The sequence below is a fragment of the Dendrobium catenatum genome, unplaced genomic scaffold (assembly GCF_001605985.2).
Source record: "Dendrobium catenatum unplaced genomic scaffold, ASM160598v2 fragScaff_scaffold_621, whole genome shotgun sequence".
Lineage (NCBI taxonomy): Eukaryota > Viridiplantae > Streptophyta > Magnoliopsida > Asparagales > Orchidaceae > Dendrobium > Dendrobium catenatum.
The window spans coordinates 12,644,101-12,716,189 of record NW_021319083.1 but is presented as its reverse complement, the minus strand read 5'-3'; the positions used below and the strand labels follow the sequence as shown (position 1 = coordinate 12,716,189).

Genomic DNA, 72,089 nt, shown 5'->3' with positions numbered 1-72,089 from the left:
AGATGCATGTAAATAGTTTTTTCCTCTGGAGTTTTTTTCCGGAAAAGAAAATCAGAAATACTGTCATTACCCAAATCTTTGAACTGTTCTTCAGTCAATAAAACGGCAGGTACATATGCCTCCAATGGTTCAAGCTTTTTCCTGGTATAAAATACAAGCATAGAGAACATAGTTTCATAAGCTATACTAAGCAAATAGTTAAATGATACACTGCTATGGTATTAACACTATTTATAATATACACTTCCAAATCTTTGAACTGTTCATGCTATTAGAAGATAGAAATTACTGAGGTTTTGCAGTAAAATTTCCAAGAAAAAAAAAATCAGACGAAGTAATTTCTCATGGAAATTTGGCAATTAGCTAATTTTAGATAAGATTTAAGGCAATGAGGCATTCTCCCTCATTTTCATCACTGTTTCTTAACCCCCAGCTTCAGAACGTATTGATTGATGCTTGGCAAGCACATTGTATATTTCTTTACACAACCTAAGGTTATCCAGCAAAAAAAGCTGCTTGTGCAGAGAAAGGTTAGCAAATGCAGTACAAATAACAGTTAACCATCACCAGACTTTAATCCACACAAGATTCCCCTAAAAAATAAAAATAACAAACAATATACTCCATTATTTACTGCATTTTCTGCAGAAGATAACAAAAGGAAATATAATATTCATTTTTGGAGGATTCTTTCAGTCTAAAAGAAAGACATTTTTGGTTTAGTATTCTCTAGATAACAAATTATGTTATTCATAATAAAATTATCTATCAAGTATAGTATATTTGGTTCAGATGTTAATAAAATAATGAAATGTTTGTAAATTTTTCTTTTTGACATTATATATTTTATTCATTAAATTTGACCAAGAACTAGCTATCATCAAAATAAAACTTAACTTACATCTATAGTATTATTATTTAAAGATTACACAATCAAATAGCTTACATTTTGTAATGACATAATAGTCCATAACATATGCAAATGAATTAAACAACTTAGTGAAAATATTGCAATTAACCAGATAGACAGAAATTGTACGCACCTCTTAACATACTTGTCGAAAGGGCTACCTGCAGCTGCACCTGTAAAGAAGGACAAAGCCAGCAGAGAACATTACCAAGAATTAATTTAGACTGTCTTTAGATTCTAAGAATTTGAATGAAAAGAAATGAAAAAAAAAACAAGGGTTTAAAATTTAAAGCAATGGTTGAAGATTCAAAATCAAGCCGTAAACTGTTGAGATTTCTTTTCATTCAAAGCAGGGGGAAGATATACTACTTTTAGAGGAAACGGAAAGGCAGTGGAGGAAAAGGACGGCTAGCGCGGCGGAACGCCGGCCAACAGGAGGTGGCCTCCGGCTGGTGGACAGTGAGGAATGTGATGGTGACGAGCAGATCACTACGAGGCGGCAATGACTTCGTATCAAGCAAAGATTTTGAGAGGCAAAGTGACGGAGGGTTCTGCCATGGGAGAGAGCTCGCGCGCTTTGAAGGGCTGAAGCCATGCGAGTCCCTGGCTTCGACGCGGAATACACTGTGGGATAGAATTATCCGCGCTAACATACGAAGTTCGGGTTAAAAATACGAGAAAATGAGAAATTAGGGAGACTTGCATCATATTAGGAAAATTTACATACACACCACTCTATTTTATGTTATTTACATATTTAACATTCAAAATAATAATATTACATATCTACCACCCATATAATAAATATGGATGCATGAAATAAAATATTAAAATTTATAGGGTGGTATAAGTGGTAGGAATGAAATATAGTTTTGTTATATTTGATATCAAAGTTGTATGTGAGTGATAGACTTGTAATATTAATCTTTTAAGTATTAGATATATAAATAGCATGAAATAAAGTGGAATGTATGTAAATCCTCCATATTAATATTACAATTATACCACCCAAATTTCTAATTTACCTCAAATCTACCACTCCGTCTCCCGCAAGCTCACCACGTCTTCTTCCCATCGAAATCCCCCCTTCGCGTGCTACGGCTTTAACTTCCCGCGAGCTATGTACCGGACATCTCCTCACAATATAAAATCTACCTTGTCGTGAACTCCTCGTCACACCAAGCATGCTCTGTTCTAGAGCATCCTCGTCACACCGACCTGCATTTTGCTTCATGCAAGATTGATCTACATACACTAAATTTGCATAAGAAATTCTTTCATCATACATTAATTACACTCATCAACTTAACTTGTTCTTACAATGAAATTCTAAAGTTACATACCACCATAGTTGTTCCAGATCATCTGATGGAAACAACATAGAAAATCATCAATTTAAAATAGTTCAAAAAATAACAGCTAAACTGATAATAGAAGCTTCTTCAAGTGAGATTCCATCTCACAACATAGAATATGTCATGAAGAAGTTAATGATTGCAAATGGCATCATATAACAACAACATTGTTGTACAAGCACAAATGCACGCAACTGCACTTTGGGAATTATAGACCATGAGGTGCGAACTCTAACTGATTTAACGCAACTGAGAGCACACAATAGAACTCACATTCCTTCCAAGATGCGAACTCTAGCTTCATTCCATATGCGAGCTCACCTTCTTCACTTCTCCAGGAGATCTCAGAAGTTTAAACCTAATGTGCAAAAAAGGGGGGAGAAGACATCGTGCTCTACGGGAGACGAAGTGGTAGATTTGAGGTAAACTATGAATATGGGTAATATAATTGTAATATTAATATTTGATGTGTTAGATATGTAAAATAACATGAATATAGTTGTATGTATGTAAATCTGCCAAGAAATTATTGTGTTCTGGAGTCCGGAATTAGCTCTACCTCCATACTCCAATAAAATTTTAACATATGGATATACTCAAATGAAATCCTTAAAAATGAATTGGACACATTAATATTCAAGATGAATTTTATATTTTATTTCTATCTTATCAGACTGAACAACCCGATTAATATGAATTTCATATTTTATTTATGTCTTGCAGTCTGATCAACCCGGACCAGAGGCCTAGTCCAGAGGTTAAAATTTTGAATTCATAAGAGATAAAAAATCTCATAGTAGGTTCACTTTGACTCTTCGCATTCATTTTTCATCTTCGTCATTCATTGTTCACTTTCAGATTCGATATTCTAGACGATTCAATATTCAGCTACATGCAGGCGCTAAGTTCATCATTCACCAACAAGGTTAGTCTGTCATTCTCTTCAGTTCATCTACAAAGAGAGTTTTTTTTTTTTTTTTTTTTTTTTTTTTTTTTTTTTTTTGCTTATATCTCAAAATGGGTTTTAGGGTTTTTAGGGTTTAGGATATTTGCTTGTCATTTTATAAGTTAGACAGTAAATCTCCAAAGAACGAGAAATTATTATTGTGTATTAACTGTGTATCTTTTTTGAACTGTATATTAAATGCATATGAACTGCTTATTTACTATATATTTACTATGTATTCATTATTATCGACTATGTATATGTTGTGTATCGATTGTCTTCCATTTCCAAAATTATGTTGCATAGTTTTCAAAAAATTTTGAGTTATTTTTGTTCATTTTGTGAATCTTTTTCGAATTACATATTTGTAGTGTATGAACTGTTTATTTACTACTTATTAAATGTGTATTTATTGTGTATTAACTACATATTTTTTGTGATATTGCATATGTATGTTCGGGCTATTACTTATCATTATTATGTATCAAGTTTTATAACAATCTATGACTCTTTCGTCGAGATAATAAACAAGGATGTAGAGGACACCTTGAAGAGAAACATCAATCAATTTTTTAAATTTCCACCATTCTTGCAAAATGTTCCGCTGATATTTGAGCTACTCAAATTTTGAGATATTCCTCAGCAATGTTTTATCATCAAGGGTCATATGATAAAGTTCATCTCAGATGAAGTGGCTCTGCTTACAGGATTGACAATCAAATGTATTGAGATTTACTAGTAGAGTGAGCCACTTACAAGATACAGATGAATGGATATTAAGAGTGAAATAATAAAAATCAATAGATCAACTGACCCTTCCATTATATTGAAGATAATTATCATATTTTTGTTGTCAAATTTATTTATTCCCTTAATAACTACAAAACCCCATGAAGACTCCTTACTATTATAAATAATATTTATGAATTTTTATCTATTAACTAGGTCTGGGCTAGGGGTGTCAATTCGGGTCAACGGATCGGGTTTGGGTCAAACCTGACTTTAACCCGGCTATAAATGGGTTGACCCTAACCCAACCCAATTTGCAAATGGGTCACGTTTGTAAAACCTAGACCCGACCAATATGGGTTACCGGGTTGACACAACCCGACCCGCGAACATCTGCGGAGCCGAGCAAATTGGAGGGTCGAAGACTAGGTGCCTGGGCCTGCGGAGTCATCTTCCGTCGAGTAATCAAGGTCCGACCGTCTGAGGCTATGGAGGGGGAGTGGAGCAGGTCCATCGAGTGCAGAGCTGTGGATATCCAAAAGGACACCACCGGCTGTAGTGCAGAGGGTATACAACCGCACCACCCTGAGGGATAGAAATGATCGTAGGACTTCGCGCTCCTCGCAAATGGGCAAATGAAAGGTTAGATTAGATCATACATATGACTAACCATTGGGGTTAGTGGCTCTCGCCAGCGCATCCCAATGAGAAGTAATATATACGACCTAATCATAACAACGAATTTCTTTCACCCTATATATCAACTCGAGTAGGATTTATTTAATGGTGGAGTTCTATTTTCCACGGGCGTAAGCCCCCGTGGTTAATTACATCTCGAGCCTAGGGATTGAGAAAATTCTCGATTAAAGATCAAATATTATTTTTCCCAAAAAGGGAATTGGCACGAAATGGGAGACTAGGAAATCCTACTCAAAATGGAAGGAATGACTCAACTCAGCTTAGCCAATACATAGGGTTCATACCAACATCCGAAGGGACTAAGTCATTGATGAGAGAAAGAGAATCATACACTCAAAGCATATAGAGGGGGAAGGATAGAAGTGACGTCATCTACGTGATGTAGATAGGCAAGATTTATAGCTCTATAAGAGAATGAGACTTACCCATCGATGAGGCATACTACGAGACATCAAATATAATAGCCTTGAATCCTAAATTTAGGGTGGGTTTAGTGTTCTACCTAACACTAACACTCGTATCCTAACTAATGCAATGAGGTCTTATATCCCGCCTGAAAAGGAAAACCAACTAACCACCTAAGTGCTTAAAATCCATGTTATACAGTCTTTATAAAAAATAGGTAGGTAGTTTAGTATTTTGGAATTAAATAGGGCCGACGTCTAGAGAGTTTCCTAATTGGCCCTAAACTTATATAAGGTGAATGCTCCTAGAGCTAATGCAATTAGAGTTTTAATTTAATAATTTTTTAATGTAATGCATACTAGTTAAAAGGTCTAAATCATGTATGATTAAGATTTTAAAAAATAGGCTTATAAAAAATAATTTTAGAAAAGATTGGGTCTCCCTAGATACGACACTTCATCCTCATATGCTAGATTATTCGTACTCTACCCGCAGGCAGGGAGGTATCTTATTAGAAGGAGAGAGAAAATGTATTGATATGCATGTGACCCCGAATGATTCCAATAGTTCCATAGATCATTAGATTTCTATGTTATTTAATTTTTAGAATTTTGAATATTAATTACGAGTAGAAAATATTTTTCATCCTAAAGAGCCTAGCAAAAAAATCAGTCCATACACATGTAAGTAAGAAACCTATAAAAAACGAACAAGTTCTACTGTACAATCAATATAAATCCAAAAAAAGTAAAGTAAGAAAGTCTACGGCAAGTGCCGTATAAGTACAACCCATGGTCTACAGAAAAGTAATAGTGGCCATGTCCCACCGATAATAACTTGGATTCTAATCATATTGAATGATGCAAGTCTTAAAAGCCAGACATTTAGACTTCAAGTCTCTATTTTTGAGTGGATCGCCCTTCTCTAGATCATCTCCTTTTGGATCGTCTCCTTCGGGCTCCATATAATTCGTCATCTGGAAGGGTACCCAAATGACTAAGAAATTCCTAATAAAAGGCCTTTTCTTATTCTCTTTGGGCACCTTATATTTGAAATGTCAGACTTTTAAAGACTTTCCAAACTAAATGCAAATTACAACAAATTACATTATAAAAAAGAAAATATAGACTCGGACTCCTACATGATTATCCTAATAAAATATTCCAAGCAATTGATATAATTGAAAGTTCATTTGGGATGTTAAGCCCTATGAACTTAGTCCCAAGCTAACCAAGAGGGGGGGGTGAATTGGTATTTTAAAATTTCTTTTCAACAAAAATAATAAGATCACAAACCAAAACCAAATCACACCACAAGACAAAAACAATACGGAAATTAAAGTGCAGAAGCAAGAAAACAATAACACAGAAATTTATAGTGGTTCGGTCAACTTGACCTACGTCCACTCCCCGGAGGCGCCCTCCGAGTATTGCACTACACTCGTGACTCTCCTTTAGCCCCACAGCTAGGCGGAGAAGCCTTTACAAAGAGCCTCCTTTTTGCCACCCCGACAAGGCAGAGAACCTATCTCCTTTTGCTTCCTCCTGAAGCTGGAAGAAAACCACTACCAGATGCTGACTCCTTACCTCTACCAACCCTTCCACGGACGAGAAACTCTAGACGAAGAAGAAGCAGAGCGATCCTTGAAGCAACCCTTGTGAATCCCCTCACAAGCTCCCCTTCACAAGATCCTCTCTCTCTCTCCCTCTCTCTCTTTCTCTCCTCAAGGCACTCAAGAAGAGAAAAAACAAAGTACAGACTGACTCAACCCTAAACCTACGCAATCTTGAACTGGCTTTGTTTGTTCGTCCGATCTTCGATTCCTAAAAAGTTAGAAGTAACAGGAAGTCCAAGAGAATCAATAGTGTTTGTCAATCATCAAAACATAAGTCATGAAAATAGATTTGCAACAATCTCCCCCTTTTTGATGATGGCAAACACAAGTAGGAAAAGCTTAGTAAGAATAACAGTTCATTAAAATTTCAAAGTTACAAGCACATCAATTTTTCCTATCACATCCTACTCCCCCTTTTATCATCACAAAAAGAGGGTCCTAGACACATAAAAGAAAAAGTAAACAATACAACAGAAACTAAAACAAACTACAAGACAAACTACATAAAATAGAAAACATAAAACACAGATTAGAAGAACGAGGGACCTTGATCATCAGATGGAGGTGGTGGAGGTGACTGCTGAAAGTAGCTGGTAAGCGTAGTAAACTGAGCATTGAACCCGGCGATGTCCTGGTCATGCTGTTGCTGGTGGTGAGTAATGTAACTATCAAAACGGGCTAAATCCTCTGTGTGGTGCTGCTCGTAGCGGACAATGTCCTCAGAATGTTGCTGCTCCTGTGCAACAACGTAAGCGTCAAAGCGGGTCTCCCATCAATCAAACCTCTCTATCAACTGATCAAACGATGAGTGCAAGTGGAGAGGAACAGGATCAGTAACGGGAGCGGGAGCCTCCTCCTCCTCAGCCCCCCGAGGTTCCTCATCCCCAGGGTGGAGACGAGTACTATGAAGGGTACTGAAGGAATTATTTGAGTAGAAGAGAGTTGGGAGGTTGGGTGGAATATGATACTGAAGTTGGTATTTGGTTTCAAGGACATAGGCTATGAGGTGTCCTAAAGCTAGATTGAGTTTTCTCTTATGTCCTTGATCGCGGATTGTGGTTAAGTGATCAATGTACCGAAAAATTAAGTCTGCAGTATTAAATTCTCTATGTTCCATGATGTAGAAAATAGTTAGGGAGAGTAGAGGAGTGATGTGGATTCGGTCCCCGGCTTTTGAAATTATGTAGGTGCGAAGGATATGTTGGATTTTCCTAGCATCTTTGACTAAAGAGCTAGTCTCTCCAACATGAAAAGGTGCATTGGTCTGGCAAAGTCAATTGTCCAGGCCATCGTCCTGGCTGATCATAAGATTGTCCCGGACAATGTGATCATATCAATCATCCTTAATTACTCCCTTGATTTCCTGATCAATTAAGGCATAATTTGTGAATATCGTCCACGCCGATCAATGATCGTCCTGGCTGATTATTAAAAAATACAGAATATCTTAATTGTCTATGGCGGCAACTTCTTTCTATTTTGAGCTTATCGTACTGGCAGATACAAGTATCGTCCAAGACGATCTGTTAATGACGGCTGCCTTAATTAAGAATCCTTGTTAAGATTTCTGTTTTAAGCCCGATCGTCCAGGATGATGTAAATATCGTCCTGGCCTATATGAGTAAAAACAGAAATTGTAAGTCTCTCAAGTGTGTGTGTGTGTGTAGGGTTACTTAGCATCAGTCTCTTTGAACAATACAAATAAACTCAAGAAGAGAAAAAAAATAAAGTACGGACTGACTCAACCCTAAACCTAAGCAATCTTGAACTGGCTTCGTTTGTTCGTCCGATCTTCGATTCCTGAAAAAGTTAGAAGTAACAGACAGTCCAAGAGAATCAATAGTAATTGTCAATCATCAAAACATAAGTCATGAAAATAGATTTGCGATAATAATAACCCAAGTAGTTAATATTGTGCGTAAAAGAAAACACACTTGTCCACGCTCTTTTAATTTAAGGGGGCTAAGCAGTCTATGGAACATATGTAGAAAATAGCATTAGTCTTAATAGTATGAGCGTGGCCACCTGTATAAGACTATATTAGTATAAAAAAATCCCTAGTCCATGGGCAATCTAACATACAAATCATATCATAATCAAAGCAGAGAAAATATAATAGTAAAATAAACATCATCACAATAAACCAGAGTAATTTAATCAGTACTCGTGCCACACACAAAGCATCACAACACATAAAGTAAAAAAAGTAAACACCGGCCCTAATCCTAGAGCTAGAAGTGGTGCCCTAGCAAACATATGTGTGTGAAGTGGGCTTGTGTGGCTTCAGATAGGTCTTTTGTAAGATACTCAATTCAAGTTGCCTAGAGTTCAGATTTGTTGAATGTCTAAAAAGAGAACTTTAATTAAAGTTTAAGTATTAATTGATTAGGATCCATTTTAATTAATTTTGTTAGTTGATCTATTTTAATGCTTAGGATAGTCTTCTTGGAAGTTTAAATTATATTAGCCAATTTTAAAAAGTTTGGGGTCTTCCTATATGCTAGGCTAAGGGGTCTAAAAGGTCACTATTAGAAATAGGCTAAGTTTAGGGGTTCTAGCCTTTTAATTAAATATTAGGTCTTACAAAAAGTAATTAGGCTTTAAGTTTGCTAGATTTAAAGTTTTCTAGGCAAAGTTATGAATTTTAGAAGATTTAGGCAATTAAGGAATTATCAAAATTTGTTTAATAAAGGGGCATTTTTAGATTTTGATCCAAATCAGCTTCAAACTGCTTGGAATCACCCTGAAAGGTCATAAATGACCTAAAGAAGTGTTCCCAAGTGTTTGGAAATTTTTTGAATTTTTTAATAATTTTAAATTATTTAAAAAAGACAAAAAAATGATTTTAATTAAGGTTAAATTAAGATTCAGATTAAACTCCAACTATGGGGCCCTAATTATTAAAAGTTAAAGGCTAAATCTTAAAGAGTTTGAGATATTACGAGTAATTTTCTGAGTTAAAATAGATTTATTAGAATTTTTCTGAAGCTATTGGGACCAAATTAATGGGTAAATTAGGGTTGGTTAATTAAGGGATCTAAAGGCTCCTAAAAAATCCTAAAAAATTCTGAAAGGTTTAAGATGTTACTAAGTTTAAGTGTTTAAAATTTCATATTAATCGATGATCTATCCTAGCTCCTAGAAATTTTCTAAATTCGCTAGACTGATCCTTAATTGATATCCTTAGAGTGTCACAATATTAAATGAGAATAAATTGAGTTTTAGACTAACCCTTGGGATAACATGCGAGGAAATATATAAAAATAGTAAACACACTAATCCTAGGATATATGAGGGTCTAAGCTAAGTGCTCGTGGGTCCTACACATGCAAGAGACAATAAAATAGGTAATTAAGCACGCTTATCGATGCGATTGGTGAATGCTTGAAACTCAATCATCCACCTTCCCATGAATGCTTTTCATAAAAATGATCTATGTTTAGAATTTCAAGTAGTGGATCTCCCAAAATTAGGAGGTTTAAAATATATGTAATTTTAAAATAATTTAAAATAATGTACTAATTAAGTAAATTTTAGAAAATAATGTAATTCAAAATAATTCAATATAAATAAACATATAAATAAATGGGAGATCCATTCACCACCTGAGCAAGAATTTAAAAAGGGTTTGAAAATAATTTTTAATTTGAAAATAATTAACGTATTATTTACTTAAATAATAGTTAAATAATGAAAATAATTAAATAATATAGAAATATATCAAAAAATAATTTTTAATATGTGAAAGTATTTTTAAATAAAAATACATATTTTTTGAAAAATATGAGGTATTGTATGTCAAGATCGGATTTAAAATGAAATAGTTATGAATTTTTTAAACTCAAAGTATTAAAATAGATTTTTAAATAATTTAAAATAACTTTTATTTAAAAATAATCATTAAATTATCTCGAATTAAATATTGATTATGAAAATAATTTCAAAATAATTATATAATTACTCGAAAATATTTTGAAATTAGGTTATTATTTTTCTAAAAATAATGATATATAATATTTATATATTTTTTAAATAATTTATAATAATTATTTAAACAAAAATCTAATTTAAAAAATAATTAAAATAACATTTAAAATTAATTTAAATAAAAAAATGGCGATCGGCTCTCGGTTCACCACGTGGCGACTTCCAGTTGGCTCTGTTATCCACGAAGCAATGGTTGTGCGACAGCATAATGATTGCGTCGCTGGCAATCATTACCCAATCAATATCGCGAGATGTGCTATTGCTTAACCACGTCAGCAAGTCTTCGGAACCGTCTGATCCTGTGTGTTTACAGATCGATGGTCGCGATTTTGCTAAAAGAAAACTATGTTCGTCCGAAGGCTCCCGCGGTCGGATGAACACGCGAAAAGGCGTGATCCGAACCATTGATCATAAGATCAACAGTCTAGATCACGCACCGAACAAATCCATTTGATCTGAAACACTAAACCATTTTTTGTCTCGTTCTTTCAATTGGGTGGATTAAATGAGCTCAATTTTTAAATATAGGATCCCTATATGAAGAGAATTCTTGGGGGAGATTTTTCACGGTTTAAAATGTGCTATATGAAAAGTTAATTAGATATATGTGCTTCTAACTAGGGTTAGGGATTCACCTTGATTTAATAGACGGTTTGACCTGTTTAATGGCTTGTTGCATTTATAGACTATCCACTCTCCTAGTTATAGAAGAAATTGCATTTTGAAACACGATGGATCGACAGGAAAATGTTTTGGAAGCTCTAAGCCTTTGGTTCACCAAAGATCTCACTGCTGGTGAAGTTTTGGCGACTGCTTTGACTTAGGGAAAGTGGAGAAAGTGTATGGGAGCTAGCTCACAAAATCTCAAGGGACGAGGAGGCCTAGGGAGAGAGTATGAGCCAAAAAGGTCCCTCATTCAACCCTAAAAAGCCTATTTATAGGCTTATGGTTGAAACCAACGGCTAAGATCAATTCCTTGATCAATTAGGAGGGAAACCAGGCTATTATGGCCGTGGCTTGATTAAGAGATCAAGATAAATGAATTAGAGGCACTTAAAAGGTTTAAATTGACCTAAATAGGTCGATTTGACCCAAGGGAGACTTGGGTTGACCAAGTCAAGGGTTGAATTGGTCAACCTAGTCAATTGAGTCAAAGGGGTGAGGGATTTGAACCTAGGATAGGTTTGAATTTGATTTGAATTTAATTTGACCCATAAAGGCTAATTGGGTCGACTTGGGTTGACCTGGTCAACCAGGTTGACCCAGGATATGGGTCAGGGTCCAATGGGTTGGGTCTGACCCACTGAGTCCAAAGGAGGTTAGATCTGAGGTTAAGAAGCTCTAGATTTGATCTGAAATCAAGAAAAGGGGTTTGGGTCAATTTGGGTCAACCCATGTTGACTCGATCAACCAGGTTGACACAGGGACTAGGTCAGGGCTCAACAAACTTGGTTTGAACCACTGAATTAAATGGGAGGGGTCTTGGGGCCTCACATGACTAGGTTAACCCTTTTACCCAATAATTTAGCCAAAAATAATGTCAACAGGAGCAGCGAGTGTGACAGTGATAGCTGAAGAGTGACTATGCGGGCTGGACATAGGATGCCTGGACCAACAGGCAACCGCACCTATGATGCGGATGTGACTTATGATGCAGATGACGGACTCCACCTCATGCAGACGTAATGTCACGATCTGATGCAGATGCGACCTGACGGGCACTCAGGCAGCGCGGACGCAACCTGACTCGCGGGATGACGAAACGGGTCAATTTGGGTTCACCCGCGGGTTATCGGGTCAACATGAACCATACCCATTTTTCAAACAGGTCAAAAATATGAACCTGAACCTCACCCATTTTGTAAACAGGTTGACCCAAACCGAGAGTTTTCTGGGTCAGGTTTTCGGTTATGTCAAAAGTTGACACCCCTAGTCGAGGCCATAAGAGATTTCTTAGTTAATGAGTTTAATAAAATTACCATAAAGTTTGCTTTGTAGAAGCCATTGGGTTATATAAACAGCTTTATACCTCCACTAATTGTGAGTGCTAAGAGCATCTAAGTATTATTATAATTATTAATTTATTTTACTAATTTTCTTAGCTAATATTACATTTAATCTCACGCATATTTAGTTCCTAGAGCACTTTTCAATAAATGTCACTATGTGCCCTAACTTAAGACCATGTTTCCTTTGATGGGGTGATATTGATATATTTTATAATTCTCAAAAGGCCTCCAATTTATTTCATATGTTAAAGGAAAGGCAGGTATGCATGTATATTTACCTTGGAGCACATTTTAATTAATACCCAAATGATATGAGATTCACTAACAATGGAATAAAATTTGTGCAGATTTTTTATTCCATCCAAAGAGTAACTCAAAAGGAAGCAGACAACCTATTAGCTAACAACACTGGCTTCCATAACTTCCAAACACCAATGGTAAATCCCCTCTCCAGCAACATGAAAAGAATTTTCAACCCACACCCCTCATCCTCCCCATCAAGCCCCCCATCATTCTCCCCGGTAATTCGCCCCTCATTCTCCCCAACAAGCCCCTCCTCATTCTCCCCAGCAAGCCCACCACCCCCACCTAGCAACTAAGTACAAGATTGGGCTGTTGTCCACGAAAAATTACTAACAACACTTTGTACAATATACACAAATATGTTCAATGACCTTGAAGATGGGCTAAGCACGAGGCTAAGCGACTAGAATAAAAGATTGATTCTCTTGAGTACAAGCTAATCCACCATATTGCTTGATGTAAATTTGATCCCAAGCAACCTCCTGCTTTCTCATCCTCATCCTGCCAGCAAGCAACACCACCCCCCACCCAAACTGATGCAATACTTGTTATTGTCATCAAGAAGGAGGCGCCACTTCACTAATAAATTAAATATTTGAAATAAATTTATTTAAAAAAATATGAAAATTCTGAAGTAGGCACTTTGGCATTGATTTTGTAAAACCCGAAAATATAGAATCATAGCGTCGCAACACTTCGATGCACCATGACGAAAATAGTCAAATTTTTAGAGTTGTTGAATTTTCATAAAATTCAACATTAAATTTTGATCAAATTGATATAAAGAACTAAGGATTAATTTCATATGGATTAGAAACTAAAAATCATTAAAGAATATTTCAGTGTAAATGACTAAATAGCACATACCTTCTCTAAATAACTCTTATGCATACAAAGGCACATAAGTCATTTGGTTTTCCCTATTTCCCCCACCGACCTAAAGGCCTGATTAGGGATCAAAATATTTTGATCCCTTTAATTTTGTTTGTTTGGACATATGCAAGACGGAGAGGGCGATGAACAAGGGTAGGGCAAACGACGGCCGGCGATTTTGGCAATGACTTCGGGGGGAAATTGAATAGCAAGACTTAGGGAAGAAAAATGTATATTTCCAAACCTATAATTTCTTTTATAATTACTTAGATTTTTCTCAAATCTTGATATTTTTTAAAGGAGAATGTGCAGGAAAGTTTAATGGTAACTTCTAAAACCTAATTTTAGTTTTCCTCCAAAATTTTTGAGATTTTCAAATTTAGGGCATCTTCCAAAATTCATTTTCTTTGAAAGTGCTTTAACAAATATTGTTCACAATGGTCTTAGAAAAGTTTTTAATGATGAAAATTAGGATTTTTCACAAAATTTTAATTTTCTTAATTTTAAATTTGAAATAATTCAAAAATGCTTAAGCCATAATTAATAATTAAGTTGTGGGGAGGTTTTGGCATACTAATATGATGCAATTAATAAAAATTTGATTTCCAAAATTGTGCTTTTGAAGTAAAACCGAAAATAGAGATTATTTTAAGTTATTTTAGGAAATGGTAAAGTGTAAAAATAGAAAATTATGAATTTAGACAATAATTTGGATTTTTTAAAAAAATAGAGTTTATTTAAATCCAAAAATAATGACATTTAAAATGCTCTTTTAATGAAAATGAATTATGGTTAATGTAGGGTAATGAGAATTTTAGAATGGATTAAAACTCTTTTATGTTTTGATGAATAATGTATTTCTTCTTTAGAAATGTTTGTAGTATCTTTAAAAACATTGAAGTAGATAAATTAGATCATAGTAAGAAGAATATAAATCATTTATGTTGCTTTATAATTGAGAACTCCAAGTTGAAGGTTTAAGATCTTATTAGTGTTATTTGAATAGTGGAAGATTTTATAATTAATTTGAGACGAGTATTGGAATCTACAATAAAGTTTGAGGTTTTGGAAAATATTAAAGCTTGAAACATTTAATGACAATAATCATGATATTTAATTAAATTAATGATATTTATTTCTCCTATACATGATGCATCAAATACTATTATTATATATTTGCTCACTATTAATGTTACATGATTTTTTTTATGATGCACAATTGATTATGTTAAATTAAAGTATGACATAAATCCTATATTATCATGATATTTATTATCAAAATTCAATATGAAATGATATAAAAAAAGTAAAGTAAAATGATATAATATAGTATGCTTGCATGTGTATGTTGATTGATGGAGCTCACCCTCTTCTGGTACTGGCTGGGGATGCAATTTACCAGTGCACATTAAAAAGAAAACGTTATGAAAAAAGAAATGATAAAATAGTACATTCATTTATACTAAATTAGACTATGACTCTTATGATAATTATATTATTTATAAAAAATAAGAAAGATATGAATACATATATGATATGTATGACATATATGATTTATGCATAACATGTAAAGTCATGAAATAAAAGAGTCTCAAATAAAATGATAAAATTAAAAATAATTATTTTATGATATGAAATGAATAAATAAAAATAAGATTTTGCATACTATTTCTATTGCATTGACTTACTATAATTTAGAAGCATATTTTACTCATTAGGTTATGACTTACTGTTAGTTGCTCTAATTTTTCTTTCTGGTAAGTTTTATATAATGAAATGAGTAGAATAGGCAGAAATGTGTACCGTAGATGTGAGGCATCAAATCAAATGTAATTGAATGATTTTGTATCAATTTATGTTCTTATTTGAAGTTTTTGCGGCTCTTTCAAAGTTTATTGAGATAGGTTTAAATGAATTAAAAATTTAATATATATCGTCTGACCATTTGTTCCCGCTTCATTAATTCGAGCTTTCAGGCTAGATCTTGATAATAGTTGTATCAAAGCAGTATGAGAGTATTTTAGGAACGTGAATCATAATGAAAGAGACATATGAATGATTTATGAACTTATTTGAAAAGAGTTTAAATATTTAATTAGATAATAAAATTTTGATTGATTTCTAAATATATCAGGTACGTATAAGTGAAGTGTTGTCGGTTCCTATCTGGTCTAAAAAATTAGACAACCCTTAGTACCTTTAAGAATTGACAATTTTTTAACATTGGTGGAAAGAGCTAGAAGGGTGTAGATCGACTTCCAAATTACTCAGAAGAGAATGGACCAACATAAAAGAAAGAGTGTAGAAGAAGATGTCTAAAGCAATCAGATTGAAGGACCAAATGGAAAGAAGTTTAAGTCTAACCTTAATGTAGTTAGTAGTGGTACTGTCAGTAGAACCCTTGAAGCTTATGCTAAGTGTGGTAAATTGCATAAGGGTGAATGTTTGATGGGTTCCAACGCTTGCTATTGGTGTCATCAGCATGGACACATAATAAAATATTGCCCTAAATTGGTTCAAATGACTTAATGAGGAATGAGATCAAGTGAAACACATTTACAGAAGAATTTTGACAATCAAAAGATGATTAAACCATCAGTTTCAGCTCCAATACAAAATCAATCACGACAGAATGTTCGACCACAATTTTATAATTTGACTCAGTAGGAGCTCAATAAATCCACAAATATTGACAAAGATAGTTGAGACGGAATTATTATCTAATATAGTGACTTATTATATTATATCATATATTTTGGGTTAAGTAGATTATTTTGTTATGTTATATCATACATTTAGTTTTATTCAGTTGTGCATACAATTTTAAAGTTTATGTTGATTTAAATTGAAAATGTTGTTTAATTATGTAACTAGAAGTTATATGTAAATTTGATGATAAAAATTTCTTAGGAGGGGAGAATTATAAAATCCAAAAATGTTGAACAATCACGTCGCGGTGCACTTTGATGCACCACGATGAACATTGTCAAATTTTCAAGGTTTTTGGATTTTGATAAAATAATTTTTATAAATTTTTACATTAATTTTCGATCAATTTGATATACAGAACTTAGGGTTAATTTCATACAAATTTAGAACTAAAAAATTATTAAAGAATAATTAAGTATAAAAGACTAAATAACCCTTCCCATCTCTAAATAACTCTTATGCATGCAATGGCACATAAGTCATTTGATTTTCCCCATTTCCCCCACAGCCCTAAAGGCCTAAAAAGGGACCGAAATATTTTGTTTGGCCAAATGCAAGAGGGTGAGGGCGACGGGCAAGGGTAGGGTGAACCGCGGTCGACGATGACTTTGGGGGGAAATTAAAGAGGAAGGCTTAAGGAAGATAAAAGTATGTTTCTAAACTTAGAATTTCTTTTTTTTTCACTTAGATTTTTTTAGGATGAAAATCTAGGGGTTTTCAAATAGTGAAATTTTTAAAAGGATAATGTGTTTGAAAATTTAATGGTAACTTCTAAAGTCCTAATTTTAGTTTTTCACCAAAAATTTTGAGATTTTCAAATTTATGGCATCTTCCAAAATTCATTTTCTTTGAAAAGTGCTTTAACAAATATTATTTTAAAAGGTCTTAGGAAAGTTTTTAATAGTAAAAATTAGGGGGTTTTTTTATAAATTTTCAATTTTCTTAATTTTTTATATAAAATTATCCAAAAATACTTAAGCCCTAATTATTAATCAAGTGATGAAGATATTTTGGCATGTAAATATGATGAAATTATTAAAAATTTGGTTTCCAAAATTATAGTTTTAAAGCAAAATTGAAAATAGAGATTATTTTAATTTAATTTAAGAAATGGCAAAGTATAAAAATAGGAAAATTATGGATTTAGATAATAATTTAGATTTTTTAAAAATTAGATTTTATTTAAATCCAAAAATAATGACCTTTAAAATGCTCTTTTAATGAAAATAAACTATTGTTAATGTTGGGTAATAAAATTTTTGGAATGGATTAAATTTCTTTTATATTAAGATAAATAATGTACTTCTTCTTTAGAAATGTTTTTGGTATCTTTAAAAATTTTTAAACTAAATTAGATCATTATAAGAAGAATAAGAATTATTTATGTTGTTTTATAATTGAGAACTCTAAGTTGAATGGTTAAGATCTTATTAATGTTATTTGAATAATGGAAGATTTTATGATTAAGTTGAGACGAGTATTGGAATCTACAGTAAAGTTTGAGATTTTGGAAAATATTAAAGCTTGGAAACATTCAATGTGAGTACTCATAACATTTAATTACAATAATGATATTTACTACTCCTACATTTAATGCATCAAGTACTATTATTATCTATTTGATCATTATTAATATTACATGATTTTTTTTATGATAGACAATTGATCATGTTAAATTAAAAGATGTCATAAATCCTATATTATCATAATATTTATTATAAAAATTCAATATGAAATGACATGAAAAATGTAAAATTAAATAATATGATAAAATATGCTTGCATCTGCATATTGACTGATGAAGCTCACCCATTTATGGTACTATTAGGGATGCAATGTACCCATGCACGTTAAAATAAAAAGGTTATAGAAAAGAAAATAATAAAGGATATCATCTCTTTTATCTCCCCTTCTTGAATGGCAGAGGGTGTACCTTTATTGGTACTAAATTAGATGGCAGCTCATGTAAAAATTATATTATTTATAAGAAATGAGAAATATATGAATACATATATGATATGTATGACATATATGATGTATGCATAACATGGAAAATCATGAAATGAAAAAGTTTCAAATAAAATAATAAATTAAGTATAATTATTTTATGGTATGAAATGAATAAAGAAAAATAAGATTTTGCGTATTATTTTTATTGTATTAAGTTAATATAATTTAGAAACATATTTTATTCACTGAGTTGTAGCTTATTGTTAGTTGCTCTAACTTTTCTTTCAGATAAATTAAATATAATAAATAAGTAGAAGATGTGAAAATATATACCGTAAACATAAGATATGAATCATAAGTAATTGAATGATTTTGTATCAATTTATACTCTTATTTTAAATTTTTTGTATCATTTTACACTCTTATCAATTAGATAAGTTTATATGAATTAAAAATTTAATCTACCATCCAACCGTCTATTTTCACCTTGTTAATTCGAGCTTCTAAGTTGGGTTGTGACAAATTTGATGAGTGTTGCAACATTAGGCCATAAATAGCACACACACACACACACACACACACACATATATATATATATACACCTTACCCTTCGGACTCCCTTACTTGGTTTGCTTAGCCATGAAGAAATTGAAAGAGGGGAAGAAGAGAGAGAGGCACTACGGGAAAACCCATCATTACCGACGGATAATATCCGCCGCTAATACAAGATTTCCGTCGGAATTATAGATTTTCGGTGCATGTTTCGGCAGAATTCTCTGCGTCTGTAAAAGTCTTTCGGAGCATAAGTTGCGCTGGAAAACTTTCTGTCGCTATTTCCGACGCATTACCGGCGCAAAAATGATGGCAGCCGTCGACATTTCGACCGCTGAGTCTGGCGACATATGCGCCAGTAATGTCCGTCGTATGATTGCGCCGGTAAGTACCGATGGATAAAACGTCGTTGATAGTAAATAACCAGCGGAATGTTTACGACGCAAAATGTGCGTCGGGAATGACCGGCGGATACAATGCCGGAAAATATGACGGTAATTTCCGGCGTACTAAGAGACGCCGGTTAGATCGATACGGTTCGTGGTATCGTCGTTTCCAACAAACTACCGGCGCAAAATCCGCCGAAAACCTGTAGCATTGACAAAAAAAATTGCCTTCCCAGGCAACAATCAGATTTTCACACCTACAAACCTATACAAATATCTATCCACAACAGTTTATAACATTTCCTTTTATATATAATAAAAAAATATACATTGAATTGAATCTTGGTTTTGCCGCGAATGTGGGATGTGTACGATCAAAGTGCCTCCAAGCCTCTGCTTCTGATGGATGTGTGATAACACCTTCTTTTGGAATGTGATTATTATGACATCTCATATGTGCAACAGATCTCATGGATGCATATAGCCTTTGTAGTCTCAGAATTATTGGAAAGTAGAACATCCTACTAACAGGCACATCCTTCTGCTTCCTTCTATTTCTAGATTTTGGTTTAAATCTTGGTGTATTGCAATGACGGCATGTAATTTCTGAGATATCTTCTTTAAAGTATAACATACATCCATTCACACAATAATCTATCTTTGTGTATGTCAAACCAAGTTTGAAAACTAACTTCTTTGTCCGATATAGATCTGTAGGAATTAAATTATATGTCGGATTGGTTTCCTTAAGCAGCCCAATGAATTGATTAAAACATTCACGAGCAACATTATATTCAGCCTTGATTCTTAACATCTTCACAGCAACAGATAATTCTGAGTGAGTCGTGCACCCTTTCCAGATTGGTTGCTGGGCAGCATGCAATAAATCATAAAAATTTTGTGCCTCCATATTCGGTAACTCTTCTGTATTTTGTTCAGTTTGTATTCCAATTGCATCATGAACTAATTCCTCAAGATTTGGTCAGATATTTTCAGTCTCAGCAACATTACTACTTGTAGAAGGACCGCATTGATAATCAAATTGTGGCTCATACTCACCATGACAAGTCCAATACCAATACCGTGGCATGAATCCTCTGCGATACAGATCAACAGTTACATAATCTGGTTCTAGGTGCACTAAATTTTTGTGTTTAGAATATGGTCATCGAAACTTTCCTTATGTAAATCCTTCTTATTCACTCTATATTTCACCATGGATAAAGGAAAAAAGATATGGGTAATGATCCTTGATGTAATCCAACTGAAATAGAAAATATTTGGTCAAAGCATGCACATGCATGCAATGTGTTTAAACACAACATATGTAGATCCTCCTTACTCTCTCTATAAGTGTCCATAATAGACACTTATTCTCAAAAAATGTATAGCTTCCATAATAGACACTTAATCTCAATATGATTAAGCATTCAAAAGGCTAGTACTACCTTCCCACTACCTAAATCAACGCCATCTATCTTGGCATTCCAAAGGCTAGACACTTATTCTCAATATGGAGATATCAAGACCATCTATCTTGGAAATGTATGGTAAGAACATCCATGGCTAAAGCAAAAAGCATACAATCCTCTAGCAAATGTATGGTTAGAACATCCATGGCTAAAGCAAAAAAGAAATTCATGGATAAAGCAAAAAAGAAATTCATGGCTAAAGCAAAAAAATATATGTTCTTAAACCTAATCTATGTAATCCAACTGAAATAAGAAAAAATTTCGTCAAAAGAAACAAAAAAAACAAAACCTTCCATCGGCGAAGATGAACGACCGTCGGCGGTCAAGCGACCACAAAAGCTATGAGACTCGTCGGCAAACTCCTCTGACCATCGGTGACGGCGATCTACGGGCGAGCGACGGAGGGCGACAGCGATCTACGGGCTAGGTGAGAGAATGGAAGGAAAGAAGTGACGGGCCAGAGGGGCTCGGTTTCGAAAAATAGGGTTTTTGCGGGCGGATTGTCTGGCGGATCCGACGCCGGAGATTTTTCCGGCGCAACATGCGCCGGTTTTGTTTCGTTGAGTTTAAATACCCCGGCGCAATATCCGCTGGTAATGACGCCGGCGATTTTCCGCCTTGAAGTGCGACGGAAATAGTGAGATATTGGTTTATTCCGATGCTTAGACCAGCGTAAATATCGCTGAAACATTTCCGGCGTCGTTGGAGCCAGAAAAACCGCCGTAGGTTTTCCGGCACAGTAATGAGCCGTTACCTGCGCCGTGCTCACCGGCGCAAAAATATCCGCCGAAAATTCTGATGGTAATCGCGTGTTTTCCCTTAGTGAGGATATAGAAAAATCTTTTAATCATTTTTGTCATTCATATTATAGATTTTATTTTTTTCATTATAAGTGACTAATCTCTTATTTTTATTTTTAATGATTTTGATCTCTAAGAATTTTATTACAGACTTTATTTTATTCATTGTAAGTGACTAATCTCTTACTTTTATTTTTAATGATTGTGATCTCTAAGAATTTTATCTCCTAAATATGTAAAAAATACATTATCTCTTGATTTAATAAGCTTTTACCATACAAATTTAAATATGTTATAGATTTAATTATTCTAAATGATTTGACATAATTTTATTATATTTTACATAAAGTACTGAATGATATCATATATGTGATATGATAACTCTACGTGATTCACTAATTGGGAGTCATAAGGAGCTGGAGATTAATTAAGAGTTGTAAGGAGTTGGGGGCAACTAATTCATGTGATTCAAGGGAAGTTATAATGAGTATATTGATTTGAAGCTATAAGGGATGATTGATTAGGAGTCATAAGAATAGGAGCAAGATACTTTTAAGATACACTCATTAAATATCTGAATACTGATACTGACATTGCTACGAATATTATACTGATATTATGACTGATACTAATACTATTTTTTGTCATTAATAATATTTAACATTATTAATTATGATATTAATATTATTACTGCATTAGTACTATTGATTGTTATTAATATTGTGATTGATGATGTAATGGATTGAGATGTGATAAACTATAACATGATAAATTGATACAGATAACCAGTATATGCATTAATGCATATATTTTTTTATGTAATTTATAGCATATTATTCTATTTTATCTTGTATTAATTTTATTTATAAGATTTTAGTTACTTACTAGGTTATGTGCTCAGTACATAATTTTACATATTTTTAGAAAAATATAAAGATTATGTAATATGAGGCTCCAAAAAATACCAAAAATGTTATTATATTTATTTGCTCTGTTTATTAATAAGCTTTATTTAGAGACAAATGAAATTATTCTAATATATATCCAAGAGTGTGACAACTTTCTCTTGTCTACACCAATAATGAAGCTCTATATGATCCAATTCCTCCTATCGATAAAAAAGAGGAAGCCCCAACTGATATAATTTCTCATTCTGTCGACATAAAGGAGAAAGTCTTAGATGATATAGTTCCCGAGGATAAGGATGAGGATGAGTATGTTGGGGATATATCATGAACAACAAAGAAAATGATATATTTAATAAAAAAATATTATCAATACACTGTTGACCTTTGTTTTGCCCAGATATATGGTCAAAGAGTTAATCTGGTCAAATTGACTAAGCTAGACCTCAAGACCCTTCCCAATGAGTTCAGGGAGTCAAGCAAAGTCTACTAAGCCCAAACCCGAGCCCAAGGTCAATCTAGTTGATCAGGTCAACCTAGGTTGACCCAATTAGCCCTATTGGGTCATTTCAAACCCTAATTCAAATTCTAAACTGTCCTTGGCTTAAATCCATCATCCCTTGGACTCACTTGGCCTGGTTAACCAAGTCAACTCATAGCTTGGTCAACCCAAGTAATGTGGGGTCAACTTTGATCTATTTAGGTCAAATTAGACATATTTAGGTCAAAATAAACTTATTTAATGCATTCAAGCCTTTTCAAATCCTTCCCTCATTCAAATATCAACCCACCCCTTAGTTTTCCCTCCTAATAATCTTAGGAATGATCCTAGCCGTCCATCCAATGCATGAGAGTATAAATAGGAAAAATTAGGGAGTTTTATGGACTTTTTCTCTTGCTCTCTCTCAAAGCCACCTCAACCCTTGAGATTTGGTTTGAGAGCTCCCACAACCTTCCTTCACCCTTTCCAAGTCAAACTCGCTCGGTCAAAGTCGGCGGCGATGAGATTTCTGACGACCAGAGGGTTTAAAGCTTCCAAAGCATTTTGCTTCGATCTAGGTGTTGAGAGCTCGCACTTTCTTCTATAAAAAGGAGCATGGATAGTCTATAAGTGCAATAAACCATTAAACGGGTTAAACCATCCATTAACCAAGATGAAATCGAAAACCCTAGGTTAGGGCACATAGGGTTAAATATCTTCATGTTAAGCGCATTTCAAACCGTGAAAAAGGTCCCCCACAAATGCTCTTCACTTCTATTATATGTGTTTAAAAATTCATCAAGTTTGGTTTTGTCGTTTGAAAGAACAAGGTGAAATATGTGTTTAGGGTTTGGTTTACGTAAACTTAAGGCTATGCATGATCCTGACGGTTGATCGCACGATTAATGGTCCGGATTCGTCCATTCTGTGGTTTTGTTCTAATCGCATGATCAATCCTGGGGCCTTGATCTCAGTCTGACATGATCATGACCGTCCGCTCGAAATAACAGGCGATCCAATGGGCAGCGCCGAGCGCTGATGTGGTTTAGTGAACCGCTTCCGCCATGCGATGATTGCCCAAATCATTGGCAATCATTATCGGTGGCACAATCATTGGGCCGCCAGGTAATGATTGCCCGTGGACCACGGTACGTGTCCCGAGATGCCAAGTCTCGCCCCAGTGCTTTTTTCCCATTATTAATTTATTTTAAATTGTTTAAAAGATATTTTCACTCAAAAATTCATAATAAATCCAAATTTAATAAAAAAACATTATGTGTTTTATATCAAAAGTTTCAAAAAAAAATCTATGTATATTTTGAATAATTTTAAATACTAATTATTTACTATTTTAATTTAAGCACCTAATTATAAATAATTAAAATACTTTATAAAATACTTTTAATCTGATTTTGGAAATTACATTTTATTATTTTTTATATCTGTTTAATTAGATTTAATAATTATTTTTAAATATTAATTTTTTTAAATCATTTTAAAATAGCTTTTAGTCCTTTAAACTTAAAAAAATCATATTTTTTCATTTTAAACCCGATTTCAACGTGTAATACCTCAAAATTTTCAAAACAAATATTTATGTTTATTTAAAAATACTTTTAGCAATCAAAACTCCTTTTTTCTACATTATTTACGAGTTATTTGAATTTCCCTATTATTTAAACAATGATATGTTAATTATTTTCAAATAAAAAAATATTTTCAAACTATTTTGAAAGCTTTTTTGGGTGGCCAGTGGTTCCCTCATGCATATATGAACTGAATTATTTTCAATTATATTATTTTCAAATGTATATGTTTATATATTTAATATATATGTATTTTAACCTATTTTTAACATAGGCTATGCATGTAAATAGAATTCATGGGGGAGGTGGATTAGTGGGTGATTGAGATCCAATCATTAACTAATCTCACTGATAAGTGCGATTCCTTTTCTTTTACTATTTTTTGCATATGTATGATACACGAGCATATAGTTTAGGCCCTCATAGATTTAAGGATGTGGTATGTTTACTATTTTCATATATTCAATGCATATTTTCCTTAGAGTTAGTCTAAAACTTTATTTTAAATCCCTTTAATGTAGTGAAACCCTATTGATAATAATTAAAAATTTGTCTAGCAAAACTTAAAAAACTTATAAGAATTATCTATAGTGACCTTTTGGACCCCCTCAGCCTAGCATATAGGAGGACCTGAAACTTTCCAAAATTGGTTAATATAACTTAAACTTCAAAGATCATTACCCTAAGAATTAAAATGGATCAACAAACTAAAATGAACTAAAATTGATCTTAATTTACTAATATTTGAACTTTAAGTAAAGTTTTCTTTTCAGCCCTTCAACAAATCTAAACTATAGGTAACTTGAATTAACTACCCTACATAGGACCTATCCAAAGCCACACAAATCTATTACACACATGTAGCTTTGCTAGGGCATCACTTCTAGCTCTAGGATTAGAGCTGGTGTTTTACTTCTTTCTGCATCTTGATGTGATGATCTTACTTGTGGCACGAATGTTTATTGTTTTGATGTGTTGTGTTGTGTTGTGATAGATGTTTATTTTATTATTACGCTTTTTATACTTTGCTTATACTTGGATTTATGAGTTAGATTGACCATGGGCTAGGGCCGCTTTTATACTAACTCAGTCTTATATAGGTGGCCATGCTCATGCAGTGCTAATAGAGGGGACAAACATAATTAAAGCTTTAAATACTAATTATGTTTTCTACAGATGCTCCAAAAATTGCTAAAGCCCCCTCCCTAAATTAAAAGAGCATGGCCAAGCGTGTTTACCTTTCTGCATAATTATAAACTGCTTAGATGTGATATATGAATTGCTTGGAATATTTTTATAAGGATAACCCTGTAGGAGTTTGGGTTTAGATTTTTTATTTTCAAATATAATGTAACTTATTATTCATTGAGTTGTAAAAGCCTTAAAAGTCTGGCATTTCAAACACTTGGCACCCAAAGAGAATAAGAAAGGCCCCCTCTCGGGGAATTTCTTAGTCATTTGGGTACCCTTCTGAAGGATGAGCCAGATAGAGCCTGAAGGAGATGATCCGAAGGGAGATGATCCAGAGAAGGATGGTCCACTAGAAGACAAAGACTTGAAGATGAAATGCCCAACTTTTAAGACTTGCATCATTTAGTAGAATTATAATCCAAGATATTGTTGGTGGAGCCTGGCCACCACTACTTTTCTATAGACCCTATGTTGTACTTATATGGTACTTGTCGTGGACTTTACTGTGATTTTTTTGGATTTATATTGATGTGTTTATTTTTTGTATGCAATAAAAATTACCTGCTTTTCTTAAGTTTTTTTCTTGTATGTGTGTGGACTAATTTTTGCTAGGTTCTTTAGGATAAAAACTTTTTTTACTCGTAACTAATATTCAAAATTTTAAGGTTTAAATAATGTAAAAACCTAACAACCTAGGGAATAGTCAGAATTATTTGGTATCGCACGCATATTACTGCATTTTTCTTTCTCCTTACTATAAGACACCTCCCTGCATGCGGGTAGAGTTCGGATAATTTGGCCTATGAGGATGAAGTGTCGAACCTAGGGAGGCCCAATCTTTTCTAAAAAATTATTTTATATAAGCCTATTTTTAAAATCTTAAGCATTCATGATATAAACCTTTTTAACCATCATGCATTTTATTAAAAACTAACTAAATTAAAACTTTAATTATATTAGCTCTATGAGCATTCACCATATATAAGTTCAGGGCCAATTAGAAAACTCTATAGACATCAGTCCTACTTCCAAAACACTAAACTATCTATCCATCTTTCATAAAGACCGGACTACATGAATTTTACGTGCTTCGGTGGTTAGCTGGTATCCCTTTCCAAATAGGGTATAAGCTCAGGTGCATTAGCTAGGACACGGGTATTAGTATTGGATAAATATTAAGCCCACCTTAGATCTAGGATTTGAGACTACTACCTTGAGTGTTTTGTAGTATGCCTAAATAGTGGATAAGTTCCTTCTCTTAATGGAATATAAATCATACTTATCCACATCACATAGATGGTGTTACTTCCATTTTTCCCCTCTGGATGCTTTGAGGGATTGAAACCCATTATTTTGATCAGGTCATATATATTACTATCCATCGGGGTACGCTGGCGAGAGCTGTTATCCTCAATGGTTAATCATGTGTACAATCTAATCTGCCCTTCCATTGACTCATTTACGAGGAGCGCAGAGGCTTGCGATCGTCTCTATCCCTCAGGGTGATGCGGTCATATCCCCTCCACACTCTACAGCCATCGGTGTCCTTTCGGAGGTCCATATACACCATTCATAACTCTTCATAATAACAAGAAAAAGAGGATAGTGCCCCCAGCTGATCCAATTCATGTAGATGCATTTCAAGTAGTTACTAAACCTGTAAGTAAAATAATGCAATTCGAGGGCAAGGAGATACTAAGTACAAATAAATAATTATTTATCGATGAATATTTTAAGTTATATATAATTAATAATATGCTTAACACGATTAATTTATTATGATCTACTTTTAAATTTAATTAAATGCATAATAAGTGAATTATTAAAAAAATTAGATTATTGGGTATGAGTTCTATTGGCTTACACATATCCTATATTTTATTTTAGGTTTGACGAAAGGGAAAGAGCTTCTTGAGTAGCGGGGTATTCAGGATCTAATACGTTTAAGTTTGTAGAGGTATTTCCTAATTTTTGTATTATCATTACTAGTTATTTAGCATCTCTATTTTGTTAGTAGTCATGTACTATAGTGTGTAAATATTATATATAAATTTTGATGATAAATGAAACAAAATATTATTTGTGCATGAATTTATTTTATTCTGCTAAAGGAAAGTTAATTAGAAGCTCTGTTGTCTGTTTAAATATTTAAATATAAGAAATTTGGAGAGCCCCAGAAACTTAGATCTTTGGGTCAATCTGTTATAAGTCAACATAGTAAGACATGTGTCATTTGTGGATCCTATTAGGTTGGGTTGTAACATATCAGACTGCTTACAAAAACTCAATTAGAATGTCTTCATATAAGCAATTTTTTTTAAAAGCTTTTCAATTTCCTTTAGAATTAGAGTATAAAGCTTATTGGGTAGTAAAAGAACTAAATTACAACCATAAGAACGTTAAAGGGAAAAGCCTTATACAACTGAATGAGTTGGGAGGAATTAGAAATGATGCCTATAAGAATGCCAAGTTATATAAAAAGAAAATTAAAAAGTGATATGATTGTAAACTTATCAAGAAAGAATTTGAACTTGGAAAATAAGTATTATTGTAAAATTTAAGATTAAAATTATTTTCTTGGAAGCTTAAGTTTATGTTATAAAGCCCATTCACTATTATAAAATTGTATCTGTGAGAGCTCGTTCCTTTGATTTTTCCTTTATGGATCTGATTTTCCTCTCAGGATCGTCCGGGACAATATTGAGATCGTTCAGGATCAGTTCATGTGTTTGTGGTCATGGTGTAGTTCCTGAGTATTATATATGGTCTTTTGAGATATGAATCGACTTGTACATTGATGTTATAAATGTTATAGATTTTTGCTAGACTGTTTGATTGAAGTTATAGATAGCTCTGGTAAATTGTTGATGGATTGTTTGAAATTCTTTCCAAGTTAGATCTTGGGGCGTCACAGTATCCTTATGGAGTTGTTGATGTTTAGAGACTTAAACCTTATTTAGAAGGAGATGCTAAAGGCCTTAAAAGTTTTGTGGAGCTAGCTCATTTTATGATAGAACTTTGACTATCTGCTTGAAGACTATAAATTTAGCGTTGCTTGCAAGACAAGTTAATTCATCATCCTTTTTAATAGTTAAGAATATATGTATAAATAGAAAACCTTTTGGTTAGATTTGATCTGAGTTTTATTAATGTTGTATGTGTAATCTTGATTTAAAGTGTTAGGATTTCATTTTAAGAAATTCAACCTAGAGCCACAACGCTACACCCTAAAGCGTTGTTACACTATGCCAATTATTAAAAATTAAAATATGATTGATCACGCAGCGACATCGGAGGAATTCAAGATATAATTGAGGAGCTGATTATAATTGTATATTGACAATTAACTAAAAATATAGCAAATGAATATAATATGAAAATAGGGAAAATATGTAATTCTTCTACTCTAGATCCCGATGTGTGACAACTAGTCCTCCAAAAGAAAAAAAAAAACATTTCCATATTTTATTTGCTTTTTATGGATTATCATGTGAAGCAGGGGTATATTGATTTTAATGAGAGTACGACTTTATCTTGTACATCAGAGAGTATGAGGTTGTTTATATGCACAAAATTTAAATTAAAAAAAAAAAAAAACTAGCATCCCCCACTTTAATTTAAATTTGAATCATCATTTCTTATCCAATTCTCATGATTCCAAATTCTACTAACTCCTTTGCTCTTATATTACCATCCTCAATTACAAAAACAAGAATGGAACACTCAAGATATGCAATAACAATTCTAAAACTCCAACAAGCTAACACAAAATCATCTCCATGACCGACCCCACTTCAAACTCTCAATTCTCCTCTTATACTCAACCAAATCAAGCAAGTCCATATTTGTTTTAAAGCTAAGCTTCATAGCCTCAAAATGACACAAACATCTCTCAAATTCATGCAATAGAGCTCAAGTTATCTCAAAAACAAGATAGAGGGAAAACACACCTAAGCTATGCCCTCATGAGCCTCCCCCTTCTCTTCACCTTACCAAATTGTTACCGCCGTTGATTATAAACAGATCCAACGGTCCTCATTTAAACCAATCGCTTCAGAAATCCGAGTGAGGTTTTTATCCACCAATGGATCTCATCCACGCGTCCTTCTTCCTCACTTTCTCAGTATTTAAACGCGACTCCCTCTCTGAACATCTCGCACCTCCCCACTTTCCCGATTTCAATTCCCAGCAATCTCTAGCCCTAATTCTTATCGTAATGGCGACAGAAGCCTTGCCTACTGCAGCGGAGAAGCCGGTAACCAATTCTGCACCGGCGAATACCGCCGGTGATAAACCGAAGAAGACCAAGGCGAAGAAGACTAGCAAGCTACAGGCCCGTTCCACCCATCCGACCTATCTTGAGGTATTTCAGCGTTAATTTGTTCACTGTGCCTTTATTCGTCTGATCTGATGCGATTTTAACTAACGCGTCTTACCCTAGATGATCGGAGAAGCAATTACTTCGCTCAAAGAGAGAACGGGATCGAGCCAGTATGCCATTGCCAAATTCATCGAAGTCAAGCACAAAGCTCATCTGCCATCAAACTTCAGTAAGGTACTCCTCGTCCAGCTCCGGAAATTCGCAGCTAGTGGAAAGCTTGTAAAGGTAAAGAACTCGTATAAGCTTCCGGCAACAACTAAGAAGCCTGCTGTTACTGCTCCAACCAAGGTGAAGAAGGTAGCCTCGGCAAAGCCGAAGCCAAAGGCTCGTGTGGCTACTAAACCTAAGGTAAAGGCAGCGGTGAAGCCAAAGCCTAAGAAAAAGGTCACGGTGACAGCGAAGCCCAAAGCAGCAGTGAAGGTATCGAAGCCTAAACCTAAGACTGTGGCAGCGAAGACCAATAGGCGTCCCGCTAAGGTGGCGAAGACCTCGGCTAAGGATGCTCCGGGCAAGAAGGTAGCTGTGGCAAAAAAGACTGTGGCTGCACCAAAAAAGGTGGCGACTGCGGCCAAAACCACGAAGAGGGCAAGCAGTGGGAAGTCTGCAAATAAGGTTCCGGCAAAGAAGATTTCAAATAGAAAGGCAAAGTAGGGTGTAGAATTTAGTTATGCTCTTGTTTTTTGTTCAGCTTCTTATGGAAGGGCAGTTTCTGTAAATTTAATATATTTTCGGTGCTATGTAGACATTTCATATATGAATATAATGGGTTTTCTTCTGTCATTTATTTGACCTATATAGTTTATCAAACGTAAGATTTAGCTTGAGATGGAAACTATTTAGAAAAAAATAAGTTGTATGTATAATATTATATACATAAATTTTTAATATTTCATGTTTATTATCTATGAATCAAAAATCAGTTCAAGGAATATAATATTAAAATTTTTAGGATTAGATATATAAATAATATGATATATAATGGTATGTATATAAATTCCTCTTTAAAATTTGTGAGTTTTTTTTTTATGGGTCTAATTTTATGGCTTAAATACCCTTCTTGATCTTTTATATATTATTATTAATTATTTAAGATATTCTTCATAGAGTTCTGTAGTGGTGTTAAAATTGGTATTTGGATTGAGTTTAGATTGAACTTGGAATTGGCTCGAGTCTAATTTAGTTGATATGAACTCGATTTAGTTTTGTGAATGGGTTAGAAATATTAGACTTGGACTTGACCCATTGGGTTATTGGGTTGATTTGACTCGGCCTATGTATCTAGTTGTAATAGAGCAAGTATGAGCTATGTTGGTGCAAGTGATTGAGCAAGCGAGCATGCGGGTGAATGCTAGTGATTGAGCAAGCGTGCATGTGAGGGCATACATGAGAGTGCGAGTGCAAATTGGCGAAATGCGTGTCGGTGCATCGAGCACTCAAGCTTGAGCGTGAGTGTGGAGCATGGGGTTGCAAGTGAGGTGCTCAACACTGCTTACGTGTTGGGCGTGTTGCGGTGTAGGGTTATGGATGAGGGTGTTGGTCAAAATGCAGACTACAGGAGCATGGAGAGTAATGTGGCAGGATCAGGACAAGGGGTTTAGACATATCAATTTGGATTGAATCCGGGGTTATTGGGTTGACTAACTCGAATTTTTTGGGTTGGATTTGCGTCAGATTTTTTAGTCGTGTCGCTTATTTGACACCCCTAGAGTTATGAAGAAGATGTTATATTAACCTTTTATTTGTTGCAATGGAAATTAACCTTTTATTTGTTGCAATGGAATATGCACTTTTAATTTGATTCATCAATCTTCATTTGATTCAATTTAAAAAAAAAAAAAAGTAAATTTGTTTTGAAAAAAGGAAACATGCTTTTTTAATCTATAATTTATGTTTTAATCATAAGTAATTTTTTTATTTATGTTTTTAAAATTGTGTAGTTTTAATTTAAGTTTGATATTAATTGTTTGCATTTTATATGTATCTTTTTTAATTTTTTATTTGAATATATATATATATATATATATATATTAGAAGAGAAGTATACTATTAAATTAAGTGTTATAGAGATGAGGATATTCATTAGATGAATAGTTTTGCGCTTAGAAATAGAATGGGTATGAGTACTTAGCTTTTGTGGCAAATAACATTAGAGAGAGTTGCCTTAGATGATTTGGTTATAAAACATTGGCCCTTCAATGACTTGGATTGAAGTGTAAAAAAGATGAAATATACTTCAAATAATTTAGAAAGTATTAAGAATAATTTTTAATTTAAATTTAACTTTTAATAAGACAATAGAAAAATAAGATCATTGTAGGTGATCTAATGTAGTATGATAGATGTTTGATATTGTTGTTATTAAATAGACTCCTCCTCCCTCTTGAAAAGAGGGACCTAAGCCCAAGGGATCAAGAGAAAGATTAGATATCGTTCTTACCTCCTTGCTCCTCCTCGACCATAGTTCGAACTTCGACAAAACCACCACCTGATGCCTGAGTTCCGCCGGACCACCAGCTGAGGCCCTGAGTTCCGCCGGACCACCAGCTGAGGCCCTGAGTTCCGTCAGACCACCAGCTGAGGCCATGAGTTCCGCCAGACCACCACCTAAGGCCCGGACTTCTGCCGGACCACCACCTGAAGTCTAGACTTCTTTCAGACCATCACTTGATGCCCGGACTTCTGCCGAAGCACCACCTAAGGCTCAAACTTCTCCCAGATCACCACCTGATGCCGGAACTTCTGCCAGACCACCACCTAACTCACAGACTTCTGTCAGACCACCTCCTAGGGCTCAGACTTCTGCCGAACCACCACCGGAGATTTGGAATTCTACCGGACTACCACCTGAGACCCGGACTTCTGCCGTAATACCACATAATTCTCAGAGTTCTATCAAAGTATCACCCTACTACTATGGGCTTTCGGACCCCTGTCTCCTACGGACTATAACCTTTGCCGTCTACTACAGTCCTTCCAACCTCCATCACCAGATAACGGTCTTTCTGACCTTGATTTTCTGCAAAGAACTGTCTTTCAGACCCATGTCTCCTATCTACTATGGTCCTTTCGACCTTCATCACCAACTACGGAACTTCCGACCTGCATCGCCAGACAAAGGTCTTTTTGACCCCGGTCTCCTGCCTACTACGATCTTTCCGACCTCTATCCTATCAACTATGATCATGCCGACCAAAAAAATATGTTTATGTTGATTATTGTAACTCTCACCATGTAATGCGCTCTATATGTTGCCTAGATGATGCATATTTGTGACATCAAGTCAAGGCCTTCTCCAAGGAAGGGCCTCATTTGTAATCAACTACAAATACCAGTGGATTCATTCAAATTGGGTCATGCCCCATGGTTTTCCCCCTTTTTCAGGGGTTTCTACGCAAAACCTCTGGTGCCGTGGAGAGGTCGCAGTATCATGCTTTGCTTCGTCAAAATGACAGGCATCAGGAAGAAGAAGAAGGAAGCTGGAATCAAATTTTTTTATTTTTATTTTTTCTGAAAAAGCTTTGTTAAACATACTAAATAATGATATGACATATTTTTAAAAGCTAGTGTTATTTTACTTACTTTAAATGCTATCATTAAATGCATAAACTTTAATTACATGTTTTAGAATTTGGGATTTAAAATGCAATGCTTGTGGTTTTAAGTTGTATTTGTTTTCAAATTAAGTTTTGAAATTAATTTAAGTTTGGATTAAATCGATCTAATGCTAGCTATATCCTAGTTTAGGAGATGAGGAGCCTACAAATACATGTTTTGATTTATGTAAAAAAAAAAAAAATTGAATTGAATAAAATTTCTTTTTTATATTTTATTTTTATGTGCACAAATTTAATATATGATTCTTTTGAATAAATCATGAAATGTATATTTATAACGACACCCAATTCGACTTTAGTTTGGCTGGTCAAATCACTCGAAACGTGAACATCTTCTTCTTCCGATTCAATGTTCGATCCAATTTTCACAAAATTGATCTCATTTTTGAATAAAATCAAACTAGAATGTCCACACCTTGAGATTATAATTCACAACTTAAATATTTATCTATTTTCAAATATGAATAATAGCTAAATATTAAAATAGGATTATACAAAATTAGAAATTAAAGAGGAAAAATAGGGGCATTAAATATTAATAAAAGACATGAGACGATAACTTGATCGAGATATGACCCAAAAAAATTAGATTTATTATTGACATGTTTAATAAATGGGTTATCTCATAACTTGTCAATTTATCAGGTCTAGCTCTGTTGACCTGCCAACCTGAAAATGACATGATTTTGACCTACGAATTATGAATTAGAACTTTTGATATGTTTATAGAAATGTTACTTAATAATTGAAGTTTAAATTAATTAAAATTTGATTGAAATATGGTGAAAAAATCTAATTAAATAGGTGCAAGTTATAGTTGTAATTCCAGTTTGCTTAAATTCTTTTGCTCATTGATAATATTAGATTTCTTTATGATTATTATTTTTTATCTAAATGGATAATCGGGTCAGCTCTGTTTTGGCCAATCAAATGAGTGCGAATCGAATTCGAATTAATAATTTTGACCTATTTATTAAACGGATCAAATAAGTACACCGATTCAACTTAATGAACCATTTCTTACCCTTTAAGGGGCTATTTGGTAGAATGATTTGAGGCGGTTTTGAGTGAAATCCAGCCAAATTGCCTAAAATGCAAAATCAAATCTCACGGCAAATGAAAGTCGTCGTAGGTGAATAATTCTACCTTTTCGTGCTAAATCCTGAATTTCCTAAATCTTGTTTTTTGTAAGATTTATGAAATCCGTTGGCTCGAGAATAAAAGTTCGTTCATTAAATTTTTTCTGTAGTCAAACAATCACACAAAATTTAATATGATTTATCATGAATGTTACCAAATAATTTTCAAGATTTATATACATCAGAATTTTCGAAATCCAAATTTAGCGAATTTACGAAATTCCACTTAAATTAAATCCTGTGCTACTGAATAGCCCCTAAATGTAGAATTTTTATTAGGTCCGGACACCTTACGTAGCTCTACATCCGGACGCCAATAAAATGTCGCCATGTGCTCTTACTCTTTATTGCGCAGCCCGACGACCCGACCCGGACCGAAACCAATATTGCTATGTATTAGCTGATTTATATAGACCAGAGTATTGCTAGGTTTTGCTCGATATTGCTCGAAAAAGAGAAATACCATTCTGTCAAGACCAATACCTAGCAATACCGAGCAATATCCCATTTTTGCTAGGTATTGCTTGGTATTGGTCTTGACAGAGCGATATTTCTCGTTATTGTCAAACAATATCTAGCAATACCGAGCAATACCCATCAATACACGAACATAGCAATACTGGGTTTCCGTTCCAGGTCGGGTCGCCGGGACGCACGGTAAAGAATAAGAGCACGTGATGATAATTTATTGACGTCCGGATGTAGAGCTACATCATGTGTTCGGACCTGATAAAAATTCCTAAGGTCATGTAACATGGGTGGAATTCCAACTTTCAGCTGGTCTATAAAATAATGTTTTTCTACCGCTAGCGGTAAAACAAGAACCCTAGAATCGAAGAAAGATACGCTCCAACTCCGCGGCTTCGAGCGAGAGTGGTGAAGGAGAGGAGTGATAAAGGAGGAAAAACCCTAGTTTTGTTAAGCCGATCCATGGGGAAGAAGAAGAAGAGACCCTCGAAGGTTTGGTGCTACTACTGTGACCGCGAGTTCGACGACGAGAAGATACTCGTACAGCACCAGAAGGCCAAACACTTCAAATGCCATGTATGCCATAAGAAACTCTCAACCGCCGGCGGCATGGCCATACATGTACTCCAGGTTCACAAGGAAAGCGTCACCAAGTATAGATCAAACTGTTTGAAAACTTTATTTGTAGTCGATTTCATTGATTTCCCTGCTCTGTTTACGCGTATATTGTTTTTAGAAGTCGTTAGCAATTTATTAAAATTTCTTTGCAGTGTTCTTTAAATTTTGTTTGTTTCGATTTGATTCTGTTTAAGCGATTGATTAGGTTTGTTGCTTGTTATTAAGATGTCCTTTGTGGATGAACGTTTCGTTTATATTTTTATTTGTTTATTTTTTTTTATCTTGATGAACTCGGACATTCTATTGAATGCTTGGTATGATATCTTGCATTGTGGGACGGCAATTGGTCCGTCACGCCATAATTTATTGCAATTTCTGTGTCTATTTCTTTTACATTACATATAGTTTTGGATCTTGTCATGGATAATGTACTATTTAACTTGGTTCATGTTATGCGTGTTTTTGAGAAGTTATTTTTTTTAAATGATTCCGGTGGTTTTAGGATCCAAGACCAAGAGCTACTGTGGTGATGCAGTGTTATTCATTTCTTGATTTCAAGTCCTCGTGTTATCTGCTTGTGTTAGTACGAAGATGATTTTTTTTGTCTTTTCCTATAGGATTCAAAGATTTTAGACATCTCAGTATGTGCTTGAGGTCAACCTTTGCGTGATAAATCTGTAAGTTTGACTTGAATATGTGAATGCTCAGAGCATGTTCTGTGCGATGTTCTTGACTTTTGATCTTATTTTCTACTTTTTTCATATATGTTTGTTGAAAATACCTTATATAATGTAGTAGGTTCCTCATATTTTTTGTTTTAAATTGAAATGTTATGAAATCTTTTTTTCTATTTTATTCTTTTCTAGTTTGAAATGAGAGACTTCTGAGGCACACCTTGTAGGATCTATTTCTTCTCTCATGGTTCTCTAAAATTATGAAACCTAATGCAAGAGGTGAAAATTCTAAATATTTGTTCTATTATCTCTTTCATTTTTAAAACAAAAGGCTTGTATTGATCATCGTGCTATTTATTTATGAGAAGGTTAATCAGATCCCAGGGATATGTTCTATCGAAAGGAAAATTATTTTTGTGAATTTCTTGCTAAATTTGGATCTTTCTTATCTTTTGATCTCACTGTGTGCCAGTTTGTTGAGGAGATTGTTGGGGATGTGCTGTATCAAAAGATAAATTTGTTAAATTCAGAGAATTGGGCAGGGAAAATGCATAATTTTATTGCACCAAACTATCCATATTTATAGTTCTATACAAGATATCTAATAAAGAAATAAATAATTCCAAAATCATGCATAATTGCTCTAATATAATCCTTCATAAATCAGCCAACTAAATATGGAAGGAGATCAGTATGATCTAGGTGAGCCTCCCATGGATTCCCTCCTAGCCATGTGATCAAAATGTCAAGGGATGATTGGGATTGAACAGAGGAGCCTCCCACAAATTCTCATTCTTGCCATATGATCAAAATGTCTAAGGACGACTAGGATTTAACACTCCCCCTTAAGCTGTGGAATGCAGATATGTCATTCCCAGTTTGGTAATCAGTCCCAGAAAGATAGAATTATCAAGTCCCTTGGTAAGAATATTTGCAAGCTGATCTTTTGATGAGACATGATCGATACATATAAAACCACTGTCTATTTCTCCTTTGTGAAATGTCTGTCCATTACCATATGCTTGGTCCTATCATGTTGAACCGAATTAAGAACTATGGTGATTGTTGATTTGTTGTCACAATATAACTTCATGGATCATTTCCACTTAATCCTTAAGTTTTCTAGAATAATTTAGATCCTTAGTAGCTCACATATTCCCAAGGCCATAGCTCTATATTATGCTTCTACACTAGACATTGCCACCACATTCTGTTTCTTGCTCCTCCATATAACAAGGTTTTCTCCAAGGAATGTGCAGTATCCTGAGGTAGATCATCTAGCTATTGGTGATCCTGCATAATCTGCATCAGTATATGCTTCTGGGATTATTCAACATTCTCTTCTGAAGAGAATCCCTTTACTTGGGTTCCTCTTAAGGTAGTATAGTATTCTGCATGTAGCTTGCATGTGAGTCTGCTTTAGATTTTGCACGAACTAGCTGACCATGCTCACAACAAATTATATATTTGGTATGGTGTGGGAAAGGTAGATTAATTTCCTCGCAAGTCTCTGGTAAGATCCTTTATCTATATTTGGATCTTCTTTAGCTTCACCCATATTGAGATTTGATTTTATTAGTGTTGGTGTTGGTTTACAAGCTAGTTTGTCTGTTTCTTTAAGAAGATCATTAATGTATTTTTGTTATGAAATGAAAATTCCTTTGCTGGAGTGGGCAACTTCAATTCCTAGAAAATATTTTAAACTATCAAGATCTTTGATCTCAAATTCCTTAGCAAGATATTTCCTTAAAATCACTTTCTCTTTTCATTATTCTCAGTTAAGATGATATCATCCACATAAATTAATAGAATTGTGACTTCTCCTGAGTCTGAGTGCTTGAAGAATAATGTATGGATCCCTTGGCTCTGTCGATAACCATTAAGTATCATAACTTTTTAGAATCTTTCAAACTAAGCTCTAGGTGATTGCTTTAGCTCATATAGAGCCTTTTTTAGCCTGCACACTTTGTTACCCCATATTTCTCCTTGAATCTTGGTGGAATCTTCATAAATATTTCTTCCTCCAAGTCCCTATGTAGGAATACATTTTTGACATCTAGTTGTTTCAGATGCCAATTGTAATTAGCTACTAGTGAGAGCAGGATCCTCATGGTGTTCATCTTGGCCACCGAAACACAAGTTTCTTAGTAGTCAACACTGTACATATGAGTGTACCCTTTCATCACTAGTCTTACCTTTTACCTTTCCAATATACCATTAGCTTTGTATTTCACATAGAATATCCATTTGCAAATACTGATTTTTTTTCCTATTGGTAGGTCAGTGATCACCCATGTATTGTTCTTCTCCAAGGCCTATATTTTATCTTTCATGGCATTTTTCTAATTTTCATTATATAAGGTTTCAGAAATATATCATTAGGAATATAAATATCATTTAGTATTTTAGTGTAACTAGAAAATTTGTGTGTGAAGGTGAGAAGTTATGGAAGGATAAAAAGTTATAGGGTACAAGGGAGGTTTTTTTTATGAACATCAATTTTAGAAGACAATTCAGATTCTTGAATATGCTCTAGAGCATAATTTGGATTTATATGTCTGGAATACACTTGCCCAAACCTCCTATTATCCATAATGGCTTTGTTCTCCGTTTCCCTTAGTTTGATTTTAGGTTCATGTGAATTGATTTGAGGTGGAGCTAAAAGGTCAAGAGGGGGCAAGCTCACTTTCCTCATCTTTTTCAATTTCAGTCTTCCCCTAAAGATGAGGTTTGGTGAAATAGGATTTTTGTTCATCAAAGGTAATGCCAACAAATACAAGAGTTTTCTTGGTGGAGGGATGATAACACTTATAACCTTTTTGGGTGGATGAATATCCAACAAAGATACATTTGAGTGTTCTTGGATATAATTTTCCTCTATTTGGCTATGAATGTGAGCTAGGGGTGCAAATTAGTCAAGCTGGCTCGAGCTCGACTCGATAACAAGCTCGACGAGTCAAGCTTATCGACCTCGCGAGTCGTGCTCGAACATGATTTCGAGCTCGATAGCTTATCGAGCTCGAACATCCCATTGCTCGTTTCGCGAGCTCCTCGAGAAGCTTGCATCGCTAGCAGGAAAAATTAGATTACAGACGGGAAAATGAAATCAGACGTGGGAAACTGCTCGACTCGCGAGCTTGGCGACTCAGAAGCTAGGGGTGTCACGATGCGAAAACTATTAATGGTGTCCGCTGGCAGCGAATGCAGACGCTGACGACAGAAGCCGCATTGGCGACGGACGTGGATGCTGACGGCGACGAGGGAAGCTGGCGACGCTAGGGGTGTAAACGAGTCGAGTCGAGTCGAGTTTTGGCCCTTATCGAGCTCGGCTCGTTAGATAGAAAGCGTTGGCTACTCGTCCGGACATGGCACTGGCGACAGAGGCGGGCTCGATGGACAAACTGAGCTCGAACTGCTGCTCGAGCAGCTCGACGAGCTTTTTTTTTCCTCGGTTGCGTCGTGCTCGAGCTCGACTTTTGAGCTCTACTCGAGTTCGAGCTCGTTATTTGACAGTCGAGCTCGACTTGAACACCCTTTGACTTGAGCTTAACTCGACTCATTTGCACCCCTAATGTGAGCATAGGTAGTGCACCCAAATATTCTGGGTGTAAGATTATTATGAGTTCGGAATTCAGAGTAAAAAGAGGATATAATATCCATTGGTATTTTTTGTCCCAAGGTTTTTGAAGGTAGTCGATTTATGAGATATATGATAGTCATAAGGGCTTCCCCCAATAGGATTTGGGTACATTGTGGTGGAATGAAGTGCAGGAGTGGAGGCTAGTAGGTTACCATTTTTCCTTTCTACAAACTCGTTTTGTTGTGGGGTGTAAATGCAGGAAGACTCATGAATGATACATTCTTTTTGAAAGTAGGAGGATGGAGTTTGATTAGAGTAATCTTTAGCATTGTCTGAAGTCTGAACAAATTTTTTTTATTTTTACCCCTAATTGGTTCTGGATTGTGGTATGAAAAATGAGGAGGATAGTGCTAACATCAGATTTATTTTTAAGGAGAAAGATCCAAGAGACTCGAGTGCAGTCATCAATAAAAGATACAACCATCGGGCTCTTGAGATGTAAGGAATTTTTTAGGTTTCTCAAATATCACTATGAATAAGGTAAATTGGAGTATTACATCTTTAATTTTTTTTTTGGAAAAGAAACTCATTTATGCTTGGTTAACTCATGGGTTTTACAATGAAAAAATTTATTTTCCTACTTATAAAAAAGTTTTTGGTACAAATTTCTTAAGATATCAAAAGATTGATGTCCTAATCTAAAATGATGAAGCCAAATAATATATTGTTTATCAAATAGGGATAACATAGAATAGTCATTATTGATAATATTAGATTTGTTCAGCTCTTCTAAATAGCACATTTCATCTCTCTCCTTAGCAAGTTCAATCTGCTTCCCCGATCTCTTGCCCTTTAAGTGCAAAAGAAGAAGATGCATGTAGTTTTTCAAGGGATGCCAGAAGTTGTTTTAGTTTATCAATATATTATTTATTGAGATCTCTTAAGTTGGACTGCGTTTTTGGGTTAGGCTGATTTGTTGTAATGTTGGCTTGTGATGTGCTCTTTTGTCCACTTCTTTGAGTCTACTCCTCACATGGGGGCTTTCCATATATCTTCCAGCACGTCTCCTTTGCGTGTCTTGATTTCTTGCAATAACTACACCAAAGGGAGACTTTAATTTTAGGTTTTGAGGATTCCTTACCTTTTTTTTCCTTCCTTGAGGAATCCTTACCTTTTTTTTCCTTCCATGGCACCTCTTTTGTTGATACAATTGTTGAACCTTCAACTACCTTTGGCTCTAGCATTACCTCTCTTCGGCTTTCCTCAACACGAATGAGAGAAATTATCTCGTTTAATGAGGGTGTCTCCTCTCTTCTAAGGATCTAAACTCTATCCTGATTAAACTTTGCATTTAATCTTGTAAGAAAGTCATACACTATCTTCCTCAATAAAATTTTTCAGTATAACAACATCTTCTTGACACTTGGTCTCTATGCATCAAGTTCGTGCCATAAGTTTAGAAGGTGAGTGGCATATTCCGTTACAGTTTTGCTTCCTTATTTTGTGCTTCCCACCTTAACCTTAATTTCAATGATCTGGGCAGCCTGAGCCTTTGAGAAGGTTTGCCTGACAGTATCCCATATGTCCTTTGTAGCAGATAGGAACATAAAAGTATCACCAATTTTTGGAGTCATTGAATTCCACAACCATGACATAATCATGGAGTCCGCTTTATCCCATGTCCAAAAATTAGGATCTCCTTCTTTTGGTCCTATCCCAAGGAGGTGATTCAACTTTCGTTTCCTTTCAAGTAGGTTTTCACAAATTGAGACGGCTTCAAGAAAATTTTCCCATTTAAGTAATAGGAAGGTTGCATATTTATGAGATCTCTTCTTCCTTGGTGAATCATAGAGTCCTCCATTTGGTCAAAGCTTTGGGATGAATTTGCTTCAGACATTGCGGCGACAAGTGGTAGCGATGATAGCTATATTAAGCAGGGTAGCAATGAAGGTTGTGTTGGTTATCGATAGGATAACAAGGGAGGGCCGACAATGAAGGCACGACAGTAAAAAAAAAAAAACTCAAAATTCTGGCAATGGCAATGAAGGTTATGATATCATGTTAAATTCAGAGAATTGGAGAGGGAAAAAACTTAATTTTATTGCACAAAACTATTCTTATTTATAGATCTACACAAGGTATCTTAATAAAGAAACAAATAATTACAAAATCATGCTTAATTGCTCTAATATATAATCCTTCCTAAATCAGCCAAGTAAATATGGAAGGAGATCGGCGTGATCCAGGTGAGCCTCTTTCACTGATTCCCATCCTAGCCGTGGGATCAAAATGCCATGGGATGGCTGGGATTTAACAGGTGAGCCTCCCACAGATTCACATCCTAGGCGTGGGATCAAAATGTCAAGGGACGGATAGGATTTAACAAAATTCTTTCTATATTTGGGTTAATTCCTGGTTCAATTTCAGATATTTCTTACTTTCTGATCTCACTGTAGACCGTTTTGTTGAGGAAGACTTATTCATGCCTTAACAGTTCCTATCATGCAAATATTTGAACATTACTTTATAGCCGATTCCCTACAATATAATTTATGCCAATTCAACAGATCCTGTATTTCTGACCTTTTTTGTTTATGAATAGATATGGTTTGCACAGTTAGGGGAAGACATTGATTTCAGTAATTTGCCTTATCAGATTTTCTTGTGAAGTGTATAATTTTTTCATCCAATTTGCATTGTATTATTTTATTTCAGGCATTTTTATTCTACTTATAGTTTGAAGAAGGGTGTGTATGTGCTAATAAGCCAGCTTTAAAAATTTTTATGCTCTTTTCTCGAACCATGCTGTATGGTTATTGTTTTGCATGCCTTAGAAATTTTGTGTAGAAACCCCATTTGATGTCACAAAAAACATTAAAACATGCTGAAGTTGAACTGCTAACACATATATCATGTGGTTGAATGTTTTTATTCGTAAAGTTCAAGTATTTGCTATATCTCCAAGAGATTCTTTATCTTTGGCTTATTCTTTTGTCATTTGTTTTTAAATATTCAATGCTTTATCTGTGGCTTATTGCTTTGTTTAATGTACTAATGCTGAATTGCTTTTTTTTTTCAGAGTTCCTAATGCTAAGGCTGGCAGAGAATCAACAGAAATTGAGATATTTGGCATGCAAGGAATTCCTCCTGACATCTTAGCAGCGCACTATGGAGAAGGTAACATGCTACTTGCATCTTGTTCTCTTTTTTGAGACAGTGATTGTATATTGTTATCCATGATTATTTTTCTTTAAGACTTATGATTTACTTTTCAACTTCAACATAGTTTTTTTGGGTTACTTATTTTTGTTTCTTTATCAACAAATATTCCCGATGGTATTGCTTTTTTTGTCATTTCATGGCAATTGATATGATTTTTTCTTGTTTTTTAAATTAACTTCTTTTGTGAGTTAATTCTAAATTTACTCTCACATTACATTTTTGGATTGGAGTTGAATTGACTCTTGTGGTCTCTATGATGTAATACTAATTTTTCTTGCAAATATCAAAAATATATTTTTGTTTTCCTCTTAATATTTAATTATGGACTTTTAATAAATCTTTTATGTATTCTAAAAGGCTAATACTTTTTTCTGTTTTGGTTCTTGTACTTCTTTAATCTCAATGCTCTACAAAGTTGTTGAAGTTTTCTAGATTCAGGAATGCCTTAAAATTATAGATTATTTTTGTTTCGCTTACAACGAAGGTGCTTCCAAGCATGAAATTTTCAGGACTATTGTTAGAATGGTCCTAATGTTGTAAGTCTCCAGATCCGGTTTTCAGTGGTGTTGCTTGAGCATTTTAACAGATAAATCTTATTCCTTGTTAATGCTATCAGTTGCGGGGACGCCATACTGAGTTGAGCTTTTGGATTAAAAAGTACTGCGAAGAAATGAATTGTTTCACCTTTTGTTGGATAATTTGATTTAGCTGCTTTGCAATATATTCCCCCTTATCTTTAAGTAGGTTTCATGTGTAAGCTTCAAAGAATCCTTAGGTCAGTTGTGCTTTGTCTGTGTGACACTAGCGTGCTTTCATAAGAGCTTACTTGGCAGACGGGAGAAATGGATATACTAGGGTGTGGGTGCAGTGGAGGGCGGCATAAATGAATGCTGGTGATGTGATTGGATCGATGAGCATATTCATTCATGTAGAGTTCAATATTTATTTAGATTGACAATTTGGTGGCGCTTTTTGGGATACGGCAGCTTTTAGTATGTACCTAATATACTAGTTGTCAACTTCCATATGCATGTTTGATGTTAGCCTTTGGATTATTTTTCTATGCGCGATTAAATTTGTTTATTTCTATGAGCAGCTTCTTGGTGGTTGATTCCTTGAGTATTCAGTTAATATATGCATTTCTTTATGAGCATACGTTGTATCAATTCTAGATTGAGTTTATGTTGGTTTTTTGACTGTTAGTTCTGCATATTTACTTCAGCCATATTTATTTTTTGATCTTAATGGATGTTGATGTTAATATGCTTATGAGATTTTCATATTTATCCATAGCAGTAGAATGATACTAATGCCTGCTTTGTACCATCTTTATTTATGACACTAGGTATTGCTGAAGTTAGTAGCATCTGCTCTCTTTTTTCTTTCTTTTTATTTTCTATCTGAATGATTGTTTATTATTATTATTATTTTGTTTTTGGGATGCTGGTTTTGGTGCATCACTGGTCAATCCTTGAGAATCATCGTTGGCTTGGCTTTTCTCTTAGTTGTTGGAGATCTAGTAGGGCACTTTTAGAAGTTTTCCCTTGTTCAAGGGTAGAACCAGGAAGAGATCAGACTGGGTAATTGCCCACAATGATTTTTTTTAAATAAATATTTTAACTATTTTGCCTACCTTCAATAAATGTAGTTGCATAAATTCTAAGAAAAAATTCCTTTTCTGTTTATATAAAGATTATGCATTTCATAATTTTATTTTGTCTACCCTAGGCTGGTTCTATCCTTCCCCTTGTTTCCATGTTTTTTTCGGTTGATAATTTGTAAAAATGTATCATGCAGAGGAGGATCCCTCATTGAAGATGCCAAAGATTGAAGTTCCCTCTGCAGGGCTCATGAGTGGAGTGGTGCCAAGATCAGTTGGTATTGGGTTCCCTCCAACTTATGGTGCTGTACCACCAGTGTATGTCATCTTAACTTTTGTTTAATCCCGAAGACTATTTCAAGTATTTACACTTGTATGATATTTCACCCCCTCTTTCAGAATTTCTTTTTAAAATCACATATTTGTCCAAAAGGTCATCATAATAACCTTTTTTTTTTCATTGAACAAATCAATAGTGACAGAGTGGTAGATTGTTCCATCTTTAGTATCATTTAACTCATTTATTTCTATTTAATATAACCTTTTGCCTTTCTTGCATTTTATATCTTTTTTCCATGGAGCAGTTATAATCCAGCAGCACTGCCATTGCAGCCTCCAAGCTGGCCTATGCAACCGCAGCCGCAATCCTGGTTTCCATCAAACCCAGTGGCATTGGTACCCCCTCCACCTGCAGGTCTGGCACAACAGCCTCTGTTTCCTGTCCAGAATGTGTCGACTTCTTTGACGCCTACCACAACTGTACTTCAACAATCATTTCAAGTTGCACCACCTGGTCTACCTTCATCAACGCCCACTCCATTACCCCAACCACTCTTTCCGATCAATAACTTAAGTATCACTCCTACTCAAATATCACCATTTTTGCCAAATACACTCCTGTCAGTCATCTCATCAAGCTCCTCGACAATAATTTCAGGTGCACCAGATGTCAATTCCAGTTCTAGTAATGCTTCAACAACTGGCTATAATACTCCAAGCAACCAAGGTTAGATTTATCTTCTCTGAAGTAGAACTCTTATCTAGCTGCTTGCCCATTTGCATCTGTATATGCATTGCCCCTGTTTTTCTTTCTTTTTCTAATTTGGTTTGCTGTGATACTTTTGTTTTTCACTTATAATGCTGCCTGCATTTTCTTTTTTTTATTATTCTGTGATTTTCCAATCAGAAATATCATTAGATAAATGATTTGATGGTAGCCGGATTTTTTTACTTCAAATTGTTTATTATTTGTCTTAATAATTTATTACATAAGAAACATTAAGGAATTTGTTATGCTTTGATGCTATAGAAACCAACAATGTTTTTACTTTGTACTAATTAATGTGTACAAAAGTGAAAAATGGAATTGATAAATATTTTTTAATGGATATAGATGATTGTTATGTTTATTAAACTTAAATTGATGTTAATCATTGTGAGATAGATGATTAAGAGATGGAAATGTCCTGTGCGGAACATTTACTACGTAGATTATTTAACATTGTTGCTATTGAAAAATCAATAAAATGAGTCCCATCTATTTTAAATAAGAATTGATGAATCACATGAAAAGAACCAAGTAGTGGTTTTCATATGGCTCAAATTTTTTCTTCTGCAAGTAATTGGAGAACTGGATGATAAACAATATTCATTAAAGCATAAAAAATAGAATGATGCTGAATCACATCGACAATGCAAGCTATACCAGTGCATCTGTATTGTTCTAGCCATAATGATGCTGTCTCCATACCTATTTTTTTTCTCTGTGCGTTATTATTGACTCTTGTTCTATCAGTTCTCCTTTCCTGTGAAAATAGGAAACTAATTTATCCTCAATGGGAGCCCTCTCCTCTGCCACCTTCAAATTTGCATCTTAGTTCCTTGCTAGTTCTTAAAAAATTTATGTTCCCAATTATCGGGAGCACAAAGTGAATCTTAAGAGGAGTATGCTTAATTTATATTGTATTTATTTATAGTTTATTGTTAAGCAGGCTTGTGATGTTGATCTTATATGAGCTATATGCTGTTTACTCTATAAAAAACGAGCTGTTCGCTCTAATATTTTGAAATTCTCTTTAGGTTTGTTAATCACTGTAGGGGTTTAATTTCATCAGCATCATGAACAATTCAGGTTTTCATCTTTCAAAACCTCCTATTCTTCTAGAATACATGATATTTTCATGTACAAATTTCCTTCATACAAATTCTTTATATATTTTCCTCCAGGAGGTTTACTTTCTATGTTTTTTCAACCCATTTTACCATTATTTTGGGACAACCATGGAGGCAGTTTTATTCAACTTTTACTATTACTATTAATTGCACTGCAGCACAAATTGAATGGAAGCCTATTGCTGATAATGTTAGCCTTGAGATTCTAGTTTTGTTATGCGTAATTTCTAGTTCACGTCTCTCTCTTGCAAATCACACTCTTTGTTGCCTAATTTGTGGCCTCTTGGTTTTCTTTATTGGATAATTTCACATGAATATTTCAAGTAAAAAACATTTCAAGGATAAATCCACATGAAATTAAGAAACTTGCATCTTTTGACCAGTTCTATGAAGTTTTTGAGGAATTATCTTTTCTGAATATTCCATGGGCTATAAATAAGAACCTAGGGGCTTCTAAAAATATTTTGCAGTGAGTATTGAAATAAAATTTTATTTTCCTCAATTTTTGTGTGTGCAGTAGTTAGGTGTGTATTCTTTGAGTGTTTCACTAGTTTTAACTATTTTTCTGGCAATTCTTCTTATTCTGGTTTGAAGCCTAGCTTTTCCTTTTGGATGATTTTTATCCTTGTTGTTTTTTTTCTTTTTAATTTTAGTTTGTCTATTGGTCAGTTGCATGCATGATTGAAATTTTATCAATTGTGGTATGTTTCACATTCCTATTTATAATGTGAAACTTAATTTATGCTGAAATTTTGCATTTGTCACAAATTTTGTAATAATATTTTAGATTTGGCGACTATTAAATTATTGCTTGGGATAATGACGCATGCTTGTGTTTTTAGTTTTTACATTGAAAGAGAATGATTTTTGCTATTAACTTAATATTTGGTTGTCAATAATATGGTGATTTTGTATTTCAGGGTGTTCTCATCATATATCTTCTCCTAGGTTGCATTAGTAATCCTAAACTCTTAATCATTCTTTATCAAATTGATATTAGAATCTATGGGTGTCAACATAAATGTAGGGCAAATTCTTAGGATCAATTAGCATATCACCATAATTATGATGCTTTATTTGCTTTCTAAAGCGAACTAAAACAGTTATTCGCATGACATGATCAACTATGAACATCAGTAAACTAAATTAACGAATGACTTGATGTATTGGAAATTAATTAAATACGCCTACAAGAACCGTATAGCAAATTTATTCTTAATTTAGAATAAATTCACAACATTATCAGGAAACAGATCTCTCCACGAAAGAAATAACCAAGGTAGACTTCATGGTAAATGCCCCAATGAAAATTATATTCATCGACAACAACCATATGATATCGATGAAAGCATAACAAGGAAAGTTTAAGTTGATGTGTTTACGTGAGAATATATGTTGAAGTGTTTTTTTTATTGGGTAACGGATATAGATAATTTATTTGATTGACAATTATTATCTGATGAGTGATAAGGTTTGTGAAATTGATATTTGTTGGCCAAGCAAAAATTTACGGGATAAATGTAGGAAAACAAACTGAAAGATTAGGGTTCTAATCAACAGTCACATAGGTTAAAATAAAATTGCTATTAAAAGAAAATTCTTGATGGATGAGTTTAACTTATTAAAGCAAGGGACCAAGACTTCAATTAAGTTTTAAATTCATAAATATGTTTGAAAAATTGTTGCTATATTTTGAAAATCGGGAGGATTAAAAAATGGAGCTCTTTAGACATCTGATTTGTTGAAAACCTAAACTAAAAAATAGAAATGATTTGGCAATAACTTTAATTTGTTTGAGGAGACTTTTCAGTTGGCTTTATATTTCAATCTACGATAAAATTTCCTCTTTACCTAAAAGATATAGTTCCACATGAGGTACTTGACCAATACATATGCTTTTAAGTACATGAACGAGGATCATTCTATTAGACCTGAAGAGTCTTGCTGTCAATACACTTAAATGCTCCTAATGAACTAAAAAAAAATCTCTTCACATTTTGAGCCAACATGCTTTTGGAAATGAGAGCACAATAGAATGAATAATTATGCTTTGATCATTGTCGAATTGAACTAAGATGTGAATAAGACTATATTTATGTTTATGGATGGAAGTGAATTACTATACAAATTTAAGGAACAACGCCCTAATGAATAACCTAATGAAGTACCACTACTAAGGAATATTCATCATTTAAAATTGTGCAATTTAAGGTGCACCTAGCCTCATTTCCATGAGGTGTTCGTCTCAAAAAGTAACAAGAAAAATTAAAAGTTAATCTCTAAATTTGTTCGACTCATTCAACATTTCGTCTGTTCGACTTCACGTGCTTCGACGAATCATTAAAAGCTTCTTCGTCTTCGTCGACGACGTTGCCTTCCGATCATATTAGAAGGCACGACAATTTGATTTTCTTCCTATTGGATCGGAAGTAACGATCGAAGCTTGCTCGGTGTGATTGTAGCCATCTTTCTCGCATCTCATGCTCTTTGTCATTGCTCCCTGCTCGACTTTTCCTTGTTCATGAGAGGTAGGATTTGTAAGAGATGTGAGCTACTTCGCCTCCTTAGGCGCATCGTAGTTCCTTCTTTGTTGTTCGACTTCGATTGCTTCACGTGAGGTAGAGTTTTGATGCAGTGATAAGCATTATACTTCAAACCACAAGAAAGAAATGCAGAGCTGTCGCAACACAATAATGCATTGATAAAAATTAAGATGATTAGTAAATTTATTTATAATCATTCTTGGGTTTAACACTTATGAGAAAATTTTCAAAGAAAGAAATACTTAGGCCTGCAGTAACTAGATTTGTCATCGCTTATTTGATTTTCCAGAGTATGTTGGAGGCAAGAAAACCTTTGAAGTCTAGTTTTGCCTGTACATAGTGGTTGAGTTATGCTTGGGAAAAGAAATTCGAGAGGAGAGATGTTAGGAAGATTGTTCCAAATGACAACTTGTATTAGGCCATTGGTGCAAGTTATGAGGATGATGGATGATGAGAAAAAAACATGCTATGGACTTCATATGTAATAATATGGGATGAAGTAAAATAAACGATTCTTCCTCACAACTTAAGGATAACAAAAAATTTTGAATATTATTGATGATAGGTGGAGCTACAGCTTCATCGGTACTTAAATGTAACATGTTATATTGTTATTATTTGATCCTTCAATATCAATATGCAGAAAAATAAGTCAACAAATCCTGAGATAAAATTAAGATTATATCATTGCATTGATAAACTTATGGTTGATTCAACTGAAAGATCAAATAATGATATACAATTGGTACCATTTAGGAATAAAGAGGTCTTTTTTGGATTACAACAAAAAAATGACACTGTTTCCAAATGATCTTAAGGTAATTTTATTTGTTGCTTTACTATATTATATACTCATTTATTTAAAAGTCATTCTATTAGTATTTATTATACTTATGTAAATTTCAGTTGACTGGTGGACTGAATTTGACGATGACACTCCAGAATTGCAGCATTTCATTATGAAGGTTTTGGGATTAACGTGCTTTTTATCTGGATGTGAATGCAACTGGAACACATACAACCAAGTGCATATAAAGAGGAGAAATCGTCTGACAACTTTAAGAATGAATTATTTAGTGTACATCATATGCAATAAGAGACTTAAAGACAAACTAGAAGAAGAAAGGGTTGAAGGATGACGAAGATCATTTGATTTTTGAGGATATGACATCAAATGGTGAGTGATTTGTAGATGATAAAATGGAGGTAATAAAGAGAAAGATTTGAATGTTGATTTCTTTAATGGTGATAGAAATATAGAATCTACATCCACCGCAACCCAAGTATAAAAAGAGCAAACCAAAAATGCATATAAAAAAATATTTTGAAGCATGACTCATCTTTATATTGATAAAAAATATTTAGGAAAAAGGAAGATAACTGATGTAGAGAAAGAAGAAGCGGATTGGTAGGTATTGGACTCTACAGGTGATGAGGTAGGGGAGAGCAATTCATTATGATGATGATTCAAATGAAGACCCCCTTAGTGATGACTGTTGATGACTTTTGAGTTGCTATGCCATTACTATTTCTTTTTTGAATTAAATGTCAATGAGCAGGATATTGGGAAGGATCGAATGATAGAATTTTGAGTTGAACTAAATTTTATGTTGTTTTAGTATTGTGATGTTTGGATTTCAATTCTATTTCATACAATTTATTACTTGCCATTTTATGTCTTGTGCATTTTTGTGTTTCATATTAAGGTTTAAAATTGCGTAATTAAGCCTCGAGGCGGTTTTCGTCCGTGAGGCGAGGCGTAAGCCTCGAGGCGGTCTGAGGCGTAAGCCTCACGGACACAGAATTGCGTAAATGAAAAATTAAGGGTTTTAATAGGAAAATAATAGCAATATTGTATCTTACAATAAAAGCATCTAAATGATATATGAAAATAGTGAAAAGTAAGAAAGTAGATGCAATAAAATTATGTCCCAAAGTATAAAATCACAAAATATTAGTTCAACAAAACTCCCAAAGTACAAAAAACATATAAAATGCAATCATATCCCATCACTAAATGGGTCTTCAAGTGAATCATTTTCTTCAATTATATCTATGAATGCCATGTCATCATCATCTTCAATATGACTCACTTTTCTCTTCCCTGTTCAATAAGAGAAAAGATCATTAGCATGTTAATTGCTCACTTGATATAAATATACTGCGATAGCATATAAAAAGTTGTGGAATACCTTTACTTGATTGTTGTGCTGCAGAGCTAGTGGATGTGTGTGGTGTGGTACTAGTAGATGTGCCCACTTGATCTGCTTCGCCCCTCAAGACATCCACATTTAGATCTTCTAGCTGTAAGTTTGATAATGACAAATCTGTCTCATCATCTATGAACCACTCATTATCAGATGACACATCATCACACATCAACGGGTCCTCATCATCCTTCAACCCCTTATTCCTCAACCTCCTATCTCTTAACCTCTTGTTGTGCATTATATATACAAGGGAGTTCATTCTGAGTGTAGATAGTCGATTTCTTCTCTTTATTTGCACTTGACTATATATACTCCAGTTTCGCTCACACCCAGAAGAAGGAAAAGTGAGGCCCAACACTTTTACAGCAAAACTCTGTAACTCAAGGGTGGAATAACCAAATTGGATCCACCATTCAACTGTTTTCAAGAAAAAATATAATCATAATTGAATAAAGTGTCTTGCATTTACCAAAATAATTATACCTGGAAACCGTTTAGAAATGGTTGCTTTTGCTGCATTCAAATAAAAAAAAACCCTCTTTATTCCGAAATAGAACCAGTTGTAAATCTGTAAGCTCCCTATCTGCCTGCTCCGATATTAGTCTTTCCATACAATGATATATACCAAGCTTCATTTTTGGATTTGAAGATTTCTTCTCTAAATATTGAAATTGAGGATTGATATAATATGCCGCTGCATGTAGATGACGGTGTAACTGCACCTCCCACCGAGCATCAACGATATCCCAAATCTCTCATCCCAAGTTGTGTGCAATCAACGCCTTGGCCTCATCCATAGCATTATAAATAAAACCCATAGCTGGTTTCTTCTCTGCATCCACTAAGCGTAGAATTTGCATTAAGGGTCTCGTGCTCAAAATGACATAGGTCACAGTAGCCTAAAATTTATCATTCAGAATTATCTTTCTTATTTCCTTCCCTTCACTTTTCTTCCCCCAAGCAGAGTTAAGCCATTCAGTTGATGTAAACATGGCTTCCAAAGGTTGCCTCACCTCCATCAAGCTCTGCAGTGTCAAATAGGAGGTGACAAACTTATAGATTCACAGTGCACAAATGTAAGAACTATGAACATACAGTAGGAATGATTTGCAATGTACAAAATTAAGAACATACCTAGTGGTTGCAGGGAGAATGATTTCTTTCTTTGAAAACTTTCTCATCAAGCTTAAGACCCATGAGTGATTGTAGATGAACTTTGTAATCTTCTTCGCCCTAGAAAGAGCACTCTTGTGCTGAGGTAAGTCACCAAGATCCTCCAAAATGAGATCGATACAATGTGCTGCGCAGGGTGTCCAATATAGGTATGTCCTCTTCTCCATCAACATCTGACCAGCTGCTTTGTATGCACTGGCATTATCAGTCACTACCTGGACAATCAATTGCTCCCCTATCTCCTCAATAACTCCAAGTAAATTGAAAATGAATGTAGCATTTTTCACCTCATCTGAAGCTTCAACTGATCGTAAGAACACCGTGCCATAGGGTTTGTTGATAAGGATGTTAATCAAGCTCCTGCTCTTCATGTCAGACCATCCATCTGACATAATGGTCACACCAGTCTCAATCCATGTCCTTTTAATCTCATGAATCTCCGCTCTGTGTTCTGCAGCTCCTCTTTTAAAATCCATGTTCGCAACTCATACATGGAAGGTGCCTTCAACCCTCTTCCATACAATCCCACAGACCGCAACATACTGAAGTAGGCAGGCGATGTAGCAACATTAAATGGTATTGCATTCTAAAAAAAAACCTCCCAATGTCCATGCAAACCTGTCGCCGACCCTCTCTAGTACCAGCTGCAGGGCGTGAGGCGTAAGCCTCATGTCAGTGAGGCGAGGCGGGTCTCAAGGCGGGACTCAACCAAGTTGAGGCGCAAGCCTCATAAAAAAAACTCGAGGCGTAAGCATCGAGGCATTTTTTACTGGAATTGCGCAAAGGCGAGCCTCATATTGCCCAATTTTAAACCATGTTTTGCAGTGGTAGTTTTCTTCATGTAAGCATTTATTTATTCCTTTACCTTGTCCGGCACTTTTGCACACGGTGCTACGTTCTTGTGAGAGCATAATAAGTGCTCCTTCATTCGGGTTACTCCGCCCTTCACCACTTTGTCACAAAAATTGCATTTTAAATAGACATACGTTTTCTAGCCCCCTCCTACGTCAACTTGCACGCTATATTTCCAAGAAGGGTCACGCCGCAATGACGTATTCGCCTTTTCTTTACCTCTAACCATGTCTCCTAAAGCTAAAAACCAAAAACACAAAAAAAAAATAAAATAAAAAACCTAAACCCTAGATTTTCTTAAACTTGAAAAATATAACCCTAAACTTAAAAAAAATACCTAAAATCCAATGTGGAGTACTCCTAGAGGGCGGCCGAAAGTTTCAACTTCGCCAGAGAGAGGCGGCGCAGGCGGGAGAAGCGGCGGGAAGGAAGCCGACGGCGTGCGGGACCTCTGTTTCGCGAACTGGAGCGTGCGGGAGGGGGAAATTCGGGTTTGCTGATGCCGTTCGGGTATAAGGAGAGAAAAAGATTCAATTTAAGTGAGTGGACCCTATCCCATTGAGGCGTACGCCTCACTAGGAATTGCGCAATTGCGCCTCTGAGGTGCGCCTCAGTCCTAGTGAGGCGTACGCCTCTTACAAAGGTGGAATTGCGTAGGTTTCAAGGCGCTTTTGGGAGGAATTGCGCAGAGGCGCGCCTCTAATTGCGCAATTTTAAACAGAGTTTCATATATATGACAATTTATTTTTTATGTGAACTTTTAATATATTATTTGGTTATTATACAAAAAATTATGATTTTGGTTTTGCATAATTTTTTTATTTTGAGGCTTACACCTCAAAATGTTTTTGAGGCTTATGCCTTGCCTCATTAATCGAAAATGTCTCAATACCCAATTGTGCAATTTTAAACCTTGGGAATATTTAACATGCTTTGAATTGGTTCTTGAATTATTGTTATCTAATTTACCACTTTATATGATGAATCCTATCGAACATGCTAAACTAAGTAAACTAAGTAAATTATTGAGGAAATGATTTATTAGGGAAATCATGAGCTCTTGTGCAATGCCTTCTTTATTCACACCTAAGAAGTATGGGAGATGGAGAATGTGTGGATGGTTAAGCGACTAATTAAATTACTAAAATATTAATTTCTCATATTATTAGTATTTGATATGTTAGATATGATTATTGGGGCAAATATTGATTTAAGGAGTGGTTATCATCATGTAAGGATCGGGTGACTATTTTTATGATAAATGATAGTTTATTTGAATGGTTAGTTATGTATTTCAAATTAATTAATTCCTTAAGTTCTACCTTTTTAGGTAAATTTCTTTCAATATGCTTTGAAAATTTTTTGATGTACAACAAATCTAGAGTGGAATAGTTTATACATCATATGAAATTCTTTGAAAAGTTGATTTAAATTTGTAAAGTGTTTTTTGGTGACCCATCTATTATATTTTGAATTTTCTAGTGTCTATTGATGGACTATATCTTGATCTTGACAACTTTTAAGCAATCAGGGTTGGCCAACTCTTAACAATATTCATGATATTTGGGATTTTCATGCTTTGACACTCTTTTTTTGACAAAGAAATTCTTATTGCCATGCTACCAATTAGTAATTGTTTTAAAAGGAAATTCAAATAGAAGAAATATATTTAACTAGCCTCCAATAACTTTTAATGAGAGACTTATTAATGCACTTATACTAAGATTATGTAATTTTAATAAAATTATGAGGTTTTATGTGATGCATCTAGCGTAAGAATTGGGAACTGTTGAATAAAGATGACATCTAATCTTTTATTTTAGTAAATTATGACAAGGAATTCTCTGCATCAATGCTGCTATATAACACCATCATATTGAAATAATTACTTCTTCTCGAAGGAATTTGTTTTATATTCGAACCATCAGATTTTAAATGTTTTTAACTAGCAACACAAATTAGAGCATAAGCATACCATATGTGTCGAATTCTAGCAAGATTTCTCCATTGAGTTAAAACAATACGTTTGAACTAAACATAAACCTATTAATGTCTCTAGTAGTGTGGCTTTCATCTTGCACACTATGCAAGTTGACCTACTTTGATCACATCAGAGAGAATTATTCCAATTGTAAGAACTTCAGCTAGATATATCTCAATTTAAATTGTGCCTTACCTTTGTTTGATAAGAATTTCATGATTAAAGATGGCTTCCTTTTAGGGAACTTAACTTTGCTTCTTTTATTCAATTTCTTGAGATTTCCTTCTCTTAGATTTACCAATGTTCTGAAAACTGGACCGCACAACGAACCAGAAGAGGGAGAGGTTCATGGTTCGACCGGTTGAACCAGGGTCGAACCGGATGACGTAATAAATAATAATATTATTAAAAATTAATAAAATAAAAATCATATAATATAAGTATATGAATATTTAATAATATTTATAAAATTTTAAAATATATAATAAAATTTTATATTAATGATCATAAATTTTTTATATTATAAATTTATATATTATATTTAGTATTATTCTTAAATGATATTTATATGTATAAAATTTTATTATATATTTTAAAATTTTATAAATATTATTAAATATTCATATACTTATATTATATGATTTTTATTTTATTAATTTTTAATAATATTATTATTTATTACGTCATCTGGTTCGACCCCGGTTCAACTGGTCGAACCGTGAACCTCTCCCTCTTCCGGTTCGTTGTCCGGTCCGATTTTCAGAACATTGGGTAAAATAGTAACCATGTTGAGGTTGGTGTTATTGACCTAGTTTAAAATGAGATGCTCCAAGCATAATGTCACATTGTTGAACATTTCATATGCTGAAGGAAAGAAACATAATGCTGATTTTATACAATGTTACCTGTTTCATATAAAACTTGAGAGAATGTGAGCTTGGACTTTATTCAAAGATTACCACGAATGCTAAGGACACGTTATTTTATTTTTTGGTAATTAATAACTTGCAAAATATTGCTCATTTTATTCTATGTTTTAAAAAGTGTTATGTAGCTCACCTAGCAAATAGTTATGCTTATAAAATGGTAAATTTGCACAAAGTACCTGAAGTTCATGAGTTACTTTTTGAAACTTTGGGAAAGAATATAAGAACCGCCCAATGAATGTTTTCATCTGCTTATTACTCACAAATCAATTATCAAACTCGTACTTGTCATTGATGAATTGCACATCGTAGCCTAAATGTCCCTATGTAGCCAAATCACATCACATGGCGTAGGGCACATTATTTTAAACATAGTGTAATATATTAAAAATATGGATATAAATAAAGCTAAATATTAAAGATTATTATTGAAAAATAAATTGCTGATGATAATGAGAACAACTAAATTCTTGCATGGTCTCAAGTAGTTAACCATTCAAAATTCAAAACATTTCAATTTTTTTGGCAAGTTTAATGTTTTTTAAAAACTAAAGTAATCATCTTGAAAATCATTATTGTCATCATCATGAGATAAAATAACCTCATTTCCATCATCATCATCTCCTGAATCATATGGGTGCATGTTGATTTTGCGATATGATATCTTTTTGATGGTTCGCATAAAATATCATTTTTTTTCAAAATTATCGCTTTGATCAATATTAGCACATGGCATTTCATTAATTTGGTCTTCAAAATTTTCTTTTTCAAAGACCCTTGCATTGCATCTCACACTCTGATATAATTTAATATAGGATCTAATTTTTCTGAAACCTCAAATCAAGTGTTGTTTGTGATCAATATTCTTAATTTTGTCATTTTTCCATATAAAATGTGTCAAAAAATTATTAGCACTATTTTTTTAATATTATATATTTTCATGATAAAACTTCCTTGCAATTTGAACTAAATCTAATGTTATTTTGTGTATCTGATAGATGAAAACAATTAGAATAAGACTGCACGATAGATCTTTTGAGCCCCAGAATTTGTAAGAGATGCACAATATATTATTGCTACAATAAAGAGTACTTTATAATGATAAATTTTATCTTCTTCACATGTAAAGAAAAATTAGCTAGAAGATATATTTCTTGTTGTTTCACTTGGTATTTTTAATTTATAAGGCAATAATCAAGAGAATTATAAATAATGCGCAAATTTGAGCCTTTGTGCATTGACATGAACTTAGAGAACTTCACCTTCTTGCAAAGTCTTGGAAGCTTTGGTCCACTGAAGTTGAGTGCAATGTTTCTTGTCGAAGAAGAGATATCTCTCAAATGTGAGATCAAGAACCCTAAAAAATGTTAGAAAGCTAGAACCTTGTCATAACGAAGAGAATAAGTGTGTCAAAGTGAGAGATCGAGAGCCTCCACATGTGGGCTAAGTGTCGAAGGCTCAAAGCAGTAATTTCGAAGACTTCAATAGTGTGCCATATTAAAACTCAAATTAAAATATAATAAAATTGCTAAATAAATGGTAAGTACTAATATTAAATTTAAACCCTCAACTATAAATTTAGGTAGTCCATATAGTCGAGGTTGTAGTGTGCCATGATGTTTTATTTGGTGCTATTGACATGTATTGGAAAATTGAAGCAGTAAATAAGAGTCGGAGCGATTTGTTATGCTTTTTTATTAAAGAACACATTTGGTTAAAGATATGATACTACCTTCTTGCAAATTTAGGCGATATGGTGGATAAGATATGACATGTATTGGCAAATTGAAGCAGTAAATAGGAGTCAGGGCGATTTGTTATGCTTTTTTATTAAAGAACACATATTTGGTTAAGATATGATACTACCTTTTTGCAAATTTAGGCGATATGGTGGTTAAGATATGTCATGTATTGGCAAATTGAAGTTGGGAAAGGGTAATCAAGTACTTGATTTGAAAAGTTATGACAATATTGAAGCATTAATTCTCTTATACCTGGATGATTCACTATAAACATGATTTTTGTGCTAATAAAATTAATGAAAAGATATATAAAGAGAAAATACTTTTATATTATTTTTATCGATATTGAGAAGTTATGTGATGAATTATCATGAGAGTTGATTTAAAAAGTATGAAGGAAAAGTTATATTGAAGTTATTAAAGTTATATATGATGGAACATTGACTAGTATTAATATTAACTGTGAAGAGGGGAGCGTTCAACCATAGTAGATTTACATTAGTGATCAATATTAACTTTTAATCTTTTTGAATCGGTTATAAAAATGAGCATATGATACATATTTTAATGGGTTTGATATTACTAATTATTACTTAATATTATAAGAATATAATATATGTATATATTTTTGAGTTGAATATTGTGGATTTAATATATAGTTGGATAGGGATATGCATGTGGGTATAACTTTTGAGATTAATATTAAGGGGTTAAAATGAAGTGCCTTAAGAAGGATATAATGCAATAAAAGAGCATTATGTACGCCTATAGGTAAGTTTTATATAAGAACAATTAGATAATCTGTGTTTGATGGTTCCAAGCATGCATTGTAAAGAAGTCATTAATAGATTTATCGAGTGTGCATGAAAGAGAATTTAAGATAAATTTGTGGCAAAATTAGGAATAATAAATTGAGAATTTATTATATTTGTGAAATGGTAAGATATCTCTTGAAGATATTATGATAGAAAATATACTTTGGGTTGTTTGGACACTGTTTTTTTTTTTAAACTCCATTTGTTTTTTCGAAGCTGCCACCAAAAGTCTTCTTTGATTGCTATTTTATTAAATTATACACTAAAATTATTAGCTCTTTGTTAATAAATTATATTATATAATATAAAATTCTTCTTAATGTCTGAAATAAATGTATATGACAGATTATATCTATATTTTTAATAAGAAGATGATGTATGGCAGCTTATTATAAGATGACACAAGATTTGAAAATAGTGACTGGAATAAAAAGCTAATGCTCGTTGAATTAGATAACTATAGAATTATTAAATGAATAATAATAACCATGATGCCTCTTTTTTCATTAATCATTAGTACACATTTTTTGTTTAAGTTAAAAAATAATTTATTTATTTAGTCAGATTAAAAAAAATATGAAAGTCGTAATTTCATATTTAACATAACTTTTAATATATATATATATATAATTTAATGGCTCTTATGTTGTTAATGGTGGCAACCAATATTTCAAAAAAAAAAGTAGAGTTAAACTTGAGTTGAGTTCAAATTATTCAATTGTAATTTAATTTAAACAGTAACAAATTGTGTTAGATGATTTATCTCATGTTTAATATAAATTGTGTTCAAAGTTATCAAAATATATGCATTATTCAAGTTTAATTTGAGTTCAAACAAATTATATATATAGTTCATTTGCTAATGATTTTTTTTAAAACTTCTAACTTTCCTTTTAGTGATAAAAAATAATTGCTAACATCGTAATCATGGTAGATTTATATTAGGGTTCAACTTTAATTTTGTGATGCAAGCAAACTAGAAAGAAAAGCCAAGTTGGAGAACACAAGGACAATGAAAACCAAACTCGATTCAATTTAACTTGTAAGCATCCAAACAAACACCCAGATAAACGAAGAGTCAAATCAAACGAAACAAAATTATAACATAAAAATACTATCCTCAGAACAACCGGCAAGCGGTTTCCTCACATGCAACGAGAAGTAGGAAAAAATATGATAAAGTGCTTAGGTTTGCAAACCGAGGGTCCACAACAGCAAAAGGATCCAACGTCCTACCAAACTCCTCCGGCAAATGTCTCCCAAAATCAGCCAACAAACAGCTTCTAAATGCTCAAGAAGAAGGATACAAGTAGAGTGGAACTTGCGTAGGGAAGAAAAGGTTAGAAGCCAAGACGAAACAGAGAGGAGGAAGGGGGTGGAACAAGCTCTCAAGCCTTTCCAAGAGAAGAAACCCTCAGGTCTTTAGCAACTTCTTTCAAGTTAATCAACAACCTTTCCATGACAAAGTCCTCTCATATATATAGGCAAAAAGGGGAGCCAAACAGCCAACATCAATCTCCAACCAAACCAATCAGGTAAGGGGAAGAAGAAGGGCAAAAGACACCACAAGCAGCTCCCAAAAAATAGCACAGGATACGGGTAAAAGAAGCCATGGGAACACAGCCAGAGAGGGACCCGAAGAGCCAGTATAGAAAACGGACGTGAGAAGCCACAAGAAAGCAGCCAGGGGGAGAAATCGAAGAGCCCACACAAGCAACCAACGGGTTTCACGGGAACGACACAAAGAAAGAACTGAAGAGACACAAGAAGGGGAAAAAACAAGATCCGCTTCACATACCTTTTCAAATTTATGAGCTAGGAAGTGCAATTACTCCTCCAAATAATGAGCTAAACTTCAGCTCAAGCATTAATGAGCTAGCACTAAGAAGTTCTCAATATTTCAGCTCACAACGAGAGCAGCCAAAGCCCAACCCGAGAGCAGTAATGGCCCTAATCTGAGAAACAGCAAGCAGCCCAAAGAACAAAAGGACCCAAAATGCTAGCAAACCCAAGCCTTGCCATGCTCAAGCACATCCTACCATGATCATTCGATGTTCTCCATCATTGGATAGCTTAAAAAAAATACAAAACGCAACTAAATATTGTTCAAATTACATCAAAACAAAACAAACTGAAAACATGAATGCATCATTTTGTATCCTTTTGAATTGGTTATAGGAATGTCTACAATGGATAGTCAAAGTAAGGTACTTTAATATACATTTATTTTTTTTATTTCCAATGGAATAGTTCTCAATTCTCATATTTAGGAAAAATATGTTCTTTATTAGACTTATTCCAAAAACATTGCATTAAAGTAATGGTTTTAGTTCATGTGGAACTTCAATTCATGGAGAATACTTTAGTAGGCTGTCCTTTTTTATATCATGTGGAACTTTAGTCAAATCACTTATAAGCAAGGTTGTGAAAACTAGATTAGACAACAAACCGGAAGAAGGAGAGGGTTCACCATTCAACTAATTCGACCAGTTGAACTGGGGTCGAACCAGATGACGTAATAAAGAATATTATTAAAAATTAATAAAATTAACATGATAATATGATAATCTAACATTGGTTATAGCAAATATTAAAATTAATTTCAGCACATTTGATTGATTTTAGCAAAACACAAATGCAATTTTTGCATATACAAAATCCAAATTCAACAAATCTGAATGTCAATTTCAGCAATACGCAATATTTTCCAAAATATTCTCTAAGTAAGCACGATAGATATATTTAAGAATATTAAAAATAAATTTGCTTTCACAAATAAACTTAAACACGATTTACAATCACCAAACCTAAACGACACACCTTGCGGCTCCAGGTTCCCGCACGAGGTGGTTCAGCTATCCTGCAACTCTTGGCTCCGGCACAGGATGGCCAAATCAACTAATTTGTTATTACTACAATGCATGGGGGGAGGAATGCACACCTCAGTTCGATGTGCAGCAGCAATTCGTAGAGCTGAAATTTTACATCACTTGACCCTATGTCTAACATCTTCCTGTTTGTAGAAGAAATAAGCATGACGCGGCACAAACTCAAAGAAAATAGCTATGAACATAAATTTGAAAATTAAACTAATTTTAATTTATTTTGTTTTTTTTATTTTTCTTAACCCAACAGAGATCACAAATTCAAACATTAAAAAATTAAAAAATCAAAACAAAACCTAAAAAAATATAGATTTCTAAAGAACTTACATCCCTCAGTTTATTTGCTTGCTTGTAAAGTTGGAGAGAAATAATGCTTGCGTTGAGAAGATACTTCAAACTTCATCACGGTCAAGTTCGCCAACGAAGAGGGATGCCAAGGCGAATGGAATGGAAGGTCGGAAGGGTGAAACGCTGAAACCTATTCAACAGAAGGTCGAACAGACATAATGGGATTGTAATAGCGTCGAATAGGAATATTATATTTTTTTCTTTCCTACAATTTTCTCCTACACTGCTTGATGTAAATCGGATGGCTCGTATTTTATTCCAATTGAACTGGACAGTTTTTTATAACCGGCTCCGGTTCGTCGGTCAGATTGGTTTTTTGGCCAGTTTTCTATGAGCTTGGGTTTGTATTGAAACCGAACTTGCCGGCCGACCGGCTCAACTTGTTGAATCGGCTGGTCATATCCAGTTTTTAAAACCATGCTTATAAGCTAACCTATTTAGCATGATGTTGCATGATTTCTTACTAGAAAGGTTTCAAATGTTGGTTTTTTTTCTTCTGTCCTCCAATTGCTTATTAAGATCTCTCTTATTTAGAAAATAGCTAATTACTCTCATTCAGTGAAATAGCTTATTCCACCCATATTACCCGTATTGACAAAAGAGACTTTGATCTGACGATATTGTAATAAGCGCTGGTGTTACGAGAAGTTTACCGTCCATTCAGCAAACTAAGGCTGTGGACTCTAAACTAATGTTTTTGTTGATCTAAGAACAATGTTGATGGTTCCACTATGCTTGGAAACTAACAGGTCATTGTGGCACTTTTAGATGGTTATCCCTGCCAAATAACGTTCATATTTTGAAAATTCTAGGCCATGCAGGCATAGTAACCAGACCACCACATGAGTGGGAAAATTTGAACATATTGTGAGGCTTAGTCCTTTTTAAGTAGAACATTCCCGGTAGAAGCACCCATATTTGCTTTTTGAGGAACGTAATTCTGTGTATGGTTAGCATACCATTAGTTATGGTTTGTTTACTGCTGGAAGCTAAGTGCGGAGATGTTTCAAAATTTTATCCATTTCAGATATCTTAAAAAAGCCTCCATGTAACTAGTATAGTATGAACGCAAAAGCAAATCCATATGAACTAAGCATATTGTATTCTACCGATAGTTTTATGAATTATTTTAAATGAGGTGCCAAAATTGGTTTATTCCATTCTTGAGCGATCAATTATATCAACGTTATATTTGCCATTTAACTGATTTTATGACGTGGAATGTGGAATATGCCTTGTTCAAGCAGATTGCAGAGCTTCGTATTCGGGTAGCCGTTTATATTTTGGGAGTTTGTGCCATTTTAAAGTCAAATTTTCTTTGGATCATTTATGATCTATCTGTTGTTTATTGTAGGCTTATGAAGGTGCTTGGTGGCTTTTTATCTATCTGTTGGATCATTTATGCTTGATATGTTCTACAAGTTTTTTGTGCGGTCCTAAACCACTATCTATCTGTTATGAACCATTCTTTTCTTTTGTTAGGTGGCGGGACTTCTTATACCAGCTCTCATATGTATGCATCTGGTCCAAATACAAGCGGACCTTCTATTGGTCCTCCTCCTGTGATATCCAACAAAGCTCCTGTTCCTCAACCAGCTATCAATGAAGTGTACTTGGTTTGGGATGACGAGGCTATGTCCATGGTTAGGCTTGCAAGCTTGTAGTATTTTCTTCTTTCCAATTTTGCTTGTTCGACTCACCCAGTTCCTCATCTCACGACATGCTTTTGTTATGCAGGAGGAAAGAAGAATGTCGATGGGGAAGTATCAGGTTCATGATGAAACTAGCCAGGTAAGTTTTTAATTCACCCTTGTATTCATTGAAATGGATTTGCTTGTTGGTCGGCAGATCCAAATGATGGATAGGAAAAACAAAGCTATCTCCAGGTTTTTTCTCACAAGTTTTTCAAAGATATGTATTGATGAGATCATCCATGATACCATAGTGCTAGGAAGCACGGACACTTTCAAATACCTTGTGTTTGTGGTGGACATAGACATGCCTCCGATACGCCCCGCATGCTTAAAAATGTGTTAAAAGTGTTTAAAGACAAAAATATGTTAATGACACAAGTTAGAGAGAGCTTAACACACAGTAAGGCCACATGCTTGACAGATGGCCCATTCATGAGATATGAATGCACCCACAAAATATGTGACAACTCATAATAATTAATGAATGTTGATGTTGGAGTTTGTAACAAATGATAATCATCACATGCAATGAAATATTTATTTTATTCTTTATAATTTTTGTTTTTCTTTTGATATCACTAAACTTGTTTTTTGGGTGAAGTATATGTAAAATAATATAAATCAAATATTTTTTATCAATAATTCAAAAAATATATCATTGTGGCAATGGCATGTCATGTGCTACTTTTTACAGTGCTTTTGCACCGCTGTGGCCATGTTGTGTTCGTGTCCGTGCTTCATAGACACAGAAATAAATGCTTATTTACATTATGAGTGTACGACATGACATACGGATCTATATCCAGCATGAGGTTAGTGAAAATGGTCAATTGCTCTTATGTGCATCTGTTTAACAATCATCCACCCATGATGCTACTGCTAGCTTTTTAACTCCACAAATCTAACGAAGCTTGTGTTGCATTTCACCGGAGGATTCTCTCACTCTATACCACCATTTCTCCATTTGAAAATCTGTATGTAATTTACTTATTTAGATTTCATTGCTTCTTAACAAGCAAGGGGATCTGGTTGGAAGAAGGTTTTTATTTTTGTCAGGCTTTTGCCAATCCTTAGGTATCTTTTCTTTGTTATCTGTTTTTGATCAGTGTGCGACCAGGCTTTTTACAGGTCAGCTTTCATTCAGCCAGCAAGTTTTGCTATATCCCCTGCTTAAATTGATGAATTCTTCTCTTAAATTCACTCTTACTGAACCAAGATCTGGTTTCAGTTCTTATCTGATCCCGTTATTGTCATATTTTTCCCAGATGAACTCGGTTAATGCCGCCATTGATAGGAGGATTTCTGAAAGCAGACTTGCAGGCCGAATGCCATTCTAGTTTTTCTTCACTTCAGATTTGGTTAGATTTGTTCCGTACTGGGAAGCCATCGATCATCATCAAAGACTCAAAGTGCCTTTGTGATTGTTCAATTCAAATCACTTTTCAGCTGAGGAATTCAGGTGCTGTTGTCTATCCAGTGACATTTTTTTTTCCCCTTGAAGGCTCATTTAATTTCTACTGATATTGTGTTGATGCATTCTTCAAATGAAAATCTTTTGGTTAGCTTCAATATCACTTTCTGATCATGGAGTTAGATAAGGAGTGGATAGATTTCGGTCAATAGAGTTTCTGAAATTGAATCAGGCAGTGATGCCTTTATTGATAGTTTAGGATTTCACCTACTCTGTTGTAAAAACCAGTTATCTTTTTCTTGGGATCAAATTTATGAATTGTGATTCTAAATTGTTCTGAAATAGTTTATGGTTCTTATTTGTTGATCAGATTTTGTAGTTGACAATTTTGGCACAGTATTTTCATTTTTTTTATCATAAATATTAGTGATACATCTATAATTTCCATTGAAGTTTAGTTTTGATGCAAAATTCAGTACTACAACAATATCAAACCTTTATACCATTACGTGGGATTGACAATATCAATCTTTTTTCTTCATTGTTTGGTTAATAGTTGAATTTTTATTTAAATTTAATAAAAAATGCCATTTTTAGTACTTTCTAAACAGGTCTTTTTAAGTCTACTATAATTGCAAAATTTAGTAATAATTTGAAAGAGTTTGAGGCTTTGCTTGAGACAGCTTTCTTACTACTTTATGAAGCAGTTTTTTAGTATAGAAATTTTTGAAATTAGAAATCTTTGTATTATAAATTTGTTTTAAAAAGCAATAAAAAAGTTATCACAAACAAAGCCTGAATCTAAATTTTGAAGTCCCATAGCCATATTTGCATGCATGATTGAAAATTTATGATATGATTTCTCTAAATTAATAAATATCATTTATAGATCCTCACTATTTCTTTACTTCTCCAAACCTGGAATTTTTTGCAATGTCTATGCAAAGATCAGCTTCTTATTCCAGAGACTGCTTTATGGCTGTGACAAAGGCCTCTGTCCCTCGCATTTGCAGGCTGCTCGCCGTGTGCCAAAGCGTCCTCCGCGGCTAATCTTTGACGATAACCGCTTGCGGTCATCTCTTAGGTATTTTACAGTTTTATGCATATTTTATTTTACTATTAATTAAATAATTTAATGTATTTTAAATATATTTGAAAAAAAAAATCCCAGACTACACTAACATCTAGTGTTATTCTATGAAATAAATTTTCAGTTATTCTTGGCTAAACTCCTCAGCTTATTTCTTGAATTTTTTTAAACAATTTTGATAAAAAATAGCTTAATTATATTGGAATGAATTATTAAAAATATTTAAAATTTGTATATATAATTGATTTTTTTATTTATTATTATTTTATTATAATAATTATTTAAATAAAAACTATCCTTGTTGCATGCTGAAACATTTGTGACGGTAGGGATAGTTTAATTTTCTAGTTTTGTACGGAGATTAAGTACATATACATAAAATAGATGGGTGCAAGTCATAAGAGAGAATGAAATTTTTACATGGAAATTTTTAAAAAAGTGAATATGGGGCCTCGTCAAGTTGAAATGATTTTACTAGTGTTCCTCGTTGATTACAAATAAGACCCCGGGAGAAATGAGTTTGAACAATGAATCAAATATATAACAATTGTAGTCCTGTGATGGTGGGATAACAGTTGTTCTTAAGAGATCATAACTATGCTTTTTTTGTCGGTGGGACTATAATCAGGCAATGGTGGTTGAAGGGACTTTAATCGAATAATGGAGGTCAGAGGGACTGTAGTCATGCGACAGAGGTCAAAGAAAATTGTAATCGACGATGATGGTTGGAGGGAACGTAGTCGAGCAATGTAGGTAGGAGGGATTGTAGTCGGACGATGGTTTTAAATGGGGTCGTAGTAGGGCGACGAAGATCAGAGGAATTGTAGTCCTGTGACGGAGGTCGGAGGGATGATAGTTGGGTGATGTTGGTCAGAAGGATCATAGAGCATCATTGGTCGAAGGGACCATTGTCGAGCGATTGAGCCCCGAGGGATTGTAGTTACCATAGTGGTTTAAGAATAATATTCATATAATGGTAGTCTAATGAGTAGTCAATGGACAATGGTGGCTTAAGGATCATAGTTGAGCGATGGTAGTTTGAGGACCATAATCGACAGGCGATGATGGTCTGAGGACTGACTCGCGCGATGAAGGTCAGATGGATTGTAGTCATACAATAGTAGTTCGAGCATTGTAGTTGGTGGGTAACGGTGGTCTGAGGACTATATTTGGTGGGTAATGGTGGTATTAGGATTATAGTCGGGTGATGTTAGTTCGGGACTGCAGTCGATGGACGATGGTTTGAGAATTGTAATCGAACGACGGTAGTCTGAGGATCGTAGTCGAAAGGCGTCAAAGGTCAGGGGAATTATAGTTGGATGACGGTGATTTGAGGGATCGTAGTTAGGCAACCGAGGTTGGAGGGACTATAGTTGGGCAAAGCTAGTCAGAGGGATTATAGTCTGGCTACATTGGTCTGATGGATCATTATTGTGCGACTAAGGTTTGAGAGGTCATATTCAAGTAACTGAGGTCCAATGATCGTAGTCAAACGATGGTAATTCGAGATATGTACTAGATATGTGATGTTGGTTTGAAGATCATAGTCAACTGATGATGGAGGCCAAATGGATCATTATCAGCGATGATAGTCTAAGGATCTTAGTCAGGCGATGGTAGTCCAAGGATCATAGTTGATAAGTAATGGTGGTCTGAAAACCTGTAACACCTATTGAATATGTACATAGTTGCACCTATTTTGATCATGTATAGTAAAAGTTAATCCATTGAAATTTTGGTATTCATGTATTCTACATATGTTTGTGAGTGTGTCCTGAGAGGAAGATAACATTTGTTGTATTTTTATTTGATGGTGAGGCTGAGCGCTAGTGGTTAGACCAGTATAGGGAGAAGTTCAAAGGGAGGCATTCTTGATCAGTTGGGATGTGTTTACAGATTTTTTTTTTTAGCATGGTTTGTATCTATGTCTGCACGACCACAAATACATGAGATTTTTCTGAGACTAGTTCAAAGGAGCAAGACAGTTATATAGTATTAGAGAGAGTTCATTGCCTTAATCAGGTATGCTCTACAGTTGGTTAGCACTTTCAAGAAGTATTACAGGCTTATGAGGGGGCTACGAGATAGTCTACTACAACCACTAGTTTCATTTCACATTACATATTTCTCTGAGTTGGTAAAGAGGGCTCATCTGATTAAGGATAATCTGCTAGCCACTGAAAAGTAATGGGCTGCTAGTAGGAAGAGGTTTGGTAGCTAAGCTTTTGGTAATCAATTTTCTGGGAAGAAAAACATGTTTTGATATATAGATTCTCATAGAGGTGGATCGTCGATTTCAGTTCATAATGGTGGCCACATTGCTAGATTTGAAATTTATATTAGTGGGGCACATATATGCTAGAGCTATGGTAGGAAACACTTTTATTAGTGTTATAAGATGATGAGATAGTGTTTTCGATGTGGTCAAACTAGGCAGAGTGGTATTTTTTGAATTTTGGTATAGTCATGATTAAATATTTAATTGCTCTGTTTTAGTCTGTAGTCATGCAGTATAATGTATAATTGTTATATATACATTTTGATGTAAATGAAAAGAATTTGTGGATGAGTTTTTTTTTCTCTTATTAGAAGTTAAATAGAAACTCTCTGTTGTAGTTTAATTCAAAGAAATCTAGAAAAATGTCTCTAAAATTTAGATCTTGTGCTCAGTCTGTCATAAGTCAACATGATATTACATGTAATATTTGTGGGTCATATTGGGTTAGGTTGTGACACCCTTACAGTCACGAGACAGTGGTTAAAAAATCATAGTTGGTGGTTGAGGTTTAGGGACTGTAGTTAGACAATTGTAGTTTAAGGACCGTAGTAGGTAGGAGATGGTGGTCTGAGGATCATAATTGGCGAGCTGCAGAGGTTGAAGTGACTATAGTTGGGCGGAGACCTGGTGGAGGTGGTTGAATAAAGGTTCAACATCAAGGGTCTAGTGGAGGTATGACGACAAAGGTCAGGCATAAGTAAATGGCCACAAGCAAGCAAAAACCCTACAACGATGGACAAACATAGATTCAATGGCATTGGTCCACAAACCATTTAACGGCTGCAACTGGACTAAGCAATGACAATTGATCGGTGAAATTTAGGTGGTGGCGAGGGTTCACTTATGGTGGTGCTCGGGTGGAACTCTGGGATTCTTCAAGGCCTAGAGCTCTCTTCCCTTTTTTGATAAAATATTGGAGGGACTTACTTGACCATAATTGTAGTTGGCATTTCAACATAAATATCCCTTTGAGTTTGCAGCCAAAATTGCTCCTCCAGTCTAAATTTTTTTCCCTCGAAATTGATACAACAATGACTAATAGTTGAGAGGAGATATGACAATACTAGTTCACCGTTGTCAATTAGGTTGCCCTCAATATTGAAGGATTTATTTTGGAACTCATAATGGTTCATGGTAAATGTATTAACTCGCTACAGCCATGTCGAAAATGTGAAGTGTTTCGCGTCGAAAATGCCAAACTATTCCATGCTAGAACATTTGTGGTGGTAGAGAAGTATAGAGAGTTCAACGTCATAATTTTGTATGAAGATCTATCACATATATAGATAAGAGAGAGGGATGCAAGAGTCATAAGAGACACGAAAAATTTTATGTGAAATTTTCTAAAAAGGGGAAAAACTACAAAGCCTCGCCTAGTTGAAATGATTCCACTTGTGTTCATCCTTGATTACAAATAATGCCCTTCCTCAAGGGAAGGCGTTGGCACAATGTATCAAATATACATCTATAAAGCATGTTACATTGTTGGAGTTGGAAGAATCCAATGGTATAAGGGTTGTTCTTAAGAGATTGTAGACCTATTTGCTTGGTCAGTGGCACCATAGTTGGGCAGTAATAGGCGGAGGGGCCTTAATTTACCAATTGAGTTTAGAAGGACCATAGTCGAGCAATCAAGGTCATAGGGATTGTAGTCTGCGATGGTGGCCTAAGGATCATAGTCGGACAATATTAGTTTGATGAATGCAGTCAATGGGCGACGGTGGTCTGAGGATCGTAGTCGCATGATGGTAGTCTGAGGATCATAGTTGGTATGCGACGACGGTATTTTGAGAATTGTATTCAATGGGAGATGGAGGTCAAGGGAAACCTTTTAGTCTGGTGACGGAAGTTAGAAGGACCGTTGTCAGACAATGATAGTCTGGAGATCATAGTTGGTGGGTGACAGAAGTCGGAAGAATGGTAATCAGATAATGGCAATCTGAGGATCGTAGTCGGTGGGTGACGGTGGTCTAAGGATTGTAGTGGGGTGGTGGTAGTTCGATGATTGTAATCAAGCGACAGTGGTTTGAGGATCGTAGCAGATATGCGACATAGGTCAGAGAGATCATAGTAGGGCGACGTTGGTCAATCATTGAGGTCTGAGGGGTTGTAGTCAGACGATTGAGTTCAGAGGGATCATAATCAAGTGACCAATGTCAAAGGGATTATAATCGGCGATGGTGATATAAGGATCATAATCGAAAAATAGTAGTTCGAGGAGTGTAGTTGGCATATGATAATGGTTTGAGGACCGTAATCGAATAATGGTAGTTTGAGGATCATAGTTGGCATACAACAATAATTGGAGTGATCGTAGCTAAGCAATGGTGGTCTAGGAACCATAATTGTTGGGCGACAGATGTCTGAGAATTGTAGTTGAGCGATGGTAGTCAAATGACCGTAGTTGGTTGGCGACGAAGGTCTAGTGGTGACCTGATGATGATGGTTGGATGGAGACTAGTCAGTAATGGTTGGGTAGGGTTTCGATGACTCTAATCGGATGAGGTCTGACAAGGATGGTTGGGTCGATGTCCAACATTGATTGACCAATGAACGTCCAATGGTGTCAAGGAATTATTGCGATGGTGTTTAGGTAGAGTTCTGGGATCCTTTAAATCCCATAGTTCTCTTTCCTCTCAGCCAATGTTCCAAGCCTCCTCCACGCAAAGAGTGTGAACCTATTTATATATTTTTTGGAGTGGTATGCTTCATAAATATAAAGAATATTCTTCTTAGTACTCTATCGGATGACCCATTTTGATCTTCTCAATGATGAAGCGTTCATTCAACATTTAAGTGCCTTAATAATG

The 72,089-nt window shown here is 34.4% G+C and overlaps 3 protein-coding genes across 8 annotated transcripts in view; 2 read left to right on the top strand and 1 right to left on the bottom strand.

The window, feature by feature from the left end:
* The window catches only part of LOC110112467, a 7,374-nt gene extending 5,806 nt beyond the window's left edge, over nt 1-1,568 (bottom strand). The window contains exons 1-3 of the mRNA XM_020844707.2: nt 1,280-1,568; nt 1,044-1,083; nt 71-141 (exon numbers count right to left, since the gene is read on the bottom strand). Coding sequence (XP_020700366.1) covers nt 71-141; nt 1,044-1,083; nt 1,280-1,505 — 337 coding nt within the window. The 5' untranslated portion in view covers nt 1,506-1,568. The remainder of the gene's footprint in view (nt 1-70; nt 142-1,043; nt 1,084-1,279) is intronic.
* A 28,439-nt stretch (nt 1,569-30,007) lies between these two features.
* On the top strand, nt 30,008-31,026 carry LOC110112483 (histone H1). The gene is made up of 2 exons (XM_020844731.2): nt 30,008-30,226; nt 30,305-31,026. Exons 1-2 carry the CDS (start codon nt 30,080-30,082, stop codon nt 30,893-30,895), a joined length of 738 nt encoding a protein of 245 aa, XP_020700390.1. The 5' UTR covers nt 30,008-30,079; the 3' UTR covers nt 30,896-31,026.
* A 4,773-nt stretch (nt 31,027-35,799) lies between these two features.
* LOC110112459 (protein SUPPRESSOR OF FRI 4) lies at nt 35,800-67,056 on the top strand. Of its 6 annotated transcripts, XM_020844691.2 has the most exons (9): nt 35,800-36,118; nt 43,417-43,514; nt 45,357-45,477; nt 45,744-46,012; nt 46,097-46,165; nt 64,289-64,449; nt 64,544-64,597; nt 65,575-65,628; nt 65,766-66,280. In XM_020844691.2, exons 1-9 carry the CDS (start codon nt 35,928-35,930, stop codon nt 65,835-65,837), a joined length of 1,089 nt encoding a protein of 362 aa, XP_020700350.1. In that variant the 5' UTR covers nt 35,800-35,927; the 3' UTR covers nt 65,838-66,280. The 6 variants fall into 6 exon arrangements, 3 of the variants coding, with proteins under 3 accessions (XP_020700350.1, XP_020700348.1, XP_020700351.1); XR_002305028.2 differs by lacking the exon at nt 65,575-65,628 and adding an exon at nt 66,925-67,056 and having other exon boundaries at nt 45,744-46,165; nt 65,766-65,959; XR_002305027.2 differs by lacking the exon at nt 65,575-65,628 and having other exon boundaries at nt 45,744-46,165; nt 65,766-65,959; nt 66,064-66,280.
* The last annotated feature ends 5,033 nt before the right edge of the window (nt 67,057-72,089 follow it).

What these genes read in the sequence shown, in the direction of transcription:
- LOC110112483 (XM_020844731.2), top strand. Translation starts at nt 30,080, where the DNA reads ATGGCGACAGAAGCCTTGCCTACTGCAGCGGAGAAGCCGGTAACCAAT. An exon ending in CCCATCCGACCTATCTTGAG is followed by an intron (nt 30,227 to 30,304) that starts GTATTTCAGCGT and finishes GTCTTACCCTAG; the next exon opens with ATGATCGGAGAAGCAATTAC.
- LOC110112459 (XM_020844689.2), top strand. Translation starts at nt 35,928, where the DNA reads ATGGGGAAGAAGAAGAAGAGACCCTCGAAGGTTTGGTGCTACTACTGT. An exon ending in TATGGTGCTGTACCACCAGT is followed by an intron (nt 45,478 to 45,743) that starts GTATGTCATCTT and finishes TCCATGGAGCAG; the next exon opens with TTATAATCCAGCAGCACTGC. An exon ending in TAATACTCCAAGCAACCAAG is followed by an intron (nt 46,166 to 64,288) that starts GTTAGATTTATC and finishes TTCTTTTGTTAG; the next exon opens with GTGGCGGGACTTCTTATACC.